Source organism: Prosopis cineraria, unplaced genomic scaffold, assembly GCF_029017545.1.
Source record: "Prosopis cineraria cultivar Desert tree isolate PC_DT_omini unplaced genomic scaffold, ASM2901754v1 PC14, whole genome shotgun sequence".
NCBI lineage: Eukaryota > Viridiplantae > Streptophyta > Magnoliopsida > Fabales > Fabaceae > Prosopis > Prosopis cineraria.
In genome coordinates this window covers 894,783-966,871 of record NW_026555345.1, presented here as the reverse complement: position 1 = coordinate 966,871, position 72,089 = coordinate 894,783, and the positions used below count along the sequence as shown (strand labels likewise).

The window sequence follows — 72,089 nt, the reverse complement described above, 5'->3', positions numbered from 1 at the left end:
CTCCCTCTAATCACTTACAACAACCTGATTCTTGCTTGAGTTTGATCCTCACAACCATAATTCAAATAGGTCAGCCTAAGGATCAAGCTAAGGCAGCCAATGAACTTGCTTTAATCATTAAAGAAAATGAGCATAACAAGATTATTATCATGGAAGAATGTAGGATTCTACCCGTATAAGTTACTGAAGGAGTTTGTTTCCCCTATACTTAACTTGCTACTGTTAATGCTTTAGTCAACATTGCTACTGACCAAGGAAAGGTTGATTTCACAACATCAAAGCTTGGAAAGAAGGTTGAGGCAATGTCTAATGTGGAGAAGGATTCACCAAAGTGAAAGGAAAATGAGAAGCCATTAATAATTCTAGTCGAATGTGGAGTCCTCTAGTTTGCCTTTGTTTCAATTTCTCTATTTTCAGCTTCTCATCTCAGTCGCTCTCATTCTGTCTTTGTCAGCATGGAGTGAAGCAAGATCACTAACGTGGAGAGTTTTTCAAAATTATGTTAGTCAAAGGTTGGAAAAGAATGACATTACTCCACTTTTAATGCTTCCAAGACAACATTACTCATTCTAAAATGTAAGAGTACTAATTGCTTGTTTGAAGAAACTTTTAGGGCATTTTTTTTGGCTCAACCCAATTTTATTTAAACAATTCAAAACAAAGATAAGCATTATGCACTTATCTCTTAAAATAATTACACATCTTCCAGTTTCAATTCACACGAGTGGTGATAAGTGATAACCAAAATGTGCTAGTATCATGAACAAGTAATTATATTTAAATTTTATATTTAATGTGCTTATTTTTAATTAAATTAAGACATGTGTATTTTTTTATAAATTATTTATTTTATAATAAATTCTTGTTATTAATTTAATTAACATATTAAAAGTCACTTGTCATGATTTGATTAGGTATATATTAAGTATATAAGATTAAGTATATAAGTCATACCCCAATTCTATTTAGCTAATCAGATTTGGCATGTAATTAATTCCATTATGTAAGTTCATTTATTATATATTAGTGTAAATTGACACCAAGAAATTAAATCAAAATCATTTATTGAATTTAAATATAATTCCCTTGACAGTAAATACAAAAAATTATTGGAAATATAAATTATAAAACACAGTTGAAGAAAAAGTAAACTTGAGTTTATTAAAAAAAAAAGTAAAATTGAAGAAACTGATTCGAATTATAACCAGCAACTGTATATCTATCTCTATGATAGTACGATAAAACATTTAACATTTACACTTCATCAGACACGCGCGCGCGCAACATTTATAAAACGTTGCACCATACATGTATCATGAACCATGCACTGATTACCGCAAATCCTATATGCAGGGCACGAGCCCATAATCTAAGATGGTAATTGGTTGTTGAGGAAAGATGAGAGCAGATCAGATCGTGTTCATTATTTTATTTTATCAATGAAATTTTTTGGATGAGTATATGAATTGAACGAAGTGTAAACAACAAATTACAAAAGGGAAAGCAAAAAAGGTGGCAGTCAAGAGGGAATAAAAATCCTTAATAAATCAAGCCATGTATGACCGACAAAGTTTGTCTATTGTATATGCACCAAAAATACGAGATTTCTTTTCGTGGTATTGTGAAATTCTTTACAATAATACTACCTCTAAAATAAAGTTTTTTTTCTCAATCATATTTCTTTACAGATTATTTGGTTAGTTGAAACGCTCTACTACAATTTCATATATTGTTGTGGAAAATGCCAATAAACTCCCCTAATGTTATATTAATGGGCTCTGTTCAAAAAAATCAATTGGAATCAAATTCCCATATTAAAGTATTAAAAGTGCATTCTTTGCATTTAAATATCAATAAGTAGTAGAGACTTTTGTCAGTTAAGTAAATGGTTGGGAATTTAAATTTTAACCCTTATATGTGTAAAAATTTAGTTGTTAAAAGTCTACACTTTACTCTCAAAATTTCAAGAGGAGATATTCTTTGTTGTTGATGAAGCCTACTTATTATGCTTTAAAACAAAAAAATACACACACTATTCATGAGTTGCTATAAATTTTATTTTGTATATTGGTATTAGTTATTTGACAAATTGAACCAAAAAAATTAAATTGAATTCATGATACCATACTTGAATGGAAGAGTGATGTGTACCCATTTCCATTTATAGTGTTTAATTATGGAAGTTCTTAAGCATTACTAAATTGGATGGAAGGAATTATAGTAAGCTTTAATTGAAATTGAAATGATTTATTGAACTAATATGGTAAGTGATAATTAAACTGACTGCCGGCATCTTTGAAATATTTTTCACCTAGTTTAAACTCCTTTGCCATTGCCCCCCCCCCAAAAAATATCTTTTGCCTTGTCCAGATTTACTGGAAATTCAGTTTTCAAAAATATCACTTTTAACCTGTTTACGTTTTTCATTTAAGATGAAACTAATTTATTGTTATTACTTTTTTATCATTTAACTTTTTTTATTATCTATATATGTAAATGCGATCAATAAATTTAAAATGTTTATGAACTATGTGGCCAAAAAAGAAATGCATAATCTAAATCTAAATTATGGGGTAAGGGGTCAAAGTGTAAATACGAAGAAGTAGCGGACGCTTTTTTGTGGCTCCCGGCCCCCTGATTCACCAAAATAATGACCCGAGTACCTGACCCAATTTTTTAATATAAAGACCCAACATCCTCCTTTCCCGTTCAAACCATCTTCCTATTTCACCCAAAGCTCAAGTAAAGCAATTCTCTCCATACCTTCCTCATCCTCTTCAATTTCACCTCCCAGTTGCGGCAACAATGGCTATGGCTTTCAAGATGGTACCTTACATCTCTGTTCTTTACTATGTCTCCTGCAATTTCATCGTCTTTTGACCTTTCTGTGTTGATAATTGTGCCGCACAGGCGACCACGGGAATGTGGGTGACCGACGAGTGCAAGAACTCTTTCATGGAGATGAAGTGGAAGAAGGTTCACAGATACATCGTGTTCAAGATCGACGAAAGATCAAGGCTCGTCACTGTCGATAAGGTCGGGGCCGCCGCGGAGGGCTACGACGATCTGGCCGCATCCTTGCCCAACGACGATTGCCGATACGCCGTCTTCGACTTCGATTTCGTGACCGTCGATAACTGCCGTAAGAGCAAAATCTTCTTCATCGCCTGGTCCGTCTCTCTCTCCATCAATCTCTGTCTGAGATAATTGGAAAATTGCAAGTTAGCCCTGATGATTTAGAATTGCAGGTCCCCGACGGCATCGAGGATAAGGGCGAAGATGCTGTACGCAACATCGAAGGATGGGCTGAGAAGGGCTCTGGAAGGAATCCACTATGAAGTGCAGGCGACGGATCCGACGGAGATGGGATTCGATATTATCAAAGAGAAGGCTTACTAGAAAAGACTGGGCTGCTAAATTAACCAAATAAAATAAAAATGACTTTCTTCAATGACAAATCGATGTGCAGATGTGATGTGGGTGCTTTCGCTTGCTTTCTAGGTTAATATGGACTAATCTGATGTAAGTGGGATAACTAATTGGTAATCATAATAATTGTTATATGTTATAAAGTTATGAGGAAGAGGAAGAGAGCTTGTTATCTCTTTGAATTATGAGTCGTGTTGAATGGATGGAGGAGTCTCACTTTCATGCTTCTTCTTCTTCTTCCTCCTTTTTTAATTAACCTTCGTGCTTCTTTTTCAATTCGTGCTTATCCCTTGACAAAGGTGGCTTGCTAGTTACTACCATGGCTAAGTTGGGCGGAGTTCAATTTCATTCTAGACATCCTTAGCAACAATTTTGGTTTGCCGGGATATTTACATGTTAGCAAATGAATGCTTCTATATATAAATTGCTTCCATAGTATAAAAATGAGCATAATTTAATTTGTTCGAAATATTTCTTTTATTAATATAATCATAAGTTTAGTTTATATTATGGGTATCGATTTCATTGACAACTCACAACATAAAATTCAAAATAAAAAAAAATATTAAAGATTAAGTTAAACTCTTATAATGTATTGATATAAATTAAAGCTGAAGATGTTCTACTACAAAAAGAAAAAAGTTAAGGATTTCTGGAGGGCTAATGTAATATGCCAATATGAAATAACTCATCAAGTGACGGAAGGCAACATATTCTGATGGTTTAGTTATCATTTACGTTGAGAAATTTCAATCTCCGGCATTTAATTATGGAAAGATGAAAAGAGATGGATAAATTAGTGTGTAAGTGGAATGGCCTGAGTATTGAAGGAGTAGTTTTTGCGGATGGTCTATTATTTATTATCTCGTGTAAGTGAGGATAAAAAAAAAAAAGAGCTCGAGCTGGGTTTCACATGCGTCAGAGCAGCCTGTAGTTAAGGTGAAGGAGAAGAATGAAGATGTATTTGAAAATGCAAGGGCCAGGTCCTGCCTGGTTACAGGCTAACAGGACCTTAACTAGGGACGCAAGGGAAGGTAGGGCCGGCCCATCCCCTATCTCTATTACATCTCTCCCACAAAACCCTCCCACCCATGGGACAGGATTTTCCGGCTCTCACTGTTTATTTTTATTAGCCTTTTTCCCTTCATCTTCACACTCATTGTGGGGTTGGTGGATGCCCGGGTTGGTGGATGCCCATATATAGGTTATCCAGGACCATACTTTCAATCAACCAACCATATTTCTAGTGACCCTTTTACTACTATCAAACATTTTTCTCATACATCAATTTTTTACTGGATAATATGATTTTGTTATTGATTTTATTTAATATTACTCCTAGCATTGATAATGCACTGATACTAATGATACAGTACCCCGACAAGTGGAAACTTCCGGTGTTGGTATGTTCAGGGTCAGAGGGCAAGCAGGAGACGCTGGCTGAACAGTAAAAAGTAATGGGTTGAGAATGAAATAAAACAAGAGAAGGCAGAGTAGGATTGACGTGGATCTTATCCGTTTATGTGCTCTAATGGAGCGTAGTATTTTGGTTGTTGGCCCTTTTTAAGCGTCCAGCTTCAATAGTAAGTAAAAGGCTTGATGTTGATAATCTCCAAATGATGCACGTAAGAGAGAAGGTGAGGGCAATATCGTGATTTTCCATTCGGGAGGCGTAATGAGTGAATATTGAACTTGGGGGCTGGCTTATTTAAGGTAAGAAATTCATGTATTTCCATTGGATGAGGTGGTCTGCATGGAAGAAGGATGCAAGTAATTGAAAACAAGCATACCGCATGCGTGCGCGTGCGTGCGCGTGCGTGCGCGTGCGAAGATAGGAACCAGAGTTGGGTTGGAGCTGAGAAAGCAGGTGCCAGCTGTGAGGTGGCACTATGAATGGGCCACGATGACTATGAAGGAGGAGGTGGGGTGGGCAAGAGTTGGATAGTTGGGCCACATAGAAGGGTGCAGGCCCATTTGGTGCTCGCTTTGTATCTTCCTCATCCCCAACCTGTGGCAGCTTTCCACATGAATGGCTCGAAAATCGAAATGATGACGTGTCCTCCGAACAAACCGAGACTTAAACCGATCTGGCGACCCAAGCAACATCCATTTATTATTATTTTTTGAAATAAGTGAATGATGGAACTGGAGAGAAATTATGGGCAAATGACAATTAAGTTTCAAGAAAACTAATTTATTAAACGTAAGTCCCAAATAATTTCATAACGCCAATTAAGTTTCTATGTCCTTAAATGATATTTTGACGCACTGAGAAAAGTCTAAAACACCATTGATAATTTAAGTAAAAATTTTTAAATTTTATAATTTTATTATAATGAATTTATATTTTTTTTTAAATTTAACAAGGAACACAATTTATAAATTTAACTTCTAATTTTGCAACTTCGAATTAATGAATTTATAATTTATTTTTTAAAATTTTAAGAGGAAATACATATATTAATATTTTAAGTTAAAAAATAATAAAATTATTACTCTAACTGCTCTAGGGATTTGCAAATTTGCTTTTTAATTTTGCAACTTTGAATTGAAAAATTTATAACTTATTTTTTAAATTTTAATAAAAAATATAAATGTTAATATTTAAAGTTGAAAAGTAATAAAATTATTGTTTACATAACTCTAGGGATTTGCAAACGTGCCTCCCAATTTTGTAATTTAAAAATGATGAATTTGTAACTCATTTTTCACATTTAAGAAAGAACATAAATGTTAATACTTAGAATCTAAAAAGCAACAAAGTTATTATTCTAATAGCTTTAAAAATTTGTAAGTTTAGCTTCCAATTTTGATGAATGTGCAATTTATTTTTTAATTTTTAATTTTAACTCAAGGATATTTAAGCTCATTCTTTTATAATCAAATTTGTCAAAAAAATGTATGGGACTTTGTTAGTATTTTAAAATTAATTGAGACTTAAATTAAATTACTTTATTTATTTTAGATTTAATTTTCATTTTCCCAGAAATCATTTATAAGAGAGATACCTGAGGGAGATGTTTTGGTGCGAAGGCAAGGCAGGTAATGAGGGGTAGACGATAAAAGGATGGATAATTTGGTCGGGCGGCGCAAGACAAGCATTAATATAGGAAGCAGCATGCGCCTTGCACCCTTCCTTTTAAGAAAGAATATTTATCCTATGTGTTCTTCACAAAACAAAAAATAAAAATAAAAATAAAAATCAAGTGTGCTAAAGATACTAAATTCAAAGATAATAATAAAGTCTTTCGGCTCTTTTGTCTCGATTCATAAGGATGTGAAGATGCAAAAAAAATTAAAACAAAAAGCATTTTTGATTAATGAAAATATGCAATACAGAGTTGTGCTGATTACAACTTAAAATTGAAAATAAATTAAAGCCTAAATTGAGAATATAAGTAAATAACTTAGAAGGTAAAATGAGTTTTGGCAAATTGTGTTTCTATTGATGATGATAGTGGTGGCCCCTACTAGTGATTTGTTTGAACTCCTTTTATAAGTGCTCATTTAAAATTGTTATGCCCAAAAGATTTGAAGCTTATGTGTGAAATATCCGAGATCACTCAACACAATCTTAAAAGATTTGTGGTATGTCAGATGATGCACTCACGTCCACTCAACAATCTTTTTTATTTAGTCATTTTGAATCTTAAAAATCACACTAAGTATGTATGGGGCATTTTTTCTTGAGATAATGGACTGGGCTTTTTGGTTATTTGGGCCTGTCATTTTAATTTTTTTTCCTTTATGATTTTAGGATGACACTTTGTTTTAAGTCCAAACACCATAAATTGAATTTAGAGAACAAAGATGAACAAATGAATCTAGGAATGAGGCTGCAAAACACATCCATCACTGGAAACAAGCGTCACTTAAAACTAATTCAAGTGGTGACAACCATAACTACCATTATACAAAAAAATACTCCTCCTTATCTTCTTACAATATACTTTTACTACTATCACCAAAATCATCAATCACTAAAATGCTTCAAATCCATTATTTTATCTTTAATCTAAATAAGATTTAAATTGGATAAATGAGCAATGTACCCTTAAAGTTATAGGTTGAGTAGCACTAAAAACTTTAAATTGCAATTTGTTTTCTCAACTTTTAAATCCGTTGCAATGTTTACCTATGTTAAGTAGAGCATAACATCCGTTATTTTATAGAATATCATTGAGACTTAATTGCATTAATTAAGAAATTATGTTAAAAATATTTAAAATTTTATTAATAAAAAAGGTTGTATAATTAGTTTATAATTAGCTAGGAGGTTGTTTAATTAGTTAGGGAATAAATATTTAATAAAAAATTATTAACAAATCAACAATAAGTTAGAATTTGAAAGTAGCTTCAAAGCTTAAGTTATTACATGGGGTACAATTTTTTTTTTGTTCAATTAAGAACTTAGCAGCTACAATAAATTTGGGTGGCCAAGGAGTCATTGGTTCTAACCCCCTTGGCCGCCTCTTAATTGGTCACTGGTGTTGAGAGTTTTAGTGATTAGTCATTGATGGTTTGATAACTGGAGCTCCGGTGGCCAGCAATTGTGGCTTGTGGTGTTGAATTTTTTAATACAATTATTTAACACTTAAAGTTATTTATATTTTAATTCTTTGTTCCTACAATTATTTACATTTTAATTCTCTCATCCTACATTATAAAACCAGAATCTTTTGGTCCTTTGTGCAAAAATATCGCTTCCTAGGTCCTCTAGTGTTATTTTCCATTAATTTTTATTTTATCTGTAAAAAAATTTTTGATTAATCTCTGCATATAAATAACATCAGAAAAAAAAATCAGAGAACAACGTATAAATTCTTATTAAATGGAAGAGATTCGAGATTTTAAATAATGTGTAATATTTTAATTTTGTGAATCTAGAAGTTTATGGTGAGAGAGTCATTTCCTATCTAGGCATGACAATATTTATATTTGAATTAATCCATCGTATCAAATAGTACTGAATAATCTCATAAAACAAATCAACTATTATGAGAAATTATTACGAAACACACAAAAATTTAAATTTCTATTAAAATTAATAATACAGATGTTTGATTTAATATCGGAGAAAGATTTCAATTTGTTGCACCAAGACTTAAAGAAAAACGAATTTCACCATTAACATTTAACCATAACTTTCTGTTTTTTTCAAACAATAAAAAAAAAGCTTGTTTCGTCAAAATCTTCCGTGGGACGAAGCTTAGGGAGATTCTGCTTCTCCCATTTCTTGTCTATATACTACTCCTATCTTTATTATAAAACAATTTTTAGAAGAGACAGGCAGTCTTTTTTTTGTTTTAGGTGTTTAGATATACATAGTCTTTATTATAAATCACTTAAATGAGGGATTAATTAAATTTTTATATTATTTTTTTTTAAAATCATCAATTATGGAAGAGATTGTAATGTAATTTTGAAATTTTTTATTTGAATATGAGTAAAATTGATAATTTATTATATTTTTAAATAAAACTAATAATGTAATTATCTTTTCTTAATTCTGGTGAAGTGATTACATGTGCTTTATAATAAAAACTGGAGTGAGTATATTAATTGTCTCTAACAAACCTCGCCTACCCGAGGTCTTTTGCGGCGCTGGACACTCTCCCCCCAGGCCCCACAACAGGGCGACCCCACCTCTTTCGGTGAGCATCAAGAGACAAAGGCTTCCCCGCAGTAGTTTGCGGATTATTCCCCTTGCGGAGAGCCTCCCCAGGTTCGATCCTCCAACCTTCTACATAACAAAGTTGAGGCTAAACCTGGTACCATTGAACCTGGTACCAGCCGCTGGACACTCTCCTACTTTGTTATGTAGGAGAGGTTGGAGAATCGAACCTGGGGAGGCTTTCCACAAGGGGAATAATCCGCAAACTACTGCGGGGAAGCCTTTGTCTCCTGATGCTCACCGTGCGGGGAATAATCCGCAAACTACTGCGGGGAAGCCTTTGTCTCTTGATGCTCACCGAAAGGGGTGGGGTCGCCCTGTTGTAGGGCCTGGGGGGAGAGTGTCCAGCGCCGCAAAAGATCTCGGGCAGGCGGGGTGAGCGGAGGGCTGTTACACTTTTTAGAAAAGTTTTTTGGTGTTTAATGTAAGGTATTTGATAGGTATTGATTATGTTTTATGACATTAACCCTATTTAAATTTATTAATTATAAAAAATATATTATAAATTTAAAAATATTTCATTTAAGTATGAATAGAATTAAAAATTTAATACTTCTTCCGTTTAAAAATATAAAGTATTTTTTGGAAAGTTGTATGTTAAAAACTATAAGTCATTTTTTATCTTTTGAGGTGTAATTATTATTTTTTTTAAAGTGTCCCTATTAAAAATGACTTCATATTTATTATAGGATATTTAATAAAAATAAATATAAAAATATAAAATTAATTAAAAGGTAAGTAATTATTTTATTGAAAGGTGATATTTAATTAAAAATATAAATAAATAAAATATATTTTAAAAAAAATTAATGACTTGATTACCTCTAATTGAAGGCTGGGTAGGCAATACAAAAAAAAGGGATGGCGGAAGCGGAGTCAAAGGAGGGTCTAAGTTTGAAGTTGATGAATTGGAAAGAGAGTATGAATGAATTGTAGTGAACGTGATGTGGGGGATAAATGCCTTGGAATTGCTGGGCGGTTGGATTAGAAAGGTCTGATTCAAAATTAAAAAGCATGAAACCAAAACTTGGTAGGGTTGGACTTACTAACACTTTAGCTCGATGTGAGAGATGCCTTGGATTTGTGAAAGTGACCCTCTTATCTTTTTTGCTTATTCATCACTCCTCAATGCCGACAACTTAAATGCCGCTGCCTCTCTTTTCTCCTATTCAATTTTGCTTTTATGCATTCTTCATTTTTTTCCTCTTTCATTATTATTGCATTTGTATGCCTTTCATAACGAGTCATTCTATTTATCCTTTTAAAGCAGTTAGTAAATTATATGTTATTTTTGTTAATTTCAGTTAAATCATTCTCAATGAGGCCCAAAAAAGTTAATTACAGTCAGTAAATCCAAAGTCATGTGGCAACAAGGGCAAGACAAAACACGATTCCTTTAAGGTCCACCCCCGTCCACACACCACCCAACAATATCTTCCAATATACTGAAGTGTCACTGCACTTCTGCTCCTCCGCTCTCCCACTTCCAAGTACTGCCTTCAAAAATGGCTCCTTTTCTTCTATGCCTTCTCTTCTTTTTCACCCCCGGTTTCGTTCTTTCCGCTCCTCAGTCTTCCAAAACCTTCATCTTTCGAGTCAATTCTGAAACCAAGCCCTCCGTTTTTCCTACTCACTACCACTGGTATTCCTCTGAGTTTGCCGAACCCACCAGCATTCTTCATGTTTACGAGAATGTGTTCCATGGGTTTTCCGCGCATCTTACGCAGGACCGAGTTTCTTCCATTTCCAACCACCCCTCCGTGCTCTCCGTCTTCGAGGATCGTCGCCGTTCCCTTCACACCACTCGCTCCCCGCAGTTTCTCGGCCTTCGAACCCAGCGAGGTCTATGGTCAGAATCCGACTACGGTTCTGACGTCATCATCGGTATCTTCGACACAGGAATCTGGCCGGAGCACCGGAGCTTCTCTGATTTGAATTTGGGCCCGGTTCCGCGACGCTGGAAAGGGGTTTGCGAGGCTGGAGTCAAGTTCACTGCAAGAAACTGCAACAAGAAATTAATCGGTGCGAGATATTTCTCCAAAGGTCGCGAAGCTGGTGCGACCTCTCCGGGTCCGATGAACCCAATCAACGACACCGTTGAATTCCGATCGCCGAGGGACGCCGACGGTCATGGAACGCACACGGCCTCTACGGCGGCTGGCCGGTACGCTTTTAGGGCAAGCATGTCTGGTTATGCTTCGGGAATTGCAAAGGGCGTGGCCCCTAAAGCGCGACTGGCGGTGTACAAGGTATGCTGGAAGAACTCGGGTTGCTTCGATTCTGATATTCTAGCCGCATTCGACACCGCTGTAGCAGACGGCGTCGATGTGATTTCCCTCTCTATTGGCGGTGGTGACGGCGTCGTTTCACCTTTCTATCTCGATCCCATCGCAATTGGGTCATACGGTGCCGTTTCCAGAGGTGTTTTCGTGTCCACTTCAGCTGGGAACGACGGGCCTAGTGGAATGTCAGTGACGAACTCAGCTCCGTGGTTGACCACCGTTGGAGCGGGAACTATTGATCGGGATTTTCCAGCACAGGTGATTCTCGGCGATGGTCGTAAACTCTCCGGTGTGTCGTTATACTCTGGAAAGCCATTGAATGGTAAGATGTATGAACTTGTTTATCCAGGCAAGTCTGGGCTTCTTGTTGATTCACTCTGTATGGAAAACTCACTCGACCCCAAAATCGTAAAGGGAAAGATCGTGGTTTGTGATAGAGGAAGTAGCCCTAGAGTTGTTAAAGGACTTGAGGTGAAGAAAGCCGGTGGGATTGGAATGATTCTGACGAATGGTATTTCTAACGGGGAAGGTGTCGTCGGAGATGCTCACGTTCTTCCTGCATGTGCAGTTGGTGCTGCTGAAGGAGAGTCTATAAAATCATATATCAAATCCTCTGTTAATCCCACAGCCACCATTGATTTCAAAGGAACTATGCTTGGAATCAAGCCTGCACCAGTCGTGGCTTCGTTTTCAGCCAGAGGACCGTGTGGATTGAACCCGCAGATACTCAAACCGGATTTGATCGCACCAGGAGTGAACATCCTCGCGGCTTGGACCAACGCGGTTGGTCCTTCTGGTTTAGACGCTGATTCAAGAAGAACAGAGTTTAACATCTTGTCGGGCACTTCAATGGCTTGCCCGCATGTAAGTGGAGCGGCGGCTTTGCTTAAATCTGCACATCCAGATTGGAGTCCAGCTGCGATAAGATCAGCGCTGATGACGACCGCAACTATATTTGATAATCGCAATCAGCCCATGATTGATGAGGCCACAGGGAACGCTTCTACGCCGTATGATTTTGGTTCTGGGAATCTTAATTTGGGTCTCGCCATGGATCCCGGGCTCGTATATGATATTTCTGGAAATGATTACGTTAACTACATGTGCGCAATCGGGTATGTGGAGAACGAAATTCAGGTGATCACAAAGATACCGGTGAAGTGTCCGGCTAGGAAGGCGGTGCCGGAGAATTTGAATTACCCGTCATTTGTTGCTCTGTTTCCGAGCCCGTCCAAAGGGGTGTCAAGAAAGACGTTTATTCGAACTGTGACGAACGTGGGAGCGGTGAATTCGGCGTACAGAGTTAAAGTGGAGACGCAGCCAAAAGGGGTGAGTGTGAGCGTAAAGCCTGCAGAGCTTATGTTTACGGAGGGTGTAAAAAAGCTTAGGTTCGCCGTGACGGTGACGGCAGATACGCGGAATGTGGTGGTGGGTCCGTCCGGAGCAGCTTTCGGGTCGGTTTCATGGACGGATGGGAAGCATGTGGTCCGTAGTCCCGTAGTCATTACTCAAGTAGTACCGTTATAAACTCCGATCATGCCTTCTTGATCGAGCCAAGCGAAGTGGAGAACGGTAACGTCTTATTTGCCTTTTCTTCCATTGTTCTCAGGAAGTAGTAAGGAGCTAGTTCAGAGATAGTTCTCTCTTTGTTGGTTTGTTGACTTTTAATTTTGGCCATAGCATGTGTTTCCTTTAAGTTAATTTCACCGTTGTATCATTTACCGAGCTAAAGATGTCTACTTGTATACTCTTACTCACGAAGTTGATTTATTCATAGTCATTTCATTGAGATTGACAATTATTTGGGACATGTCTGGGCAAATGGGCAGGTAGGGGTGGAAAATTGGCAATGACGTGACGTGCATTTGGACGCTAGTGAGGGTTGGTACAATCAGGTTGACATTTGACGATGGCGGCAACGTTATGATAGGCGAAAGTTGGGGGAATTTTGTGGTCTATCAGATAATTGATACTAAATTGACCTGTCAAAACTGACTCGTGGATCTTTCATTTTTTTTTTCCCTCCTTAGAGTCCATTAGCTGGTTCGTGTTCATTACTGTCTCTAAATTCTGCCTTGCGCGACCATCCTGAATCGATACCTCATGTCTCTGGTGAATGGAAGCACGATATGTTTTTTTTTTGGGTTGGATTTTTCTGATGTTTACAGCCTCTTAGAAGTCCGGCATCCTGGGGAACTCTTTAGAGTCATGTTACGGCGCGCCATCCTCGTTCGTGACGAGCAGGGATAATAAATGTATGCAAAACCTGTCTGGAAGTTCCACGAGCAATTACGTTCTCAAGGGGATTTACAGCTACTCGTTCTGTGGAAACACCACTTTCTATTAGCTGCATATAACACCTGAGTTGTTTTCGTATGTCGTTGCTTGTGATTCATTAATTGTCAAGATAGAAAATTACCTCAGCAACTGGAAAAACAAATTAGTTTTCTTTTACTTTCTACTTTGTATTACCTCAGCAGCCTGTCCTAGCAGGTTGGAACCGGTATTAAGTGATAGAATACCAAAATGAAATTTTACAAGGCATACATATTATTCGCAGCATCCGCTTAAAGTCTCTTAACGCGCAATGCTCTCACCCCGACAGGTATGAGTGCATGCTTTTGTATAATACTTTGGTAGCTTATGTGTAAAAAAAAAAAAAAGGTGGTGGTTCTCACATCCTGCTGGTCTTAGTAGCTAGTTTTTAAGGGTTTGTAAGTCTTGAGGTCCAAAACTACTCCGGCGATGGATCCGACAGCTGCTGCTATAGAAATGAAGAGGCAGGTCAAGCTGAGGATCTGAAGTCCGAGCCATCGACTCTTCCATCTCTGTATTTTCTTCTGGGAGATGTACATCTCAATTGGAAAATACACCGTCAATGGCCGGAACCCAAATGCTCCTAGGATTCCAACCACATCGTTGAAGAACGGCATCAGCATCGCTGTTAACGTTGTCAGCAGCACGAATATGGTTCTCCACACTAAGCGGAATAAGTTCAGTTGGTACACCCCATACAAGGGAATCGGAATTTCATGCTGTGCCGTCGCAAAATTACTCTTTGCCCACTTTTGTGCACTCCATTTCTCCACAAATGCAAACAAAGGCTGGCAAAACACCTGCTCTCGCATTTAAAAAATCAAAGTCTTGGCATCATTTTTCTTCACCAATAGAGGTGATAAAAGTTATAAATAATAACCTGATATGCTCCAACCAAGTGGACAACAATAGCGAGGTTGGCGATGTCTAGTAACCAGTAAGGATTGTAGAATGCAAACCCAGTCAAGAGGTTGCCGGGGGCGTTATCTCCAAATGCTGCATATCCCATGCACCCACACAGCAAATAGAACAGTGTGGTAATTGTGATGCCGAAGAAGGTGGCCTTTCTCATGGTTTTGTATTCTGCCGGAGGAGACTTCTGTGTGTCCTGCATCACAAGCAAATATTTCTCGTCTAAGTGTAAATGAATTTCCTTTGTCCCAAATACGTGTGAAGGAAGTACCTGAATTTCAATGAGGATGATGGAGAAAGAGTAAGCAAAAGCCGTTGCCCCGAGGGCTTGCAAACTCCTCCACATTTTCTGCGTGTCTGCCACAGTCCCAGCTTGTGTCACTGTCCCAACGCTAATTCCCATCATGCTTCCTTTAAAGCTTTTATTTTCTGCAAGAGTAAACCATGGCACAAGCTATCTCAGATATGAAAGTTTCTTTCCTATAAGTCGTGTGTAACAACTTTTTTCACCGAAGGATGAGTTTGGTTGTACCTGCAACTTTGCCAATACCGAGACCCAGACCAGCAGCAGAATAAGTGAAGGACATGATAGCCGCTACTATGGATAGCCACCACACTTGATCAAAGTCTGGGATTTGGGAAAGTATTATCTCGGCTACACCGAATGCTATCGTATACCCATTGCTTGACATGTGACACGGATCCTTTCCATGACTCTTATGATAACAGTTTGATCTTTTAATGGCCCTGACACAGTTAATCAAGTCAAGTAAATCTTAATAGAATTCATTCTGTGACATATTCAGATTGTGCCTCAACTTACATCATACTGACTGAGGCTGCAATTGTGTACCCTATCGCGATCCCAAACAGGTTCACGTATTGGATCAAGCCACATAATTTGACTTTTTTCCCTCCTGCAACCAAATCATTTTTTTTCATGCGCAGTCCAGAAGTGAGATTTTGTTGGTAAAAATCCTCGTACCTAGAGTGGACTTCACAGCGTCCATGTAAGTGTAATTTCGCACTCCGGTGACAGGATCACCAGTTCTGTAACACTGCTAGGAGGTTGGAGGTATAGAGGTTGACCAAGGCAAAGAGAAGCATCACGGCTGGGCCAGCAACCCAGCCAAGTTGGGCTACGGCCCATGCCAGTGATAGCACTCCCGACCCAATCACTGCGGTAATGATGTGGGCCGTCGCTGTCCAAAAGGTCCCTGCACTTCCATGCATATACTGGTTTTAACTATCATCTCTACTAATTTCAGGAACAGAAATTAAGCTTGCTTAATAACCTAGCCAAGGAGAGATTGCTGCAGAAGGAAGATGAGTAAAACTATGTTATCATATCAAGCAAATTGATTAATGTTATAGCCTGTTCTCTTCAAGCGGCCATCATCATCGAAGCACTTGGTACAGTTTGGCTGGATATCCACTGCGTGTGCCTCAGTTTGGATTTTGGGTTTCACTTCCACTTGCAAGCAGTGTCTAAAATCATCCCTCCCTTGTATCTGTTAAAAACAATGAAATGTCAATAATCGAAAAGAAAAGGAACGAGAAAAATGCCTCATTAATTGTGCGTGTGTAAATATATATATATATATGGTCTTACAACTCCATGATGGATTCTGCAAGGAAGGGTTCTACTTGTTGACAACATGGCTGGAAAATGCAGCGTGAGGGAGTAAGTGTTGAAGTGAGGGATGCTCTGATATTTGAGGATGAAGAGCGGGGTTATAAAGGACGAGATTTAGAACTATTGAATCAAAGTTGTGAAAGCTAGCAGGAGCTTAGTTATCTACATAGGACGGGGCAATGGCAATCCATGCAAAACACATGTAGCCTAGTGCTTGCTCCATGAACTGTACGTGACTTGATATTCCATTATGAATCTTGACTTTTTTCGGGGGGAAAAGATTTATGGGATCGAATGCAAGAAGCGAGACCAAGAAAGAAGAGATATCTTAGAAATATCTGAAACAATTAAGGCGTGTTCTCTCATTCTTTTTCAGTAGTAAAGCCTTGGGGGAAAAGACTTAAAAATGGTCAGACTTGGGAAGCTAGCATATTTTATTCATAAGAGAGCCGATCCACTCTTTTTTTTTTTTTTTTTTTATGAACGAACTGTTTCTGTATGCTCCGACACGAGTTCATATTGATCAGTAAAGTAATTAATTTATGACATCAAGGAGATGAAGCGTCCAATGCAATACATATATGTGTGCTAGTGTGCGAGTGTGTCTGTGTGAGTGTAGAGAGAGGGAGGGAGAGAGAAGCAAGCTCTTCTTTAGCATAAGAATTCACCGAATTTAGCATCCAACTCCTCTTAGTTTAGTTTAACTTATTAAAATGTTCACTTTCACTGCTTCATCCAACCAGAGATTAAGTTTCAATGCATGAATCAAGAGAATTTTGAATCCCATGGTGATGGTGATTGAGGTCGTGTGTCTCCACCATGATCAAGAAGCGTAATGGAAGCGTGGTAGTGTGTTAAACTATTTATTATTTATATTGGCTTAGTTTTTCGTCTCTGTCCTGTCTTTTATCCTTTCTTTCTGATATATATTCTTCTGGTCAAACCTTTTGGCTTTATATATATATATATATATATATATATATATCCAATTGCTAAATTTTGATTAATTATTTATTATAACCTTCAATAGTCAATAATACCTTTTGTGTTATGAAAACACTTTCCCACTTCAAATTTATATGAAAATTGCACCAAGCACTATATCAATTTTGTTGCTTAAATGTCCATGGAAATAGGTATCAAGATGTCCAAGTATGGGCAAATTTAAGATAATGTGATCTCATCTTGAATAAAATTGTACTTAATAACTGACATAAAATTAAAAAAAAATCATAAACTTGAGTTTTACTGGCCATATTAGGGATTGAACTGTCCACCTTCCCCATATAAAGAGTTTTTGACATTTATTAATACCATAATAATAATGTACTTCCGCCGTTTTTATATACAAGAGAAAAAAATTGTATCACACAATTTATAAAGTTAGTTAAGCTTAACAATTATGTCTGGAAATAAAAAATTAGACTAAAATATTTTATGTTAATCAATATAAGTATGCATTAATTATTTCTTGTTAATGTAAATTATGATGGTTGATTTAAAAAATACACAATAAATATTTATTGAAATAGGTGATTTTGCTTATATAAAAAAGTAAAAAAATAATAGTTTTTTTTACAAATAGAAACGAAAGGAGTAATTAATAATAACAATTACATTAAACATAGGAGTCAAAGAAGATTAATGTCTTTCATTTAAGACAAAAATCAAATCCTTCAATTCAGACTTGCATTTAATTAGGACTAAAGGGAGTATTATTTTATTTAAGAATAAATGTATAACAAATAATTATAACTTTATGTTATTTTAGATCACATCTTATTAAAATAAAAAGGGTGTCCTTAAGCTAGATAGTATTTAAGTAATCAGGCACTTTGCAGGTATAGTGAATCGTAGCATATTATTAAAAAAGTGTGTGTTGCTTACATGAATATATGTTCATGAAATGCCCCGGGGGGGGCGCTCTCAATTTTTTTTATATAAAAAAATAATGTTCAGGACTAGTTGAAATAATCTAAATTTTATTTTTTAAAAATACAATTCTTTTAATTTTCAAAGAAGCAAGGCATAAAATAAAAAAAATATTGATTTTAAACTTAAAAATAATAATTTAAATTAAATATAACCCGCGCACGCTTCAAAATGAATAGTCACGGATTGCCAAATATAAGCGGGGAGTGCATTTTCTTTTTTAATATTAACAAATATAAGCGGAGAGTTTGAATCTCACGAGCTTTTTTTGTGAAAAAGAAACTTTGATTATTCATTGTGGTTTGGGGCACTCAATTGCTTGATGACTCTTGCCACAAAGGATACATCTTTAAACCATTCTCCAATTCATCATGATTAGTGAGTCTACCACATATCTGTCATTATATATATAAATATCAGTAGACCTTCAATTTATACAACATGCTGTTAATTAAAATGAGAGTAACATAGTTAAAGACATAGGTGAGAGAAAAGGTAAGTTGATTGGTGACTTTTTTGTTTTGGTATAATTAAGTATGGATACGGAATGAAGGAATACTAATAATAATAATAATAATAATAATAATAATAATAAGAGAGTGAGGATGATAATGAAAGAAGACGAGAGAGTTGATGTTAGTGGATGGGAAACAGATAAGAAGAAATGCACAACTTGAGCTAATTCACAGATTTCAAATTCCCATTGAGTGAACTTTTGAATAATATTTGGCCCGTCTTATCCTTCCCTTCCCTCTCATCTAAGCTCCCACTTCTTTTGTTATTCAACACACTAATTAACTAATTTACACACATGTGCCTGCTATTCTTTAGCGCTCTAAACAGACACCTATGAATAGCTTATACTCTAATATATTAATTCTTCTCTCATAAAATGCAGTGTTAAATTACATGTGTTTTCATCATACTATGAAAAATATGTTCTATCTCACGTTGTAGTATTATTGTGTAAGTTATTTTTAATATTACGTTTAGCATTAATTAGGTGGGTTAAGACCCTTTACCACTCACCATTGCTTTGTAGTACATAAGAATTTATATCTTTTCTTCTCGGCAAAAATTAATTGATTTTTGAGTCTCAATAAAAATAGTTATTTCTTTAACAATTAAAGTTGATATAAGTGATGAGGGCTTTCGTCAATTAAGCAAATAGTTTGGGGTTTAAGTATCAATTCTTATACATGTACCTTTTGCCTTTTCTGCTATTGACGGGATCTACCCCTTATGCAATAAATAATAATAATTATTTCTTTACTTCTATGGATTAAAAAATGACATATCTTTTTCTTCGTGCCCTCAACTATTATGTAAGAGTAAGAAAATATATTTAGTCATACTTAAATAAACAGGAATTGTTTCACCAGGAGAAAACCTAAGAAAGTAGCTCACCCGCTTAAATCCAAACCTTTGCTTCACACGCTCGCACAAGTGTACGCACAAACCCAAATCCCTACTCCACGTGATAGCTTTATATGAACTATTCTCTCTCGCTCATCGTTGAATCAGCTTTAATTTATTTATAAAGTTCATTCTTTTTGTAAATGAACTAGAAAGTTCTGATAATCGCTCAATGCCAATTTCTTAACATCCCAACCATGAACTCTCAATCACACAGCAGACACTATCATTATTATTATTATTTGCCTTCTGATCTGTTTGGAAAACTGGGGTGGAGTGTGGTTGTGGATTCTAATACCAAGTGAAACCCATCAAGTAGGGGCTGTGTTTATGCCAGTAGGCCCAAAGGTTGACCTTGTTCTGTTATACAAGCCTCGCTAAACAAAACTCTATTGCCTCCAACAAAGTTCAGCAAACTCCAATTATTCACTTTATAATATATCTATGATTTTAATCATATATATTCCAACATTATGGTTCAATTCAGAAAATAATCTTTTCTCGTTGGCTTAACGGGTCATGTCATTTAACATTATTGTGGATTGTTCCTTTATTATTGTAACATCTCACATTTTTAATTCAAAAGTTTAATTCATTAATTAATTAAGGAATTTAATCAATTAATTGGGGTGATTAAGAATTAATTATAAAGTTAGGATGACTATTTAGGCCTATTAAACCCTATATAAGGTTTAAAAAAAAAGCTAGAGAGGCTATTAGATTGTTTTGAGCCCAAATTTTTGAACTTAAATAATGTTGTATGTTTTAGGTAATTCATCATGTCAGATGGTACAATGCACCGTGCTGGATGCGATAAAGTTGTAAACTCCAATTTTGTAGCATGGGTTAACATAAGAGGAGCATTTTCTCTACTAGTGTTCATAGAAGGCATTTTAGAGTGGTTTAAGGCTTCTAAATTGTTAGATAAGCTTCATTTCTTCTTCTATCTACCCCTATAATCATTTCTTTTATGTTTAAAATGTTGTTAGGGGGTGTTTTCCAAATTTATGCTTATTTACAACCACCTAAATGACTTTAACGGAGTCTATGGGTGTTGTTTAATACTTTGAGTCTTGGTTCTAAGTGATTGGCAGCATTAAATGTCCTTAATTGAAATCCACAACTCATTTGGCAATAGTTTGAAATGAACCGCTACTATAAAAGTTATGGAAACTGCTACAATAATCATAACTGTTACTTGAACTACTATAACATTTGCAACTTATAAAAACTCATATTTCCCCTTCTCATCTGCTTGTTTCCTTTGTTTTTTTTCCCTTTCCTTTCCATTCAACTCCATTGATAAGCTCGGTTTCAAAGTGTTGATAATTTTCTTTTATCTTATTTAATTCATTTTGTTTTTTATTTCATTATTAATCTTTAATTCATATAAATTTTTTATTTCACCTAATTTATTTTTTTACTATTTAATACCTTCACTAATAATTTTTTTTCTTCTTCCTTTTTTCAGGTTTCTCCAACTATTCAATACCCCAGATATAATTTTCTCACATTTTAATTTATAAAAAAATTATTAAAATATATTTATCTACAAATAATTTAAATAGTATACTAAAAATAAAATATTTAATAAAAGTATATATTCAATTAAATATTTAATAATATACTAAAGATACATATTATTAAATAATAAATATTCAAAATTAATTATAAATGTAATATTGAAAATAAATAAGAATTTTTAAAGAAAATATATTTTAAAGCCTTATTTGAATTATTTTAGAAGGTTTAAACTTGGGGTCCCAATTCTAAAAAAGAAAATACAACTAGGTGTTTGACATGCCTTGAAGTGATTGACAAATAATCTTCTTGGGTTAAACCCATGGTTACTAGTAGTGTGATGGTTAAGCATGTGATTAGTAAAGGCAACCTTACACTACAACCTCTTCTACTTTGATTTCTTAAAGTTTCAAGTATTATCACTTTACATGTTTATTTTTAAATGTTTTGGGATTCCATTGTTATTTTGAAATATATTCAAGGGCTTGTCTAACTATTGATCATTACAATTGATCCATAATGTAAGTATTGGATAGTAGCAAGATAAGTTGGGTTAATAACGAAAGCCATTATAATTATCATTATCTTATGATATTTTGTGTCCAATTAATTTAAAAAAAAAGATGTACTATGATAAATAATTTCACTTATGTTTTTTTTTAATAAAAGGAATATATTGAAATAGAAGTTCAATAATTATAAATGAAGAACAAACTAACTTAAAATAAAAACAAACTAAGAAACCCACTCATCATCCACCACTTTACAATACCAAGGTGATAGATGATCAAAAGTTCAATAAGAATAGTCTAAATTATGAGAAGTTGCAGCTAAAATATTTGCACATTTATTAGCTTTTCTAAAATTAAAAATAAAATTAATGCTATCAAATATGAACCGGACCAACTGGTTGAATTGAGAATCGATCTTAAGTTTGGTCTAGTTATTGCAAAATACCATCCATTATGAGAACTACCCGAGAATTGATTGAACTAGCCATAAAACGATATAATCAGTAGGCCGACTGGTTGAACTAGTTCCATTTTTTAAAAATTTTTAAAATTTTAATTCATATTTATAAATTATAATTTACACCTATTTATTCCTAATAAGCATTGATAAATGAAAAAAGAACAAATATGTAAGAAATATGCATAGAATGTGTACATATTTTAAAGTTATAAATTATGAAACAAGTATATATATTTTGGATTAAATGATAAAATAGTAATGGCTATTTCCTTTTTTTTATTTTATATTAGTTTTTCAGAATTAAAAACTCACTTTTATTATTACATGGAATTATTGTTTTTTATTTTAAGTATATATTATTTAAAATATATTAATTTATTTATGGCTCGTGGAATCAGACCATTGAATTGTAAATCAATATTTTACCTAATTCAGTGACAAATTTTCTTAACATTGTTAAAACTAACTAGCCAATCTTTCAAAAGTTTCTGATATCTAGAATCTCATCATGAAAGGATGGTCAGCAACATTAACAAGCAAAATCAGATTCAAAGCCTCTACAGAATCAGTGTCCACTTTAATCTCTCTCAGACCTTGAGTCCATCATAGCTCCAACCCAAGCTTGATTCCTAACAACTCTGCTATGGCAGGAGGGCAGGGATTAATTCTGCTGCAAAAGCCTTTCAACCAATCACCTTTATGATTTCTAATTATAACTCCACCACCAGCGTTGCTTTTGTCCCTTCTAACAGAAGCATCAGTGTTAAGCTTAACAAGGGAGTGAGAATTAATTATCATACAATCCATAGCAGCCTTGAAAACAACATTGGAAGCTGACTTACTCTCTAGAGTTTCCTCCGTACCGAAATATCCAAATATCCCAACACATATAACCAAAATTAATTTTCCCAAGGAATGTTATTAGTGTTTGGATTGCCCTGATGTTTTAACATATGTTTTGGACATTTTCAGTTATCATATTCATTTATTGTTAAGATATTTTAACATGAAAATATCAATAATAGTACTTCTTAGAAGACTCTGAAATTAAATAATATCCATGATATAAATGTAACATGAACATTTGGTCCAAATTACAAAAGTTGCAAAATAATTGAGACAATAGAATGAATAAAGACAAACTTCACAACCAAGGTGTTAGGCCGTGGAGCATCTTGGAAGAGGGAAACACAGTTAAAAATAAATAATTAACTAAGATACTACATCTTAACCTAAAACTTTAAATATTTAGTTACAAATTTTTTACATTTATATACCTCTTTTTTAATTCAACTCTACCCCATATAAGACTTTTTTCCGATACCATATCAAGCCAACTCATTAGTGCTCAATTTCTCAAACAAGTTGCTCTCATTGAGAGGATACTTGTAGGCAATTAAAGGGAGAGAAAAAAAACAATGCTTCACACTACAAAAGGGACTATAGTGTAGATGTTTGTCAAATTTGGAATGCGATATGCACATGGTGATTGGTTAACCCCATTAGAGCACATATGGTAAGTAGAGTTCAAGTCGCCTTTATGGAGGAAATAAAGGAACAGTTATAAAGTGCATAGAATCAGATGGGAAAGTTGTTGGCTGGTCTCTACATCGATCATTGTTATGCCAATATGATACACAGCCAACCTCAAAACCTAAAGCAGTGACTACTGCAACCTAGCATAATGACAGCAAGTTGATTGAGAGAGTGCTATATATAGATATATATATAGCTACTTGGTGCTACCAACTAAAACTATTATAATATTTTTGTCAACTAAACTGTGCAAGTTGTTAGGACCTTTCTTGCTTCTCAAGACCTGCAGACCAATCAAGTCTCATCTGAGTCTCTGTCCATTTCGATCGACTTCCTTTGGGAGGAATATGAAGGCCTGCGTGAAACTGAAGAAACTCAGAAAGCAAATCTCAATTATTCTCAGCTTACCGTTTAATATGTCAATGTCAGATTTTAGATCAGAGAGTTGGTATGTCTCACAAACTTTTAACTACAAAATTGTGGGAGATAACGGAGGGCCCAACGCCATGTGAAGCCAGCGTCATGTCTTTCAATCATTCACCACACTGCTTAATTAATTATTGCCAGCCTTATATCCAACGCCGCTCTAGTTTGGAATTCTTGGACTTTTCCATTTGAACTTTCCTTTAGATTCACAGCAAAATTCAACCCCCAGTACTGTACTTTTAGACTATTTGTTAATCCAAGTATCATTTCCTCTAATTAAGTCATATCATGTTTGATATATATATATATATATATCCAACATCTATACAAGACACGAGAACTGATCTGTGTTAGGAGATCACTTGAGGTTAGCTACCATAGCAGCTTCTGTTCTTGAACACTAACCCTACTGGCTAAGCAACTAATATAAGTAACATACACATGGTCTTCCACTAAATTTGGAAGAGCTGGCCAACAGAAAAATTCAAAACCAAATGAGGAAAAAGTTGTGTCATGTGGAATTTCTTGTGGGTATCAAATTCATAACTTTAGCGGAAGTTTTAGTCGAATAGTTTGGAGGGCGCGAAACACACAGCGTAGCCAATAACATTCTAGAAGGCCAAGTTGGTCAGGGACCAATGAGAAATATACATAGAAAATGAAGAAGCTGATTTGAAAAGTTGAAGTAGAGGTGGGTCAAGTGGCGACCACAATTTGCTGACGGCCAAGATCTTTGGGTTAGGGGAAAAGAGAGACGCATCTTGAGTACTCGTGAACAAATCCAAGCAGAGGGCTTTTTCCACTGTTGCTCCTGATCCAATTGAATGAGTGGACCACTCAATCAAAGCCGATCTCACAAATTAAAATGTTTTATATATATATATAAAATATATCAAAAGGAAAAATGACAATAAAACTCTCTAAATTATATGAATAAGAATCTGATCTCTTAAAATACTATGATTTTACTAAAGCTCCTAAAGACTTTTATGTCAATAAATTTTAAAATAAAAAAATTATTTTATCTTTATTAAAAATAATAAACCTTAATCATAATTTTTATTTAAATAATAATAATTCTTGTTTTGTGAATAGCAGGAATTAAATAAAAAAATTACAACTTATTAAGTGTAATTTTTGTTTTAAATTATAAGCCCCAATCTCAATTTTTTCTTAAGGAATAACAATTTTTATTTTGTGAATTGTAAGAGTTGAATAAGAATATTATAATTTATTAAGTGTAATTTTTGTTATTAAAAAATAAGTTTTTAAAATAACAAATCTCTATCACAATTTTTATTTAAAAAATAATAATTTTTATTTAAAGAATCACATGAATTGAATAAAAAATTATAACTTATCTATAAAGATAAAATAATTTTTTAAATTTAAAATTTATTGACACAAAAATTCTTAAGGACTTTAATAAAATTATGAGAAAAAATTAGATTATTATTTATATAATTTTGGAATTTTTTTTGGGAGTCATTTTCCCATATCGAAATTGCTTTTATGGTTTTTGTAGGGGTAAAAGATAACGTTGGCAGGACATGCTGGGCAGGCAGGGTGACTCGTGAACAAAGAGAGAGATAACGTGGACATTCAAATATACAAATTAATTGAGAGATCCCATTGCGTGCAATACTTGAAATAAATTAATAATGCAGATTGTCCACATCAAACCTTTGTTTTCATAAATTTTTTGCTCAACTTAAGCTAAATTATATTTATTGACCAATTAAGAAAGTATTAAGGGTTTTGGCATTTGGTTTTAGCAATGAGGGATAGATAGTTGACGGAGAATTTAATGGCGCTATAAATGGAGACTCGGGGGTCTCCAGCCATCATGTTACAGCGATGGATGAAGCCTAACTGTATGGGCCACCATGCACATGAGGCACGCAGGATCACTCTCTTAGTCTCCGCCAATCCCAATGCATGTTGTTCTCAAGTTTTAATTCTGACATCTCACCAAACCAGGCACTGTCAACATTTTTCCTACCAGCCACATGATTGCTATCTTGCGCCAAGTGCGCTTTATGAATTCGGAGCGGTACATGAGTCCTTGATGCCTAACCGAATGAGTCATTATTGATTGAGTTGGTAGACGTGGTGGTGGTGCTCGTGGGCGACTGATACAAGTCACCGTCATTATTCGGTACGGGGAGGCCCACTGGGCCAACTCTGTTAAAATGGGACAGTACTGCGTCGGCCCTGCAAGGGAATTAAGGAGCCGATGAGATTTGAATTTCCATGCTCTTGGCAAGTGGTAAAGGCAAGTGACTAAACAAAAAAAAGAAAAAGAAAAGAAAAGACCACTCATCGATTCATTCAACTGCTAAGAAAGTTGTACGAGCTTAACCAAATATCTCGAATTCAAGTCCTAAAAATATTGATACGCATGTTAAATACTTGGTGGAAGATCGCTTGTTGTCCAAAAAGGTTATTCCCAATAAGTCCAGGTCCCAGTAATTCTCTTCAACTTGAGTCGGACAGGTCAAGATACGTGGTACAATTATATGACCCGATAAAAAATAAAGAAAAAAAGAAAAGAGAAAGAGTAGCATTTAATAGGGAGGAGAGGAAAGAGTTAGGAGGTAGCTATCAGTTGCACGCAAGTGGGTTAGGCTATTAGCAACTTGTTCAATGCATCGTCTGCAAATACAAGGGTCTCCCAAATACATCCCTCTTCCCATTGCAAGCCGGGCCACCGTTATCTCCTTAACCATTTTACTTTTTTGATTATTTGATTTCAGACAAAAATATCTTCAAAAATTAATCTTAGACAGTCTTACCTGTTAAGAATATCTTGTGGGGTTTAATTGCCTTAGGTCAGAGAGTGATAATTAAGTAATAAAGAGAAGGGTTGTTTTGGGAAGAGAGGTCTCTCTATTTTTTTTCTCTCTAATTTTTTACATTTCTCTCATCTCTATCATTTAAATTATTTTATTAAATAATAAAATTAATAAATGATAAAAATAAAAAAATAAAAAAATGATAAAAAAAAGTGGAGAGTCCTTGCCCTCTCATTGTTTTGGGTGGTGAGGGTAAAAGCCGCACATGATGGGGGCCATTAGAGCCGTGGCATGATAATTAAGGAAGATGATTAGGACGAAGGGGGTGAAAACCAAGGGAAAGGGGTGGGGCCCAGAGCCGCAACAAAGGCACGTGGAAAGGCCGCCCATTATCACTGTGGTTGGTGGCGCCCTATTACAGGTTTCAAATTCCAATCCTCGTTACATACTTTGATCAAACACTATTGTTGTCCTTCGGACTCGGTTTCGGTGCTCATTTAAGATGAGCACGGCTCATCACCAAACAACAGTGTTTGTTTTTTTAACTTTTTTAAAACCATAAATTAATTATAATAATAAATAATTATTATAAAATTATTATGTTAATATTTAATAAATTAATAAATATTAAGATGTTAAAATTAACCTCAATAGTTTAAATAAAAATTTTGGTCTTAACATTGAAAACTGTAATAAAAAAATAAAAAATGATCTAAATAATTTAAAATAAAAGTTGAGTCTAGCAAAATAAGTCAGTTTCTTACACTATAATAAATTAATATTTGAATTCCTATTAAGAGAAGTACCTATATTTAATACTTGACTATACCTCAAATGATATTATCTCTCATAGATAAACAATTGTACAAAATTAATAAAATTAAAAAATATTTTTATTTATAATTTTAATTTTTTCAATACAATTCTAAATTGTTCAGACCAAAATTTATATATGAACTGTTCAAATTAAATTTTAATGAGTTAATCTATTCATATTTAATTTTAACATCTTAATATTTATTTACTTATTAAATATTAAAATAATAATTTTATAATATTTATTTATTAGTAGTATAATAAATTTGTGCTTTAAAAAAACACACACACACACAGCCAAATGGCAGTGTTTTGGCGCTGAGCATCGAAACCGAGTCTATTGTCCTTCATGCTTTGCTCCACTTCAATCCAATTAGGATAACTCTAGGATACTGAATATGGTTTAACAAAAGAATTATGAGAAATTAAATTAAAATTCCATATCAGCCATCACGGGGCTCTCAATATAATATAATCTAATTTGCAAACAAAACTTGAAGCCATAATAATAATGATCACGATATTAAACATTTGAAGATGCATGCATCAATACGGCACAGCACAGTGGTGGGAGGATATTGTTTTGAAGTTGATGAACAAAGAGGATCCACAAATTATTGGTTGCCTTATTTGCATGCCTCTCCATTCCCTCTCCTTCAACCTCCCACCATCGGAATTTAAGGGAAATCGACCCGTCTTTTTTAAATAAGTTAATTAACTATTTTTTAAAAAATACCTGTCAATTAGCTATTTAGCTCTTCTGTTCAAGATGACAAAGAGTATTACGTGTTAATTAATGACATAACCAAAAAAAAAAAAAAAACAGAGACTTGGTTTAACTAGTAGATAAAAACAGCAATGGAAACAGGGTCAAGGGATGTTGAAACATGATAGTAGAACAAACTGTGTGGACCCCTTTGAGTAAAATATGCAATAGCTGCATGCCCTTTGCCAAGCTACTTAGTCTACTTGTGCTGCTGCATAGATACTAAATACACACGTACATGTGAATGTTATTTCTCAAGGTTGATATACTAAAATGTTTATATTAAAACATTTTGAAAAACAAATTTTTTTTATGATCCATTAATTTTATAACACTATCTATTAAGTGTAAAGAATCATATACAATTGGTTCTTAAAAATTTTCTTTGGTCCCTAATATAAGGCGCTTTCTAAAAAAATTCGTTAATCCTTAATATAAGACATCATATGGAATATCAATGAAATAGTTAGAGAGGTGCTTGAAAATAAGGCCGCACAAAGGATTAAATGACACTGGACTTCAGCCCAACTCAAAGCCTGGTCTCTTTCATGAAAGGACTGCGTTAGGCCACCTATAATCTGGTCTTGTTTAATGATAACTCAAAAATTAACAAAATCGAACTTGGTCCATAGAATTGGAAGACTGATTCTGTTAGTCTAGTACTCACTTAGCTTTTTTTTTTCTTTTTTTCTTTATGAGAGGCAATAATCCATTTTAACTTAATAAACTTAATTAAGATAATAAAATCACTTATAATCATACTAAATCCAAAATCATTTCCAACAACAACAAAAAATATTATAATTATAGTCCAAACGATTTAAATTTATAATTTCAACAAAAATAACATTCAACAAATTTCAACAACACTACATTACAATAATAATTTAGAAACAAATTCAACAAATCTTCATATAACCATTTCCTTAACGTCAATTATACTTAAAACATTTGTTAAAAATAAATAAATTATAATTATATTAAATAAATTAATAGGATTGAATTGGATCAAGTGATCCAAATGTCCAGTTTCCTGTTCAGTCCAACACGAAAAAATAGTCTAATTTTTTTCAATTTTTTTTTTGTTCTGAAGGACCAGTATTTATAAGAATCAGATAATACATGACCATTTTAGATTAGATTGGGTTAGATTGGAAAGGGAAACTTTTGCACTGTATATATATATACATGCATACATATATATATACATACATATATATATATATATATATGTTTTGGCCAAAATAAACAGAGGAGGATAAAAGTAGTGGTACCAAACAATTGATTAAGGGAAGTCGCGAAGGTCATCTGATGGGGCGAGGATACAGAAGTGAACCGCAACGACCCCACCACAGGCCATGCATGTGATGTTGGTGGAAGTTGAACCTCTATAGTTAACAATTCGCGATAATTACCCCTCTGACCAGGACCTCCAGCAACATCCATTCATTTCACAATCTCTAATTTTATCTTATACTGCAATAAGACTATTTTTAAAAAAAAATTAAGGAAACTTCCTTTTCGAGATAAATGGTTGCTTGGAACTTTGATGGGATCAAATTTTGAAAAAGGGAAAAACACAGATTTTTTCCTTTAAAAAAAGGTGAGAGTGGTGGAGAGGAAGTAAGAGAAAGGGGAGATGAAGAATAAAATATCCCATGGAAGCTTCTAATGTTGCTACCTAACACATTTGAAAAAGGGAGGGGAGGGATTTATGGGTTGAAAAGTGAGGCTCCTCTTTATAAGTGAGAAGGGCCATTATTTATGTTTGGATCTGCTCTCAAGTAAGCTACCTCCCCCTTCTGTTCCTTCTACTTGTCTCTATTCTTTCTTTGTCTTGCTAGTATTGAAATTTTAGTTAAATCATTTAAATAAGTGCTTGAATTAATTTCATGATATATTTTATTTATGACTAATTTGATAACAGTTTAAATATAATTTTAATCATTAATCCTTGAATTCAATACTTTAATCGATTCAGTGATAGATTTATTTGATTTTTAATACTTCTTTTTCTTCTTCTTTTTTTTTAAGATTTGTAACAATTCAGTTCATGTATATATGTATCTCTCTACAGTCACACTTGCATGTGAGGGTGTGTGTTTAATGGTATTAGTTAGGTTGAGGTAACATCCACACATTATTAATCCAAGGAAGGAGAAGAAGTGAATGGTGAGGGCATGACATGACCCTGAATTAATGGTGGCAGATAAAAATTTGGATGGTTGGTAGGATCCATTCACTATCTGTTTTGCTTTAATTTTTAAGTTGCTACCTGCTTTTTAATATTTTGCCCCCCATTTACTCCTTTATTTCCTTCCCATGCGCAACTTGTATCCGATCAACATTTCTTGACACCGTTTAAGCTGCATTTAATCATATAGCCCAAAATTGCAAACACACTTCAATACTTCTTCCCAATTACCTACCACGAAACATCCTTTCAATCAAATCCCAAACCCGCACATTTATTGAATGATCATTTCCACCTCAACGTTTCATTGGGTTTCATTAACTTGGCCCAACTATTTGAGCGTGCCTAGTTTATCTGGTATTCAATCATCAACTTGGAGAGTAAATGACATGTATGACGAGCTATAGTGACATAAAAGAATTAATGACCAGTAGTGACCAAGTATCAAGAAGAAAAATATTGGATGCCAAAAATGTTTTTGAAATAATTAAAAAAAACCATGTATTTGTATTTTAAGTATGTACATGAGAGCAACCCTGAATTAGATTTTATAAATGGGGTTCATGATATGTACAAGTAATGAAGTTGGTTAGATCATGACCTAAATAATAATAATAAAGGTTAGGAAGTTGGTAGAAATGAGATGGTGAGAGGTACACTAGGGACAAAGAGGTTAGTTCATTCACGCATTTGATTTGAGATCATAGAGAGAGAGAGAGAGAGAGAGAGAGAGAGAGAGAGAGAGAGTGTGTGTGTGTGTTTTGTTTGAGAGTATTGGGATTACTACGACTGGAAACGTGCATCTTATATCTTACCCACCGCCATTCTCGCCTTCCTTCCTTCCTCTCTCATCCTCTCACCGCTTATCCATTCCTCTTTCTCCATCACTCATTTCTTCTTTTCTCCATCACCAGACAAACCCCTCCCTCCATCTCTCCCATGCTTCAATATTGGAATCTTTACATTGTCCCATTCGATTTCCAACCCATCAGTTTAGCCGTGTCCTTATATTGCTCAGTTCCACGGATGCAACATGTGATGCTCCGGCCAATGCGTTATCATCAACTTAATTAGACCCCTACCATATGATGTGATTAATAAATTAATGAATCAATCCACCGGGAGAGATGAGGAGATTAGTATATGTGACTTGGAAATTTTCTTTGACACCCTGCAATGATGCACATGAATTTGATTATTACTTTTTTTTTTACCCTCTATTGTCGTTTAGAAAGATCTACTCAAGTAGATGTAGGATAGTATTGTTATATCGTTTGGTAGAAATGCTGATTGTAAGGATTACCAATTAGGACAGCAAGTAATTAATTGAATAAATTTTGTTGTTCGAGAAAGACAATGGAAGGAAGAAGCAGAATGAATAAGGGGGGAGCTGCACGGAGGAAGATGATCACGGCGTCAACTGTACGGCTTATACTATATCCTATGCATCAGTAATTGCTTATACAATCTAGAGAGGAGAAGAGAATTAAGAGAAGACTTCAAAATTAACAATTCAACATCACTCTCCCTCCCCGTTTCCTGTTCTACAACAATGATATGCTATAGTATAAAGTACAGTCCGCCGCTTCATTTCATCTCCAAGCTTCTGTAATCCAAAACAGCACTTTTCAACCCCAAGAAATCATAGCCGCCGGCGCTACTACTCCCGCTAGTGCCGCCACTAATGTTGCCAACGATTCCACAGCTGCACTCCTTGCTGTTCTGCAAACCCAGACTGCAAGCGAAACAGAGGCTTCTCCCTCCTCCGCCGCTCTTGAGGATGGGCTGAACTCGATCCTCCGCCTCCTGGTTCTGATGAGGAGGACTGATGGTGAGCTCCAAGTTCAGGTCAGGGCATCGCTCTACGGCCACACCCATTTTCGCATCCCTGTGAAGGTCGGCGAACACGCTCGCCTTGCCGTCATCACTATCCTGTTGTTTGGAGAAAGAGATGGTGGCGGCGTCTTGATTGGGGTGGGCAGAATCGGCGGACACGTTGAGGGGGCGGTGAGTGGAAGGATCGATTCCCCTGTTCAAAAGCTTCCTCCTGATGTGGGTGTTCCAGTAGTTCTTGATCTCATTGTCGGTCCTGCCAGGCAATCTTCCGGCTATGAGAGACCACCTGGAGTTTAAAAAAAGAAGGGAAAGGCGGTGAGCAAAATGGTAGGGGGAGAGGGAAGAAGGAGTTGGGGGGGGGGGAGGGAGAGGGAAGTTACTTGTTGCCGAGAAGACTGTGGAGTTTGATGATGAGCTCGTCTTCGTCGTGGGTGAAATTACCGCGTTTAAGGTCAGGGCGGAGATAGTTGATCCAGCGGAGGCGGCAGCTCTTGCCGCAGCGGAGGAGGCCGGCGGCCTTGGGGAGGGAGCGCCAGCAGCCCTCGCCGTGAGCGCGGATATAAGAGATGAGGCGATCGTCTTCCTCCTTGGTCCAGGCACCTTTGTTGGTGTGAGCCTTCTCACAGCAAGGGGACCTTCCCATGGGGGGAGAGTCAGTGGTTGGTTGATTGGGAGAGCGGCAATAAGGTCGGCGTGGAACGAGCAGAGGGAGTGAGTTTTATAGGCTTTTGATTTGACCCACCTTGAGACCTTCTAGATGGAGTGAGTTGGTGGGGGAAGGCTCTCTCTCGGGATGAAGCAAATGTAAATATGTAATAAATGAGATGAGAGGGAGGGGTAAGCATAGGCTTGAGGTTGGCCAGTGCCGTGGAGTAGAGTAGTATGGTATGGATATGCCGAAACCCCCCAGCACAGCATGTGCCAAGCCCGTTTCTGGTAAATAAATAATATTTAATCATTCTAGCAACTTTCCTCCACATTGCCTCCTCCCCCTCTTCTCTAACCATAAACTTCACCAACCTCCATTTCTTTTTTTTCATTTCTTCTTGTCTTTCTTTGCAAGAATTACACGGCCGCAATTTAAACCATCCATTAACACTTCTCACTTTCCAACCCGCATTGTTAATATTCCATTCATTTTCATATATTTGTTTTATTTAAAAATATAAAACATTTTTAATCAAATCTCATCCCCAATAAAATAGTTATTTATTTTTAAATTAACATTATTTTTTTATATTTACCTTTATTTAATATCTTATAATAAATATAAAATCACTAACAATAGCAATACTTTTAAGAAAAAAAGACAATAATTATATTTTAAAATATTAAAAATATTTTGTATTTTTTAACATAGGAAGTATAAAAAATAATCAATTTTCACAGTTTTAAAAAATCAATTAAATATAATAATTATATCTGAAATCAAAAAATATAGACTCAATTACTCTTATAGTTAATTAAGCAAATTTATTTAGTGAAAATAAGCATCAACTTTATGAGTGATATTTTTTTAAAAAAATATTATAAATACTTCTTGAAATCTATAGTTTTACTTATAAATAAAATCAAAGAGACACAAAGAAGTTTTTCTTGTATTAAAATTTTTTTATCTCCACACAATATAATATCTAGGTAATCAAAATTATTAATAGTTTTCCACTCTTGTGCCAATCGATCCTACATTTTTTTTAAAAAAAATTCAATTAAAGTTAAATAGGCAAATTATGAGGTGATATTTTTATAAATATTGAAACTTTGAACCCCCAATTTATTTTCATTATCAATTTAATTTTTATCAATCTAGTCTTTTAGTTTTTTTGAGTTATCTTGTTAATTTTATAAGTTATAAAACACAAATTGGTCTTCAAATTAATTTGAGATATAAAGCATCTTGATAATTTGACATGTATATGTGGTTAAATGAAAGCAAATTAGTTGTCAACTTAATTTAATTTTTATCAATATAGTTTTTTTGTTTTTATATAACAATAACAACAAGCCTTATCTCATTAGGTAAAATTAACTACATAAATTATATTATATTATTATACTCTATCATCAATCAAGTTTTTAAAAATATTATTAATTAAGAGATCTTATTTTTTAATTTTCATAAGTGTTCTCTTTAATCTTTTTCTCCACCTCTTTATAAAATTCAAGACTATCCATTATACTCCCCTAATAAATGCCTCCCACAATTTTTCATGGACATTTTCAAATTATCTTAAATAATTTTATACCATCTTTCGCTTAATAGGTGTCACGCCTATTTTTTTTTGATATATACTCATTTTAAATTTTATTTTTTTGTATATACATGCATATTCATATCAACATTTTAATTTCTCTCATTTCAACTATATACTCTTGTTATTCTTCTTAAAATTCAATATTCACTACATAACGTGGTTAGTTTGATAGCAATTGGATAAAATTTTTCTTTAAACTCATCATTTATTACCATATGTTTTCTACAAAAAAAAAATGCTTGTTATCTTATTTAAGTCCAAATAATATTACATTTTTTTTTATCAACCTACATGATTGCTAACTCAATATTGCATTATCCATTTCAAGTAATTTTAATAGTGTTACTTCCTCCTCAAAGATAAGTTAAAACGATCAAATCAAAAAATAAAATAAATTTAACAGACTACAAGTTTTGTTATTCCTCATATTTATTATTAATAAGATCATGAAGTTGAAAGTTATGATGATAAAATTGAAGTTAATATGATATTTTAACTTAACAATCAATGGGTGTTGGTTTATAGTAGAATGTGCAGTGACCACTGAAACACAAAATTTTATGATTGAGCTCATGTAAATATTAAAAAAACATTTTTGGAAGAGCTATTAACATTGAGTTGTATATGCTCAAATCTGATTTCATCATATAATCATAAAAAAAAAAAAAAAAACCAACACATATCACATGACACCTCTCGGCACTGCATACCAGGTCCCCGCAGCTGCATATATATGCAACCTAGTCTTATTCTTATTTGTTAATCTTATAGAAGCAGCGGAAGAAGACACAGAATGAGTTTAATAATTAATCCCAGAATGTGAAGTTCGCTTCATTCGTGATTTCATGTGTTCAACTAACCCGTATAATCAAAGTACAGATGCTCTGATCTCTCTTGTTAGTTGTTGCTTCCCACGTCGTAGTAGTATTTAATTTGTGTGGTAATTAAGGTTTCCCCCTTACTCAACTTCAATTAAATCTCACTGCCTTTATTTATCATTTGCCATTACTATAAATAATATTCTCTCTAGATTACAATACATATCATCTTTTAAAAACTATATTCAATTCAAAATATAAGAAACTGGATAGTTTTTATAATTTTTTTTCATAATACTCATACTCCATTTATTACTAATTTTTTTATAAAAAATGATGCATTGAAATTTTAATTGCCATTATCAAATCACTTCTACAAATTATTTAATGACAATAAGGTTGGAGGGATGTAAAAACTTTTTTAGAATTTAAAATTTTAAGTAACTTATTTTAAAAAATCGTGAAGTGGTTATAAATATCCTGTATTTTTGGTCTGGAAGAAGTGTACTAGTAGTAGTTCTTCATTGAATTTCTCTACCTTTATTCATTCTCCTCGACAGGATTCCTAACCATTTTCATTATCCATATCTTTTCTTATCTATGTTTTTGGAGTGAGTTTCGATCATGCCGTTAATTATTGCAAAACTTGACTCAATTTACAGGAAGTAACACAAGTAATTAACATGACCTTGCATTCAGAAAGTCTTATTTTCTTGATAACTGCACTGACGAATAACCTTTTCTCATTCTAAGACAGTATGAATGATGAACTGACATCACTCGTCCAATGTTGTTTTCACTGTTTAGAATGATTGAGGCTTTCTCTACTTTGTGGACGCTCTTCCATAATCCTAATGGAAAATTAAATTGAAAAAAAAAAAATTGGGAATTCGGAAGTGTCGATTGTTTAATTAGAACTTATAAATAATCATTAGGGTAAAAAGTACAAACACGTTATATTTGTCTAACGTCACTGTGAAATTCAAAAGTCATGATGCAACTCTCACTGGACTCCATGCATTTTTGTTATTTAAATCCTTCTTTTATTCATTTAATTGAGTTTCATCAAATTTTATTTTATTCCTTGATTTTATATATTTCAATGAAATTTAAGTTATGTATTAGAAAGATGAGTTGATTACTTTTGGAAATTTAAATTATCATTTTAAGTGTATGACATGGGGAAAAAAAGCTCTTTTATGTATTATATTTGATAAGTACCATTACTAATTTTTGGTATATAAAGACAATAAAATTTCTATTTTAAATATATAAATTAGGAGTATTCAATTTGTATCCGTCTCAATTACCTCGGTTCTATTTTGATCATATTAGAATGGGTCTTGTCTCAGTAGAAAAATAATCGAAATAGGATGAAAAAGAAGTTTGGGAGAAGATGGGATATAAGTGTGCCCTAAAGACGTCCGATCTCGTCCTGTCCCAAATATTTTATTTATATATATATATATATATATTATTTTTTATTTTAAAAATATATATTAAATATATCAATTATATTAATATAATTTATATTTATATTAATTATATATGTGTTATTCTTATTTAGAACTAATTTTTTTATATTAATAATTTTAATGACATAGAACAATCAATACAAGATAATATTTTTCTTTACAATATATTACTTATATTAATATAATTATTCTTACATTTGCTTATTCAATAAATTTTGTTTATATGATATATCTTGCATTATTTTTGAAAGAGTCACTAGCTTAATATATTTTAACTAAAAAAAATAATGACTTGTTATTATGTCCAGCTTGTATGTTGTTGTTGTTCTTATAACCTAAAAATTACTTATAATTACTATTATAATGTATTATGTTTTATATATGCTTGACTTTTAAGTTGTATACTTATAGTTATCATTAATATAATTTAATAATTATTGTGATTTATATAATTGTATTGTTTTAATTTTAAACTTAATAATTTATATAATTTAAAAATTTAATTAATAAATATTATTATTCAAAATTTTTTTTTACATTGTTCATTTTATTGAAACGGTGAAGCATCCCAATCTTGGTCCTATTTGTAACAGGACCGCCCTATCCCAATCTCATTTCATCCGGTAAACACCCAAAAATCCGAAATTGATGCTGTTGGTTTGAGCAGCCCTAAAACTGGTAGGTATTCAGCGTACACGTACCCACACGACCACACCATCACTTGCGACTTGGAACTCCAAATCGACATTTCAAAAACGAAAAAGAAGATACTGTATGACAAATTATATGAGAATTGAATTGCACGTAACATCCGAGACCTGTGTTTAGTGGTGGTACCAGGAAAAAAAAAAAAAACAGGTGATAAAGATGACAGTGATTTTTGTATTTTTCATATTTTAAAATAATCATTTAATAGCAAATGTTACGAAATGAGTTAATATCTCCTTTTTTATGATTATCTTTTCATACAGCAACGATGAGTAGCTTGTCATTATAAAGTCTTTTTTTAATTTTATTTATTTTAATGTTGGCCAAAAGAAAATCAATAGAAAATGAGGGTACATTAAAATGTAGAGGGTTTTTTTTTTGTTGATATATAAATCAGGAAAGGTTGTGTAAATAGAAAATAATGGCGGAGTAGTGAGAGAAGAAATGTATACAGGAGTTGTTTGGTGAATAATAATATGAGAAGATGGAGAGATGGTAATCCAATGGCGTGGGAAGAGAGGTTTCTGGAAGAGTTGGAGGGGTTGGGCTTGTATTGAAATTTGCATCAATGCTTCACCTTTTACCACACCATTGATTCAACCTTGTGATTCAAGTTTCATTATGCTACTAATCTCTTTGTTTGGTTGCAGTGGAATTATGGATAAAATATTTTAATAAAGTTGATAAGTGAACTTAAAATATTTTAATAAAAAAATTTAAAATGAAAGAGTAAAAAAAATTAATTTAAAATTTTTAATTAATTTTTCAATTTTAAAATAAAAGTTATTAAAATTTCTCATCCTTTTTATTTCCTTCCAACCGAACGCCCCATGAATCACAAGGGCTAGCAATAAAACCTTCCCCCCTGCCTTTTTGTTTGCTTTCTCCTTCTATATTAACACCCCACCCCCAAAAATTAGTTATCTTTCACTATCACTCCCCGAAACCCCCTTCCCTCTTTTCCCTCCTCTATATATATATATATATATATTTTTCTTGTTGTTTACAGAATAAAAATAAAAAATTAATTTTTATCTTATTTAACAGAGTGTTCATTATTTTTTATATTTATCTTTATCTTTTCACCCTTATTAAATGATAGAAAAAAATTCTGCAAATAACTTTTTTTTACTTAATAGGGATAGAAGTAAAACCTTACTAAACCTATGAGATAGAGTTAATAAAATTTAAGATTTTTTTTTATTTCAATGAAATATGTGAAAAGTGATTTATAAATAGAATTGGAAGGAATATATTTTTTTAAAAATAAATTAGAGTTACTTGGACAATAAATTAATGATTCACAAGTAACAAAAACACGAGTTAGAGTGTTAGTCAGTGCAATGTATATAGAAACAGATAATGGAGATCGTAAATCAAAAGCTCAGGAACAGGCATATGTGTGGATGATGGTAAAGAGTTTAATAGGGATGGCGGGATGGGTGGGAGTCGCTTTCAAAAGTGAAGTTGGAAAACGACTCACTCCTCCTCTTAACTCTCCTTTTATTTCTGTTCGCCCTCATCAAATCATGTTCTTAAATCCATTTGGCGCGGTTGGGATGCTCAATTCATATTCCTAGCCAACCTAATGCCCTCTCTCCAATTCCACAGGATTTGAAGAAAATATCCATTTCATATTGCATGGTTGTGTACAGCACATGGAGACGAGTTTGTCATGCGCTTAGGTACACTAGTGGTATAGGCCGAGACCTAAAGACTAACTCTGTACTCCTTACCTACCTACCTCTTTGGCTGTCCTCCACATGTGCCCCTGCCTCGTCCTCTCTCACACATTTATGGCTCACTTAAAGCCTTCCTCGACATCAACAAATCCTACCATGTTCTTGCATTTCTTTTCGGGGGGTTTGGTAACATTATTGTCAGACACAACCACCTCATCTTTCTCAACCCATGCCTCCCTCTCTGTTTTCCTATATTTCTTAATTACTAATTATTATTGTGTATTAGGTGTTCTTTTTCCCTTTTAATTACTCCCCACAGATTCTCCCTTTGACTGCTGATTATAGGCATCTTTACAGAAAATATCAGTCCCCGTTGGGGTATTGTAGTCAGGGAAATCATTGAACGACCTATCTCTTGGCTCCAGGGACAATAGGATTTGTTTCATTTATTGGTAGTTTCCGAACCAACCACGTAATGTGGCGTCTGTCCTGTGTCCACACCCTGATCGATATCTGCATCGCAGGGGGGAAAATTAAAAAAAAAAAAAAGAAAGAAAGGAAAAAGATTGATATCAACAATTTGATATTGAGATAATCAATCGAGTTGATTAAATTTTAATTTTTATATTAGTGAATCTGAAAACAACGGATTCTTTGCATCCATTTGTTATTATCTAGTGATTCTAAAATACCCACAGCAAATTAAGGTGCACAAAATGATTATTTTAGAGGTATTACGTTATTGCTTGGCAAGTCAAAATCTTGGTCGCTACTCAATACTAGGTTACTGACATTACTATAAACAATATATGCATGATAATAACGATTGCAGAGTACAGTTCCTGTCATGCAAGTTAAATTGATTTAATGTATGCCGTGCACGTACTCTGTGCAGCTTCATTTTTTTTTTTAAAGTAAATACATATCCATTGCCTTCAATCATACTATTAGATAGGACACGCGCAAGTTAAAAGTGGCGCGCAGTTATCAGGCTCTTATGTGTGTTGGTTTTTAGTGGTTAAATCTTGTCTCATAAGTGTCCACTCGTTCTAATGGATGATTGTATTCCTACTGCAGAGGCTTCAGACTTCACTCAGCTTAGAAAAATCATTTTCATTCCAGGCTTCTCGCATCGTTCGTCCTGGCAAGGACATATGCCGTTAAAAAAGCATGATGGGGTCTTTAACCTCAGGCACACACCGTTCTGATTTATTCACACATACCAGTACGATTGATAGTCTAGACTCTTGCCCGTGCATTTGCTGGTTTTTATAGTGTGGACTACAACAAATTTGTATTTTAATATTCGAATGTTCTTTCGACGAGTATTCCCTAGTTTTTATTGTCTCTTCATATACTCAGACAAGTTGTTGCATTATTCAAAGTTTCTTATGTGATGCAGCATAATCTCTTAAAAATATGCATCTTCATCCTGACAAGTGCCAACCAGCAAAATTCCATCGCAACTTGCAGAGGATAATACTTTGAAAAAAAAAATACCACTAATAAGTTTTCACATAAAGCAATGATCTAAGGCCCAAGGATCTAATCTAACGATTAGTGGCAGAACGCTAACAAGCATGCTACTGCAAATCACAAGTTACCTGAACATAGCATGAAAAAAGTGCAGGAGAAAGAAGCTTCCTCTTTTTTTTATTTTTTATTTTTTTGATACATCAGGCAAGCCAGAGCTTGAAAGGAGAATACAGAAAATTAGAAGAGAATAAGCTCTCCTCTTTCTGGAATATTTCTCGGCAGCATGACGGAGCTTCAGGTAACTCTTTCATTCCCATGCCCACAATATGTGCGTTCCAAGCAAGTGAATCAGCACAGCTGATTGAGTTGCGTCCTGTATGCAGAATTTATGCCTCTTCCAACTGACAAATTAAGTGCCTTATCTGATTAATGATTGACCTTAAAGGGTGATGTGGTGAACAGTCTCTCGTGATCAATTTTATACCTTCCAAGGAGCCTGTGTGAAATCTAATCTTGTTCAAACTGTGTTCCTTGCACAATTCAAGACCAGTCCTAATTCCTTCTAGTTCTGCTTCAGAGGAGCCTCCCATGTCCAAACTTTGTTGGAAGCCCATAATCCAATCTCCTCTGTAGTTCCTCAACACTCCAACACAGGCTTTGTGTCCCGAGAAATTCACCAATCCATGAATATCAAAGTGAAGATAATCTGGAGGTGGGGGTTCCAACGCATCCATTCCATAGTACTCCAAGCAAAAGATTTTTTGTCAGTGGTTGCGAGCTTCTTCATCCTCTAGGAGGCCATGCTTGTTGATATACATCACATCAGCAGTGGTCGATTTCTTCCCTTGGATAACTTGGTTACACCGTGCCTTCCATTAGTTCCAGCAACTGAAACTGAGAGCTTTATACCATGGCCATCTTTTAAAGGGTCCTGTACCTGCTTCTCGAGTAGCATTCCACTTGAGCCATTCATACAAAGACAAACCAAATTTTTTTGCATGTAGTTAGGATTAATGCATAATAACCAGACCTCATAGGCAAATTTGCAGTCTCTCAAAAGATGTAAAACACTCCCCTCTGTATTACACTCACATGGACATTTATCATTTGGTGATAGTGCCTGCTTGGCTCTGAGAGAGTGAGTTTCAATTCCTTCTTGGCTAGTTTACCACCAAAAAAATTTGTTTTTTAGGAATTTTCCATTTCCAAGGTTTGTTCCAGAATCCATTAGAGGGGCCACTATCCTGCTGTCCAAGAAGATCATAGGCAGCTTTGATTGAGAAATTCCCAGAAGAGGCATTGGACCAGCAAAAATAATTATCTGCAATATCCCTAGGCACCTTTAATTTAAGAAGTTCAATAATAATTTCCACATGAAGGATATTTCTCCATTTATCAACATCCTAACTTCCTTCCTGAGAAACGATCAAGCTATACTCGCCCAATGGTTAATGAATTTGTCATTAGCAGTCCTAAAGTAGATTAAAGGTTGATTCAAACCTGACCACTTGTCCCACCGAAAGTTAATGAGTCTGTCGTTTCTTATTTTCCTTTCTAGAAATCCTTCCACACACTAACAACTTCTCCAGGCTTGAGAAGCATTGGTATAGTCTGATCATAGGGATAGTACCATCGCCGCACCTATATTTAGCCCTCAAGCATTCGACCCATTCTGGCTTAGTAAGTAAAACCCAGCACGGTTTCATGATGAATGCTCTATTTTTCCTTCTCAAATGTTTTATCCTAAGACCCCCTTCCTTTGTGCTTATCTTCACAGTATCCCACGCTATCATGTGCATCTTCCTTTTGTCCTTGTTACTATTCCAAAGGAAATTTCAACTCACTTTGTCAATCTCATCAAGAATTCCTTTCGGTATAAGCATAGTTTGCATCAAATATGAAGGTAATGTAGAAAGAACAGATTTTATCAGGACAGCACGCCCACCAATAGACAAATACTTACAATTCCAGCCCAACAGTCTTTTCTACACTTTATGGGGGACAAGAGTGAAAATAGCTTTAGTGACAGGCTTATGAATTAAAGGTGCTCCAAGGTACTTGCCAAGATCCGCAGGGAGTCCAACCCCCAGAATATTACTTATTTCTCTTGCCCAATTGAAGTGGACATTAGCGAAACTAAAAAGCTTTGTTTTATTCAAATTCATCCTGTGGCTTGAAGCTTTATAAAAGTCCCTCATGATTTTCTTGATAAATTCGACTTCTTGTGTAGAGGCTTTTGCAAATAGAATTATATCATCGGCAAAAAAGAGATGTGATAAAAATGGGCCTTTTTGGGTAAATTCTTGTGGGCTTCCACTTCTTCCTCTTAACCTTTTCCTTTCAATTGATCAAGCCTTTCAACACAAAGGATGAAAATGTATGGACTCAAAAGATTGCCCTAGCAAATACCCCTCGAAGGCTCAAAGCTGGGCGTTTCCTCACCATCCCAAAGGACAGACATAGTTAAAGTGTTGATGCAGACCATAATGAGCTCTATCAACTACACCTAGAAGTCAATAGCAAGAAGGTTTTCTCTAATGAAATCCCAGTCTAGCTAGTCATAGGCTTTTTTCCAGGTCAACTTTGATGGCCATATATTTCCTACCTTGCTTCTTGGTCCTCATGGACGAAACTGCATTATTCAGGTTGGATAAACTTATCCAAAACGGATCTAATTCAGTTTGCAATGAGTTTGGTGATGATCTTGAAAGTTACATTACACAGAGAAATAGGCCTCATCTCTTTCAGGTCAGTGAGGCTGTCCACTTTTGGAATAAGAACTATGTTGGTCTAATTTATCTTTCTAACACTGCTTGGATTGCTAAAAGCTGAGCGCACAGCGGACATATCTAGCCTCTGATGATATTCAATTGTTTGGGGAAGAAATGTACCTGGATACCATCCCGGCCCAGAGGTTTAAGGGCTCTAAGAGAGAAGGCTGCATGTTTAATTTCCACATCAGTAACAGGTTTATGTAACACTATTTCATCATTTCTTAAAGGAGGGAAATTGGCCATGAAAGGCTCCATTCACTTCAGTATTGGAATCTTTGGTGTAAAGAGCTTTGAAAAACCTTGAGGCCATGTCCTTCAATTTTTTCTGATCTATGATCCAATCACCATGTTCATTTTGGAGAGCAAGGATAGATTGTTTCAAAAAGAAGCTTCCTTAAACCGAGTTATCTGTGAATGACTCTTGGATTTTCAAAACTCTTAATAATATAGATGAAAGGAAAATAGACAGAATGTCCTCTTTTCCTCTTATTAAGATCTAAGTAGATATTTTTCCTCCTCAACCAAGGGGGAAAAGGTGGATACACAAGCAAAATGATGGAAAATCCACCTTGTTTAGCATCAGGAATACATTCTTCTTTGGTATTATTTTGATGAATTAACAAGAAGCAATGACTCCATGATAGGTATTGTTTTGACGATGAGCCGTAGCTTACTCTTCTTCCTGGAACAAAGTCAATTTTAGGTCCTCTAGTAACCTTAACTACAACGACACCAACAAGCTGAAAAAACATAAGTAAATACAATAAAATTGTCATTTGACTGTATGTTGACATCCCTATTCAGGTTTACATATTTTAAATGGAAATTAGCTACGTCCATAATGAATTCATATCTTGTTACATATGAAGAATGCATACACCATAATTCCCCCCTTCATTGTGAAGAGAATCAGGACTCATTTTGCAGTGGATTTCATTAGATTATATGGTAGTACTAGTTTACTTATACGAATAGAATGTAGACATTTCATCACAAACATTTATATAAGAAGATTTAATGATTGATGACCAAGGTTACTATATATATATATATATATATATCAAACACCAGTAACAAGAAAAGTGATTCTCAGCTAGGGAAATGAATATCGAATCTCACTCCTATAAGTAATGCTGGACGTGGAGTTTCAAATTAAGAACTGCAAAGAAATTAGCTTTCTTCCACGAAATGGTTTAGCACAGAATGGATTGTTTACTCACCATTAGGCCAAGACAAACAATCTCATCTAATCCCATATCGACTACAGGTATCACCATTTTCAAATGCAAGGACAAGAGAACAAGCAAGAGAAAAACCCTCTATATATTATGGTCTATCAATCTTATAACCCTCACGAGCCAAGTTATGAGGCCATTACATCACCTATCACATCACAGATCAAACTAAGTTTATATCTATATATAAATATTCAAGAAGCAACTACTTTCATGAAAACATAGTGAACAAAATAATCACCAGGTAGAGGTCTGATGCGTGATCTTAGGACGCTTTACTTTCACTTCCTCTGCAACATCAGGAAATATTAAGATGAGGAAATAGGTGTAACCAAACCCAAAAAAAAAAAAAAAAAAAGATGAGGACATGGCTATTTCAAGGTTGCTGCACTAGTCTTGGCAAAATGATAAGATGAAAGAATCTAAATATTTCTGTCCAAACATAAAGAAAGATAACATATAGATTCAGATTTTCATTGTAAATGGACTATTATTGAAGTTCTATGTAAATCCATATCCCACACTGCTTGAACAAGATTGCTTCATCCTTACTATCACAAATGGGCATATTAAATATAATAAATATGAAGCCTAAGTCACCTTAACAATACTGGCACATACAAACTGATATAAGCATACATTGTAATAGCAAGAAGCAAGACAAATTGCATCGTTTGTTATAGTGCTTCAAACATATTCCATTAAGGAAAACATCAGCTACTTATAAAGCGGAAACTCATGAAATCACATTTTTTGCATGAAATAAAGAATTGATCTACTCGAATCAGAGCTTACGCAGAAGTCAATAGCCTTCTTTAAGCCATTGATAGAAGCATGGGAATACTCTTCCTCGTTCCTCATAAAGCCATTTGGTCCACCAGTCCTTGTATTGGCATCATCAGTTCCTGCATCGTCCCAGCCACAGAAGCACAGAGAGTGAGCAAATTGAAACATTGGAAAATCATACGATGGTGAGGAGAATATAACCTGAGTCAATAGCTAGTGAAAATAAGACATAAAAGAGTAATCTTGTCTTGGAGTTTCTCTACAGCATCTGCGTTGACCGTTTACGACTACAAAGTCACAGAACACAGCTGATTCTGATTTCTAAAATCCTACTAGTCCGATCGAATTTTTCTCTGAATAATATTTATGGAAGCATCAACCAAGTGAGGTAATAGCGAGGAAACGTACGCAATGAGAAGCATAAGAGGAGCGCAATTCCCGCTGGCCTGCTGGCGATAAGGGCACGGTGATCACGACGAGCCCTGTTGATTTCCTTTAGATACTCAGTGTCAGCCTCCAGCAAAGCCATTGAAAGTTCCTTCAAGTTAGCTCCTGTCTGCTTTCAAAGCTTTACAGCTTTGGAAACCAAAGATTTGCTCCCAAAAAAAAAACACCTTCGGAAACCAAAGAGAGAGTGGATACTGCTGAGTTGAAGAAAAGCCTCTGGATTTTTGTTTTTTGTTTTGGGGGGGGGGGGGGGGGGAAGGCTGCGACCAAGAAAGACAATGATGGGAACTCGACTGCGTTCATACTCATCTCCCGCTCAAGGAGATCAGCGCGCAAAATTTTAATGAGGAGAATTCATTTCTTAAAAAAAAATGAGGAGAATTCATTTCTTAAAAAAAAAAAAAAGAAGAAGAAGACGGAGAGGGAGGAAGAAAATAAATCATAAAGGTCTAAAACAAATTCTCAAAATTTGACGATTTTTTTTTTCAAAGAAAATTTGTGTGTTCTTTCTATTCGTCCTAGCCATCCTTGCTTACTTGTTTTACTTCTTTTTTCTAAAATTTAAACATCTTTTACAATAAAAAAATTATCCCCTCCAATTTTGATAATTATTTGTGGAGAAAGAATTTAGAGTGTTTTCAAAATAATTCTTCAATTTGTTATTTATTAATAATATTAAAGTGATGTTTTAAGCATACAAACAATATATTTTAATTTTAATTTACTACCATATGCAACTTAAATCAAATGTGTACAAAGAATCAAATAATAGAGTTAGAATAGATAATAAAACATCACAATCTCACTTTCTTTTAAACTTATTAAAATTGATATTCAAAATTTCTCTTTCTATATGTGTGTGCATGCACACATTTGATTGTAAATTATGTGCTTATTTTTTTACATTTAAATGAACAAAACAATCTATCTCGCGAGAAGAATTCAAGAAATGTCCTCATCAACCTCGCTCAATCGCCCTAAAATTGAACAAATAAGGCTTCCTTTTATGGCCATAGAACAAAGACTTCATTTAAGAAAGAAAGAAGAATCAATGAAGGAAACAAAAAGGAAAAGGAAGAATAATATTCTCGAGCTCATAAAGGTATCCACTTCAACTCTATTTGGATGCGACCATTCTTTGAATCTATAAGATGATACTTTTCATTAATTCTCTTGTTAGTCACAGCATCTGCTAGATTGATCTCAACGTAACCCAAATATTCCTAACGTCCAGAGCCAAGATCAAAGTAAATAAATGAATAGATAAATAAACTCAAGCATACAAAGTCCAAAACATAGCACATGAATTCAAATAAGTCAAAACACATGCAAAGCCTTTAAGTGCGATTTAGTGGTGAGCAGTTGAAGTACTTGTCAACAATTTGCATGTATATAGATCAATAATGGAAGACAAATCCAAAAAAACATTTCCAAAAATAGTGTTCTCAAAGAATGTTCAGAGCAAAACATGTTATGCTCAAATGATAGTTCTTTATTGTAGCACACATTACAATAGAATGCCACTCATATCTATGCCATAAAATCAAAATGTACCTCTAAATGAAGGGAGTCAATTAATTTTATAAGTTAGAAGCAATTCAAAAACAGCCAACCTAAAATGCAAGAGGAGTTTAAATGTTGTGGACAATCAAAGGCATCTTCTTCTAACTTTCACTTATGTGTATGAGGCAACAGAAATGTGTATAAACTTCTTGTTTATCAAAGAATTGTCATGTTAACAACATTCTTTAACATCAATATCATTTAAACCCATAAAAAAGAAGTTATGAATTTTGTACCTTATGATGTAGCAAGCTGAATGATGAGGTGCTGACAACCTCTACATGTATTTTCTCACTAATGGGAGGTTCCTCTACTACAAATTGGAACTCCTCAGCCCATCTCGGATCTCTATTCTTTTTTATATGCTACAGCATTACAAATAATAGATGTCAATTCAACAAAATTCCTTACGAGTATTGTTGTATTTCATTTGCTTTTCCTTAATGAAAATAAGATAGTCTACAAACTACAATGTATATAATGAAAAATCTTATAGGAGAAAAAGGAATCAAGAAAAGGTAAAATCAAAGTATCTCTTAAGATTGTGCACCTTCGTCCTTTTTTGCTCCCCTTTGAAAAGAACTCAAGCTTGTGGATTAGTGTGGTACTTTCCTTCAACATCTTGAGCTTCGTGGACTATAACCACAAGTAGGCCTCCCCCAGGAGGAGTACCTTCAGGAACATTTTTTATTATGTGTGTCTCTTTGTCCTTGAGCAAGTCCTCCTCTTTAAATGGTTTGTATGTTAATTCTACAACAATCTGACCACGGGACTTCTCATTTTCTCCATCATAGGGATCTATGTTTTTCAAGAGATTAAGAGCAAAAACTTTAGCCTTATCAAGGGGAACTTCTTTGATAGGGACTATATTACACCCATTCTTTCATGCTTCCCAACCTTTGAAAATAAAGCATTTAGTTCAAATAAGAACTGGGGTTTTAGACTTGAAGATAGATACTTTCAACTAAGGACACAAACACACATGCATGTACGCACACATACATACCCGACCCAGTCAAAAACTTTAAGACTTAAAACCTGGTTCTCAAGATCTTTAATAAGAAGATTAAATTCTTCATTCCATTCTGGACTCAAGCATTTGTGCTTCATTGAAGTCTTTTTTAATTTCATCCTTTCATCAGAAACCTTTAGTTTTACATAAGGGTCAGACGCACCAAGTAAATCTTTCTTTTTAAGCTTTATGGCTCTCACAACCTTTACATTGAGAATTCCCACAGGCCTCTTTAATACTCTACAATTCATAATAAAATTTATGTGTTAAGATATTGAGTAACTAATAAAAGAACATACCATGACAAAACAACATAAGAAACAATCAGACTCATACTTTATTGGATCTAAAACTTGCACTTCCAAGGTTTTTGGCCACAAGTACATATTCACAACTTGATCTTTGATAATATTTTGTAAAAAAACTCTCTAGATTATTTGAGTAATGATAAACCCTCAATAAACTAAGGAATAACGTAAGATTTTTAATATGCTGCAAGGTGGCTCCTCCATTTTCAAGCCATAAACTCGCTACTATGCATTCTTGGCCAAAGAATGTGTATTGTTTATTCTTTAGGTGCATATGTACTACATAACATTACAATGAACACTTCAAATGTACCTTTCAATTAATTGTAAAGTATTACTAGAACTTTTAACCTTAAAAGCTCACATACACTCTTTTTCTTCATCTAACCTCTATGATTACCCCTGTCAGTTACTAACTGAGTAGTTCTTCTCTCTTTAGCCATCAAACTTCTACAGATTTGCAAGTCACCTATAGTTTGATGCAAGATTGTTGGGTTAACGTTCTCAATATCTTGTAAAGGTTTTATGCATTAAACAATATATACATAAAACAAATGTTTTGCATTGAGGGAGTTGCACATCATAGGATATAATTCACTAATGCGAACATTAATTAATAGCCATCATAAGAGAGAGAAAAAGAGCTTATCCCCCAAGGGGTGCTAAATTGACAAAGGATATAACATCTCATATTTGTACCTGAACAAACCTGTAGAGGCCAGGAGTGGACATAAGATCAACCCCTACAAGTTTTAGCCTAAAGTCAACATGTTGCTACGACATAAAAGACATAATAAAATGGAGATAGTGAGTATCATCCATTCCTAATACTATTATAATTACCAAAACAAAATGAGTCTTTCAAAAACAAATACAAGTTAATGTTAGTTCCGGAAGTATATATATGTCTCAATATTGATTTTAATGCTATCTTTAAAAAGTTGCTAGGAGTTGAGAAAAATTGAAATTCATCTTAAAATGTAGATAATAGGCCCAAATAACAAGGATTGTCATAATTTGCTAAAGACAGGCAAAGATAAGCTAAAGAAATGGACATAGACATGCCTTAAAATATATCTAATGTATATTGGAAGGATTACTCCAAAAAAGGGGGGGAAATCATAATTGTCACTTCACCGAGAACTATTGTTTAACAAGAGTTTAAACTTTTTTAATCACTTCACCAGTTTTAGACCAATGGCCAAATCTTGTGTTTTAAGAAATTGGAAGACAGTTTTCTAAATTATAGAATCTAAACAGACCATCAAGAATCAAAATCTACCAGAATAACTGACTATGGCCATTAAGGACAATCTATCTAAGCTCTACAGCTCGCTTGATTTATACCTCATAAATAGTCAAATGTTCATGCATAGTAAGTGAAAAGAGTAAGTCACACAATAATAATCACAAACCTTCTCCATAAGAGGCACAAAAATGTTGCAAAAGCAGGGAAATGTTGGAACCAAAGGTTTCAATGTAACCTGTGGTGAAAGAAAAACTTGCAAGTCTATCGCCTGAAAGGATGCTAAATGCTTAGCAAGTTAGCATCACCTTTTGCCTTATTCTCTTTCTTATACATGAGAAAATAAAAGTGGAAACTGAACAGTTGCTTTAAATCTAAATGCCTTAACAACAACAAAGACATTAGGATTTATGGCCTATTTTAAACAAGTCTCCATAACTAGTTCCTTCTCATCAGTCACAAAGACTTTCATCCCTATTGATAAGAAGAAATGCAGACAACTAAGGGGTTGACAACATTCATATATCAAATTATTATGACAAAACTAATCAAACATCGAAAATGACACATGTGTAGCTATCCTTTGTATACACAAAAGAAAGAATCTCATTTTAAAAGAACATAGTTACTTTATTAGGTGCCCTGGTCTTTAATAATTTGCAAGAATCTCTGAGGATGGTGAAAAGCTTTTAGCCAAAAAGAAAACTATGATGAAAATTGAAAAGCAACTATAGTTCCTATATCCCTTTCCTTTTCTTTAGCCTTTTGTCTTCGTATAATTTCCTTAGAGAACTTTTTTTTCTCTTCTTTTTCATGATTGTGGTAAATTTTAGTTACCTCAACTCATATCATACATAGTAACCACAATTAATTTATTATTCCTTCTTGAAGTTAAATTTAAGGATGAGATACAGACTTAGAAAGAGGATTAAATATGTTTACAAGGAAAAATGGTGTGGATGGCCTCGGGAATATTATCAACTAACAATACCATCCAAGTGTACTAACCTTGAAAAGTTGGAGGTAAGTTCCCCAGTGTTAACTTTTCAAACTCAACTGACTCTATTTTATAATTTTTTATTTGCTCATCGATTATGGGTGTCACAATATCCCTTGCAATCTTGCAAATAGCCTAATCAAGCAAAACAACATAGATACACAAAAAAGGGGGATAAGGAGAAACAAGTTAGATGTGGACTGAAAAAGGATTAGAGATGTTAAAAAGAAAAAAGAAAAACCTTGTCAAGGTAGAGCCACATGTATTCAAGAAACTTGTTTAACCAATCAACCTATAGAAAAGCACAAAAAAAAGCGATTTTATGGTAAATTCCAACTCAAAAAAGAGCTCACGTTAAATCATAACATGGAGAAATATGCCAAATACATTAGTCAATTACCCAATCAAAGTCTGGATTTTTCAGCCAAATTAGAACCTCAGGAAGAATCCGTTGCAAAGTGTCTTCATCTTGCTTGGCTAATGGACAAATCTCAGGATCCTGTTTAATTCGACAAGGTACTCATTATACCCACACATATAATAAATAAGATTGTTGAAAATCATAAATATTCTCTCAAGATAAGGTTATGCCATGTTTGATGTTCTTCCTTGGTTATCTTTTATTTGTAACTTTATAATGATAGCTAGCCTTTGCTAACATTTTTTGTTTTAGATTTTTCTTGCAAATGGGTTAGGTTGACACTTTAATTTTAAACTTAGATAAGAAATAGAACATTGTCTTGGATGATCTTATTCTATAAGAAATATTAGAATGTTAGTACTCCCTATTTTTTTAACCTGTTAGTGTCTTCTGCTTTATTTAACCTACAATCAATCGAAAAGAACAGATAGAATCCCAATGCAAGATTAGACATGAGACAATAGCTACTTGAATGTTGACAATCAAATACAAAAACAAGTAGAGGAAGGGAAGAATAATTGAATATCATATTTGAGCAGCAAGACTTGACTTTATCATTCACTCTTGCATTGTAATAACGAAACAACAAGAAACTAGGAAAAAAAACAGCATGACTTGAATTAGAAAATCGCATTTTCTCAATTATCGTATATCACAAAAAGAGTAGGAAAGGGAAAAAGGGTCAACAAAGAGATCATCAACAAACCTTTACATCGATGGCTTGAATGTAAATAAAGAGAAAATATCCAATAATAAGGCCAATTGAAATCCCAATTCCAAATCCAAAAACTCCAAATAAAGTGATGAAGAAAGCCATCTCAAATGCTTGGCCACGAACAAACCATTTATATCAGGATTTGGCTCCTTCGATGTCCACTAACAAAAGTATATAAGAGAAATGTCAATTTGCAAAGAGATCGTGTTCTCCCCATATATCACGTAAATACAAATTGATAAAAATTGTAGGTTCAAACACCCCAGATGAAAAAGAAAATGAGAAGGGACAATAGAGAGAAAAGAACAATGAGTGATTAAAAATGAAATCACGTTCATAGGGTTTCACCAAATAACATGTTTCATGCACACGTCATGTGATCCCAGTATGGTTCTTGATTATGCCTCGTGACCATTAGAGCTTTAGGCTTCAGCTCATAATAACCTATGGTGGCAAACTAATTGAATTTGGATCTGAAGTAGGGGGTACTTGTACACGTGGCATGAAAGTATAAAGCCATGCCACATTACTTAATGTGGGCTTTCATGGACAAAGTTTATACAGAGATGCATGCTCTTAAAATGATGATTTCATAATCTAACGTGATAGTCATCATGCAAATATAATAGAATAGAAGTTTTACTATTGATATTTTTTAATAGATGTGTTGACTTATAGGAGTTTAAACATGTTTTGCCTTCTAGCTAAAGTATAAAAATATTTTAATCTAAAATATAGATACAAAATTTATCGGTGTTTACAACACTAGAAATGATGTATATGCTTATTAATGAATAAATATAAATTTAAAATTGGATTACTAAATTAAATTAATATGATAATTAATGTTTTGTTACTTTATGCCATTACAAAACTACAGTGTCATCGTGATAGGCCTGAACCTTTGTAAAATGTAATTTTCATAGGTACAAACATTCTCAATCATAAATGATATGATAGATAACTAAGTCAATGAGGATCTTTGGCCTCATTTAGTAAAAATATCTGGGAGGGTACAGATGATTGATGTGAGAGGGTAAAAAATGATGGAAATATTCTTGCCAATCGTGACTTACGTTCAATCCCTTATATTTTTTCAAAAAATTACTAACAAGTATTATCTTATTAAAGTCAACTCTATTTAAAACATATAGTGAGGCATTACACATGTGCATTTCTTTTGACGGATATATAAACCTTGGTTTATTAATTATGTTACGAAAAACTAACCCTTTTACCTTAAATTTGTCCTTTCATTAAACCAAACATTGTCTCAAAGTATAATAATGCATGAAGGGTTATAAATTCGAACCCAAGTAGCTAACTTTCTTGCTGCTAACTACATTTGATTCTAAAAAGTAATTATATCTAAGTAAGCGAGTTAAGTACATGTGAACTAAGAAATGCTACCTCTGTTTTAACTGTATATGTAATGGTTATTTATTTAAGCAGTATCATAAAAAGGCCGTGCTTGAAATATAATGAAGATCTTCCATATTAATATTTGGTGATGTGGTGATACTTATTCTAATAGATTTTATATTTTTGTATGTTTTACGATATACTACTAAAATTTATTTGTAATAGTAACTTAGTAAGTACATGATATTTGAGTTTTTAAATTGCACAATTACGAGTCAAAGATTTAGATCATATTTAAGGAGTGTTTCTTATTCTTCTTTTTAAGTTTTAATTTAGGGGCATCATGCTTTTTGTACAAACACATCCTCCTTGCGTTGCATTAAAAAAAAGCTTTATTATCTTTTTTTATATCATCATCAAATTCTAAACTCAAGATGTTTGAATAGCCTATTTTAACCATTTCAAACAATGGGCATGGATGTTAAATCACCTGATCAATTGCAATATAAAATATAAAAAAATTACATTGATACAGGTTATATATAAATTGTGAATTGTGAATGACATAACTTATTTGAATTATATGCATATGCATCCTATCCATTTTAATTACTATTTTTTGGGCCAAACATTCTAATTGATATATTATTACTATTACTATTATTATTGACAAAAGTTGGACGTGAACGTGGTCCCCTATATTGACAAGAAATTTGAATTGTAAAATATTACTATTGCTGTTACTAGTAATATTAATATTATAATTATAATTTATATTAGTGTTAGTATCAAAAGTAATATTGATATTGATTATCAAAGAATATTTTTGGAAAAATTTCACCGAGGACCTCATGACCAGATACAATAAAAAAGAAAACCCGTGAATTTTTGAAACCTCTCTACAAGTTTAGGATACTGAATTGAAATTAAAATTTAGTGAAAAATGATAAGATTATCCTCACTTCTTTGCCCTTAATTTAGCTGAAACAGAGCATTCTCTTACCTTGGAAAGTTATTGATTCGAGTGACAACACTACTCTTGCTTCAAATAAGTTGTGCAAATTGCCAATCCAGCAAATGAAATCCCAGTTCAAGAACAAGATCCAAGAGAACAAGAGCAACCACCTCATCTCTATGATTTTCCAATCATTCCTCTTATGTTTCTATCTACAATAGAGGATTTTAAGGAAGATGATAAAGAGCAAGGGAAGAAGAAATGAACTTAAATTTCACTAACCATAGACCAATTTTGTTTATTTTCCTACTAAATTTTATTCATTTCTTTGGAATGGAATTGCTACATTATATTAGCCATTTTATAAATCAGAAGCTGAGGAAAGATTCACGATCAGAGGCTACATTTTGTTTCTTTTTTAAAGTAGTGTTACGAACAAGTCCAGTATGTAAATGAACAATATTTAGTAGGAAAAATGCTAGTTACAGCACTAACTTGAAATAATTCTAACTGTTGGTTTCATATTGATAGAACATGCTCATATTAATAAGATTTCATGTTTGAATGACTTATTTGTCACCCTAGTGTGTGTGGTTCATTATTCTATGACAACTGTTAATTTCCCTACCACACTTGTTCGTTACAACATTGACCTGAAAGAATTCCAAGTGTTGGTTTCATATTGTTAGAACATGCTAATACCATAGGATTTTATGTTTGAATGACGTGCTCATCACCCTAGTATGTGTGATTCATTACTCTACAACAATTGTCAATTTTCCTACCATATTTATTCAAAAGAATTTCAAGTGTTGGTTTCATATCAATAAAGCATGCTCATACTAATGGGATTTTATGTTTGAATGACTTGTTTATCACTTTAATGTGTATGGTTTATTACCCTATGACATTTGTTAATTTCCTTACTGCACTTATTGGTTACAACTAGAGCTGGAAATTTAGGCGGGCTAAGCCCTCTAAACCCGAACAGGCCCGATTTCTTAAACAGCCCGAATAGTTAAGCTTGGCCTAAATTTCTTCGAGCTTTAGGTAGCCCGAATATTCAAATTTTATCTTTAAAATCATTTTTAATTAATTTTTTACTTTAAAATTAATTATTTTATTTTATAAAAAATATAAAATATATATTTTTGATATTAAATGATATATAGGATTCAAATATATAATATTTTAGCATAAAATGACCTAAAACTTCAATAATTTATTAATATTTATTATATTATATATATTTTAAAAATAAATTTTTTTATTCGGGTATTCGAGCCAACCTGAGTTCGGGCTTGGCCCGAACATAAAAAACTATATTTTTTTAAAGCCTTACCCTAAATTTTTTTGGATAGGTTTGGGCTAGTTCGTTAAGCTTGATTTGAATTGTTGGCTCTAGTTACAACACTAACTTTAAGGAATTCTAAATGTTGGTTTTATATTGGTAGAACAAGCTCATACCGATAAAGTTTCATGTTTGATAACCAAAATCAAATTCCTTCAAAGACTCAATCAGGAGAGATTCTTGGATAGGAACTCTGACGATAAAGGTGTCGTTGATATTCAAATGCCCTAATTCAAGTATTAGAGAGAAGTTTAAGAAGCTTCACTACATGCATCACTCGACTTCAGAAGTCAATGATCCATGGTAACCTCAAATAAAAAAAATATCCTTTTAGATCATAATTACCAGCCAAATATTTGAAATTTTAATCTTCACCTTCTCTTAAAGTGTACTGCTAGCCAAAAAATGTTTGAAGCCTTGATTGTTTAAGATTACGGACCATATGTTCAATTTTAGAGTGTTTTTCAAAGTGCAGAAAGGTGAGAATAATCTTGTCACTTTTCATTAACTTTTAATTTTAATTTAATTTAATACCTCATACTTGCAGCAAGGTTTTAAAAATTTGGAGGCTTTTTTTTTTATTTTATTTATCTGGCTAAGGAGTCCTTGTAAAAGTTTTCCAATATTTTTTTAGAAAAATGTGTTTTAATAATAAACATATTGTTTTGTACTTACTTTTCTCCGTGAAAGGGGCCAAATTAAGTTGCGTATGAAGGAACTGTCTCTCCTCCTCTTGTTCTCTGGCTAGCTAGGGTTTTCGCATGTAATTTCCAAGCACAATTAGAGTTTCTAATTGATTGCATCTGCCCAAATTTCCAGAGGATATAGTTTAGATTTTGTTAAATAGACGGGTAATTGCTCCAAATAAAAACTTGTAGGGTTCCTTCTAGGTGGGGATTTTTTGCGATTCTTTGGAAGCTGGTGGAAGCGTGAAGAATCTGGGGTTCTGAATTGGGGTTTTCGCAGTTCGTCAGCTGATTGAATAAAATCTGCGATCTTGCCTTCACGGTGTTCAATCAACGTTAAGATAGATGCCTCAGATTATTCGATCCATGACATTGTGATTGCCGCTCGGCAGCGAGCGAGTTGACAAATCGAGGGGTGGGTGGGTCTTTGTATGGAAACTCGTAGCCGGAAGCGGGCGGAGGCTTCCTCAGCTGCCCCTTCATCGTCATCATCTGGTCCTACCACTCGTTCCAGCAAGCGCGCTCGTCTTTCTGCCGCTACTTCTTCTCCTACCGCTACAGTTCATTCTGTTTTGACCCGTTCTCGTGCATCTAGGAAACGCGAAGTGTTACTGTCTAACAACTCTGCTCCGATGGACTCAAGCAATGAACCATCCGGGTCACGCCGTGATCGCCGTGGGAAGAACATAGATAGGGACAATTTGGATAGAGGGGAGGAAAAGGAACATGATGTTAGAATTAGGGATAGAGAAAGGGATGCAGAGAGGAGCTTAGGATTGAACATTGAAAGTGGAGGGGCGGAGGATGACGATGATAACGACGGTGAAGGCGGTGTGGGAATTTTGCATCAGAATTTGACATCCGCTAGTAGTGCACTTCAAGGGCTTCTTCGTAAACTTGGTGCCGGTTTAGATGATCTGCTTCCAACATCAGCGATTGGTTCGGCATCAACGTCCCACCAGAGTGGCAGGTTGAAGAAAATTCTATCTGGCTTGCGGGCCGATGGGGAAGAAGGTCGGCAGGTTGAGGCACTGACTCAGTTGTGCGAAATGCTTTCCATTGGGACCGAAGAATCACTTAGTACATTTTCTGTCGATTCTTTCGTTCCTGTGCTCGTGGGATTGCTCAACCATGAGAGCAATCCCGATATCATGCTTCTAGCAGCCAGGGCACTAACCCATCTATGTGATGTGCTCCCTTCATCTTGTGCTGCCGTTGTGCATTATGGTGCAGTGTCATGCTTCTGCGCAAGATTGCTTACCATAGAATATATGGACTTAGCTGAGCAGGTTGTTTTCTAGTCCGTCAATATTTGATTGGTGGGAATCATGTTTGGGAATTCAGAGCAAATATTACGATTTTAGATTGCAGTAACTTGTTAGTTGTTACTTTGTTCTTGAACTATTCTGATGTGTAATTCTTGCTAGAACTAAGTGTAACAATAACAGTTTTCACAGGGTAGTGCATTATTTTTATCATCCTAAGGTAGATATGTATATAAGTTATTATAACCCGTTAGTCTGGATATGGGACTTGAGACTTCATTTTTTAAAAAACCTTGGGCAGTCCTGAATTGACAAGTATTATTGTTGACGTATACAGTCTCTTCAAGCTCTGAAGAAGATATCTCAAGAGCATCCAACTGTCTGCCTCAGAGCCGGTGCTCTTATGGCCGTGCTTTCTTATTTGGACTTCTTCTCAACCGGTGTTCAGGCAAGTCATCGATGAACGCTCTGCACACAGCTCTATTGTACGTCAATTTTAGTGAGAAGCTAATATTGGCTTGAAATGTGTTTCAGCGGGTGGCATTATCTACTGCTGCAAATATGTGCAAGAAGCTTCCTTCGGATGCAGCTGACTTTGTGATGGAAGCTGTACCACTTTTGACAAATCTCCTCCAGTATCATGATTCCAAGGTATATTTTGTTGTCAAACTTATGATGACAATGAAGTGCTTCTGGCTTCACAAACATGCTAGCTGCACTTGAGAAAACGAAGTTCTGGTGATAATGGGAAAGTCAAACGAACTAGATTTTTGCACATTCATAGGCAGTTATCAGATTTCTTTATCACAGGAAAACTTTTATTTTTGTAGGTTCTGGACCATGCCTCTGTTTGTTTGACTAGAATTGCGGAAGCATTTGCATCATCTCCAGACAAATTAGATGAATTATGCAATCATGGATTAGTAACACAAGCTGCCTCCCTCATTTCCACCAGCAGTTCTGGTGGTGGGCAGGCTTCTCTTACCACATCTACTTACACTGTAAGATTTTGGCTTTTAAATCTGATGCTTCTTCTACCTTTGGGGTTTGGTTGTTGACTTGATGGGCATATATGCAGGGTTTAATCCGTCTTCTTTCCACTTGTGCAAGTGGTTCTCCTCTTGGAGCTAAAACGTTGCATCTCCTTGGTATAAGTGGCATACTTAAAGATATACTATCTGGTTCTGGAGCCTCTGCTAATTCCTCTGTTTCACCTGCACTGAGTAGGCCGCCAGAGCAGGTAGAGTGTGCCTGCAAGTTGTTCTTTTTAGCTTCCATCATTTACATGTAGAATTGTCTTCCTATGGTTCATTGTGATAGATTCAGATATTGAATACATGATCTACATGCTTGAATTGTTTTCCAGTCTCTTATCTTTGTGGAATCATAAACATGCTGTAATTCTTCTTTTATATAGATATTTGAGATTGTCAACCTGGCCAATGAGCTTCTGCCCCCATTGCCACAAGGAACAATCTCCCTTCCAGTCAGCTCCAACTTGTTTGTGAAAGGTTCTGTTGTGAAAAAGTCTCCTGTTAGCAGTTCTGGTAAGCATGAGGACACAAATGGAAATATATTGGCCCGAGAGAAATTATTAAATGATCAACCAGCGCTACTTCAACAATTTGGAGTGGATCTTCTCCCAGTTTTGATACAGGTTTGAATTACTTGTTTCCATGAAAACAATTCAATTTTTGTATGTAAATTATGTTTGTTAAAGAAGAAATTGCTGCATTTGCGTGGTCTTCTCCATTCCCCCCTCCCATGCTGGTGATTTATTAGTAGCATTGGTTTGCTTTGAGAGCAGATATATGGTTCCAGCGTTAATGGCCATGTTCGGCATAGATGTCTTTCTGTTATTGGAAAATTGATGTATTTCAGCACAGCAGAAATGATCCAGTCGTTGTTGAGTGTGACAAACATATCAAGGTATCAATAAATAGAATTTTAATGTAGGATTATAATACTGATTCAATTTTTTTCTTTGGGGGGAAAACTTATACATTATTTATTTATATGATCATATAGTTTCTTAGCTGGTGTCTTGGCGTGGAAAGATCCACTTGTTCTGGTTCCTTCATTGCAAATTGCAGAAGTTCTTATGGAAAAGCTTCCTGGGACATTCTCTAAGATGTTTGTTAGAGAAGGTGTTGTTCATGCAGTGGACCAACTTATTTTAGCTGGCAATTCTACTAATGCCTCTACACAATCATCTGCTGATAACAACAATGATGCAGTATCTGGTGCGGCATCTCGCTCTAGGCGTAATCGTCGACGGGGTAGTAGTTCAAATCCAGATGGAAATCCTTCAGATGATGTGAAGAGTTCTGTTTCAGTAAATGTAGGCTTTCCTCCAAGTTCAGTGGAAATTCCTACAGTTAATTCTACTCTTCGAATGTCTGTAAGCTCAGCTGCTAGAGCTTTCAAAGACAAGTACTTTCCTGCAGATCCTGGGGCTGTTGAAGCTGGTGTTACTGATGATCTTTTGCATTTGAAAAATCTTTGCATGAAATTGAATGGTAGTGTTGGTGACCAAAAGCTTAAATCAAAGGGAAAATCTAAAGCTTCTGGATCTGGTTTGGAAGATAGCTCTACAATTAATGAAGAGTACTTGATGGGGGTCATATCTGACATGCTAAAGGAACTTGGCAAAGGAGATGGTGTGTCTACGTTTGAATTCATTGGCAGTGGTGTTGTTGCAGCTCTGCTGAATTACTTTTCTTGTGGGCACTTCTCGAAGGAACAAATCTCAGAAACTAACCTGCCCAGGCTTCGCCTACAAGCACTTAAAAGATTCAAGTCATTTGTAGCTGTTGGTTTACCCTCTGGCACTGATGAGGGGGCTATGATTCCTATGACTGTCTTGGTTCAAAAGCTTCAAAATGCTCTGTCCTCTTTGGAGCGTTTTCCAGTGGTGCTGAGCCATTCATCTAGGTCATCTAGTGGAAGTGCACGTCTCTCCTCTGGACTAAGTGCATTGTCCCACCCCTTTAAGTTGCGTCTTTGTCGTGCACAGGGTGAAAAGACACTAAGGGATTACTCATCCAATGTTGTATTAATTGACCCATTAGCAAGTTTAGCAGCCATTGAAGAATTTCTTTGGTCTCGTATCCAGCGTGGTGAATCTGGTCAGAAGTCTACCATGCCTGCTGGAAATTCTGAATCTGGCACAACTGCGGGAGCTAGTGGTTTATCTCCTCCTGCTTCTACTCCTTCCACTACACGTCGTCATTCAACCAGATCCAGAACATCTGTTAATATAGGTGATACTCCCAGAAAGGAGACATCTCAAGAAAAAAGCACCAGTTCATCTAAGGACAAAGGAAAGGCTGTATTGAAGCCTGCACAGGAGGAGGCAAGAGGAGCCCAAACGAGAAATGCTGCCCGTAGGGCTGCTCTTAATAAAGAAGCTCAGATGAAGTCCGTAAATGGTGACTCTACGTCTGAGGTATGCTGTGAAATTTTGGGCCTGAATTTATGATGGCAGACTGTTCTCTTCCATTATTATTTTTCTGGATGGTGATTATGCTTGCTCTCTTCTCACTGTTTCTGGATCTTAAAGTTTTACTTGATCACGTGCAAACATGGGAGATGGAATTGGAATTTTGGCTATAAAATGAATGTTGAATGTTTTTATCACAAATTCTTCAATAAAATACTGTAAAAATGATGTTTAATGAAATTATTCAGAACATGAAAGGTGCTATATCTTTATTTTGCATGCAACTCTTGGGAGATGTCTATGCAAGATAAGGAATTTCCTGTATAGTGCATTATATTCACTAACATCGATTCTCTTTCCTTACCTGTTGCAGGACGAAGAATTGGATATATCTCCTGTTGAAATTGATGAGGCATTGGTGATTGAGGATGATGATATATCAGATGATGAGCATGAAGATGTATGTTATCTGATATTTTTCCAAGTGGTTATGTACATGTCTGTTTCATTATTAGTATGTCATTATAGCAGTGAAGGGTTTTGTTTGTTTGTTCTATGCTTTTTTAACAATTTTACTCAATGTTTAGGGGCCAAACAATTTTTGACCTCTCACCTTTTAGTTTGAATGCATCTAGTCCACCATGTAATTGGCTCTTGCTTTATAGTTTGGAAAGTAATGATAGAATCGTCCAACTTGATTGATGAGCTGTTGTTTTCTTGTTAATCAAATTAATCCAGTGAATATAAAATAAAAACAAAAATGAAGGTAATATTTGTTGAGTCAACTTGCTGAGTTTGCTGACTTATCCAAGTTGTTTAATTTTAACATGATCTTCTACTCTTTGGTTTATTGCTCATGATTAGTAATTTGGAGGATTTGATTTGTTCAAGTTGAGAGCTGGAATTAAAATTGACTGGCCCCTAAACATAAACGAAAATGGACAAGGACATGTTTAATGCTTATCTGACCCATCTCTGTCTTTCTTTGGGTTGTGTCTTACTCAAGTCAAATTCTTAACAGTATCGTTTGTGTAATCATCATTGTCAACAACATATCAGCTACCACTAGTCTCCTGAAGTGGAACTTTATATATATTTTTTGTATTCTCTTCTGAACCTTTTCTAACTCCTGGGTTAGATGTACCCCCCAGGTTTTTTCTTCATATTATAAAGAAATAAATATATGGTATTTTATATTTCATATTTATCAATTGTTAATCCTGTGATTCAATATGCTTTGGGATTTACAATTGACATTCATGAATATGCTTTCTTGTTAGTGATGTATACGGATTTGATGACTTGAATTGGCAATATTAGCTTTATATAGGTTCTGCTATTCATACGACCATTTTAATTATAAGATTTGACTGTAGAGAAGTGCTATTACTATTTTCTTAAATATGAATTTTTCAAGCAGTTTATTGGTTATGATTTAGATGGTAGTTCTGTGAAATTCACACCATCACTATCGGCTACATGCAGGTGCTAAGAGATGATTCCCTTCCTGTGTGCCTGCCTGATAAGGTACAAGATGTTAGATTGGGTGACTCAAGTGAGGAGTGTACTGTTGCTCCTGCAACTAGTGACAGCCAGACTAATGCAGCATCAGGTTCTAGCAGCAAGGCTGGTACATTCAAGGGTTTAGACTCTGCTGATATTAGGAGTATCTACTCTTCTAGCACAAGGGGTGCCATGTCATTTGCTGCTGCTGCTATGGCTGGACTTGGATCCGCTAATAGTAGAGGTATTCGTGGTGGCAGAGATAGGCATGGACGACCGTTGTTTGGTAGTTATAATGAACCTCAAAAGTTGATATTTACTGCTGGTGGGAAGCAGCTTAATAGGCATTTGACTATATATCAAGCAATTCAGAGACAGCTTGTGCTAGATGAAGATGATGATGAGAGGTTTGCTGGCAGTGAATATGTGTCGACTGATGGGGGCAGGCTGTGGGGTGATGTTTACACCATCACTTATCAGAGGGCAGATAGCCAAACAGATAGATCTTCAACTGGAGGATCAAGTTCAGCTGCTTCAAAATCTACCAAATCTGGATCTGCATCAAATTCTAATTCTGAGGCCAAGCTGCATCAGACATCTAATCTAGATAGTATATTGCAGGCAGAACTGCCATGTGATCTGGAAAAATCAAATCCTACATACAATATATTGGCGCTATTGCGGGTGTTGGAGGGTTTGAACCAGCTTGCACCTCGTTTGCGGGTCCAGATGCTCACTGATAGCTTTGCTGAGGGGAAAATCTTGGATTGGAATGAGCTAGTCGTAACCACCAGTTCCAAGGTGCCCCCAGAGGAATTCATTAGCAGCAAGCTTACTCCAAAATTAGCTAGGCAAATTCAAGATGCTCTTGCTTTATGTAGTGGTAGTCTTCCAGCGTGGTGTTACCAACTGACTAAAGCTTGCCCCTTCTTGTTTCCTTTTGAGACCCGACGGCAATACTTCTATTCAACTGCCTTTGGTTTATCTCGTGCACTGTATCGTCTTCAGCAGCAGCAGGGTGCTGATGGTCATGGATCAACTAATGAAAGAGAGGTAAGGGTTGGAAGATTGCAGCGACAGAAGGTCCGTGTTTCCAGGAATCGCATACTGGATTCTGCTGCTAAGGTAATGGAGATGTATTCGAGCCAGAAGGCTGTACTTGAAGTTGAGTATTTTGGTGAAGTTGGCACTGGATTGGGGCCCACCCTTGAGTTCTATACACTATTAAGTCATGACCTACAAAAGGTTGAGCTACAAATGTGGAGATCTTATTCCTCGGAGAAACAATCAATGGACATTGATGGAGATGAACAGAAAATAAAAAACAATGATGGCTTGGGGGTTAATTCTGCTGGTGCAGAGCTTGTCCATGCTCCTCTTGGGTTGTTTCCTAGGCCTTGGGCTCCAAACACTGATGCATCAGAAGGTAGCCAGTTCTCTAAAGTAATTGAGTATTTCCGGCTGGTTGGGCGTGTAATGGCTAAAGCTCTTCAAGATGGGCGTTTATTGGATCTACCTTTTTCAGCAGCATTTTATAAACTTGTTCTTGGTCAGGTAAGTTGTTGTGTCATACTTCCTCCGTTTCTATTTGTAGGAGAAAAATAATTGTATTACACAGTTTAAGAAAATCGGTTAATTATATTAATTGTGTTTGAAAATAAAAAATTGCACTAAAATACCCTTTATTAATTGTATTTATCAAGTCTTCATTACTCTATTAATTGTATTTATCAAGTCTTCATTACTCGTTTCTAATAACTGCGAATGATAAAATTATAAGGGGTAATTTAGGAAATTTATAATAAATGCTTATTGGAGAATGTGATTTTGCTTATATTAAAAAACAAACAAAAGTAGCAGTTTCTCCCATAAATAAAAACAGAGGGAGTATAGTTATGGTAACTCTCATATGTATAATTAATTTACTTGCATATCTTTTTTTAATGAAGATGATCAACTTCCAATTTGTTGCAGGAGCTTGATTTACATGACATTCTTTCCATTGATGCTGAGCTTGGAAAGACTTTGCTTGAGTTGAATGCCCTTGTTTCCCGAAAACATTATCTAGAATCTATTGGTGGTAACCATGGTGATACAATTGCTAACCTTCTTTTTCGTGGGGCCCCAATTGAAGATCTCTTCTTTGATTTTACACTTCCTGGTTACCCAGAGTACATCTTGAAACCAGGAGATGAAATTGTATGCCAGCTGAACTCTTTCTTCAGTCTATATTCTGTACTAGTAATAGTAAATTTTATTTCTTGTGAAAATGTTTTCATCTCCTGTCAAAATTTTAGGTTAATATTAATAATTTGGAGGAGTATATATCTTTGGTGGCTGATGCAACTCTCAAGACTGGGATCGCGCATCAAATGGAAGCATTTAGAGCTGGTTTTAATCAGGTTTTATGCTACTAGATAATCTTTATTCTTTTCACCAAAAATGTGTATTTGGTTTGGTAACGTTGAGTATGTTGCTTCTTTGACAATGAAAGGATGTGGTATTTGGGATCATAAACTTCTGGAATTAATATTGCCATTGTCTTATTTGTATCTTGAGCATTGCCTGCTCTTAGATTCCAGTGCCCGCTTGAAAAATTTTATTGAAAGGTTAACTTGGTGGGGGTCTGGTTTAATGACTAACAAGTAATAAGTGTTCATCCGACTGCTTCCAGAAGCTGAATTGTTGAATTAGAGCTTTTTACAGTTCACCCAGTTCATTATGTCGCTTGGGTAACATGTCAGTGAGATCTTGTGGGGCTTACTGATCTAATTTTTGTTCTGTATTTATTTCTGTTACTCTGCTTAGTCTGTCAGTAACTCAGTATGCTGTTAACCTTCAATCTTGATCAGTTTATTGAGATTCAAACCTTAATTTTTGTTACATATATTTATGTTCTCAGGTTTTTGACATCTCATCCTTGCAAATTTTTACTCCCCAAGAACTGGACCATTTGCTATGTGGTCGTAGAGAGTTGTGGGAGGTAATTCTAGCCACTTATGCAATCACTAATAACAGCTGTTGCAGTCTTACAATATAGCATCATGATCACTAGTCTCTCAATACTCCTGCAGGTTGACACACTTGCTGATCATATAAAATTTGACCATGGATACACTGCAAAGAGCCCTGCCATAGTTAATGTATGAATTATTCTCTTATATGAGGATTAATCTGTATATGAAATTTCTGGCTAGCTTTACTGGATCCTTAAGATGTTTGAATCCATTTTCAGTTACTTGAAATTATGGGAGAGTTTACACCTGAGCAGCAACGTGCCTTCTGTCAATTTGTTACTGGAGCACCTAGGCTTCCACCCGGCGGGCTTGCAGTGCTGAATCCAAAGCTGACAATTGTGAGAAAGGTATTCTAATGAGGTCTTATTTGGATGAGGACACAAGTCTCCCTTCATACTGGTGACCAAGAATTTTTCTCCTGAAGCATTGGTCACCAAGATGTTTTTGCGCTATATTCATGAGTCCAAGTTATTTTTATTCATGATATATTGCTCTTTAAAGTTGGAGGTGTTAATTTTTGAAAATTCCTGTGAACAGCCTGCTTGAATTCTGTCCATTGGCAGTTGTATTCTAATTCCTTTCTCAGATGTTATGATCTTAAAAACATGGTGCTCATATTATCTGATGGTTCTTACTTTGTTGGTTGTGAGAATGCAAATAATGAGATTACTTTCTGGGTTATTCACCTGATGAATACAAGAGTTTACTAGTAAAACAAAGAACATGAATATTATTTACTTTTTATGCTACTTTGTTAATGTTATCTGTGGAGGTTGAACATATGTATTATTATCTTTATACCGTTGATTATTCAAAATCCTTTGTCTTACAATCTGCAGGTTTCATCAACTGTGGCTAATGCTTCGTCTAATGGGAATGGACCTTCAGAATCAGCAGATGATGACTTGCCCAGTGTGATGACATGTGCTAATTACTTGAAGCTTCCTCCTTATTCTACCAAGGTACACGAGATGAGATTTTTGGTAAAATGACCATTGGTGTCCGAGCATGCATATTCATTCACGCCGATATTGCTGTTTTTTTGACTGAACTTTGATGTCTAATTCAAAACAGGAAATTATGTACAAGAAGCTACTCTATGCAATCAGCGAAGGCCAAGGATCTTTTGATTTGTCCTGATTTTCTGGAACTAATCAAATGATCCTGTATGTTAATATATGGCGAATCAGGGTTGTTCTCAAGGAAAATTCTTTTTTGTTTTTGGTACCGTCATCCTTGCTTCTCAAATAAGGGCCTTATTGCTTCCAAGGTTGTGGCATATTTCAGGTGAGTTAAGATTGTGCCTTTGCTCTTTGCATTCTGGGTGTTCATTGGTAAATTCATGGTGAAATAGAAGGAAAGGGAGGGTAAGGTTTTGATTTTTAAATGATACGTTTTCTCTGTTCGGGACTCCTCAATAATGAGAGAAGGATAATGAAGGATTTTTGACTCACATTCCAAACTAATCAAAAGTCCTTTGATCTATGCATGTTACTTGGGTTTTCCTATTGGTCCCAAACCAGGGAAGGGGTATTGTCATTCGACAATCCCTTCTATCTCCACTCTGCTTACATTCTCTTTGGATTTTCCTTTTACTCTTCCCAACTTTGGATGAAGGATGAGTTCCAACTATCAATGGCTTCCTTTTTCCGCCAGGTTTTATTGTTAATTTTTTTTTGGTAATAATTATGCTGAGATCGGTCCATTAATTGCAGTTGAATTTTGCTGAGGTTTGACCGCATTTTCAAGATGTAAAGGAGCTTGCCAAGCACTCTTCAGCTGTTAGAATCTGTGAATAAAGTAGGAATGTTGAGATTTTGACCCCTCCCTTTCCCCCCCGGTTTTTACCATCATTCTGTTTCTAATCAAATCATTCATAGTTAGAATATACATGTATGGGATGAGATGCAATAGGGAAGAGAAATAATTCTGTGATACTATGCTTTTTAATTTCCTCACTCTTACCTTTTTTCTGGAGCAGTGAATATTATGCCAATGCCCTTTTCTTTCTTTTCTTTCTTTCTTTCTTTCTTGATTATATTTTATGCCAATGCCAACCTTTCTGGATTATGAAATTTTAGTAGCCTATCATTGATTTGGATTTTCCCCGTATAGCTTTAAATTTGGTCATGAAAAGAATAGTTTTTGTAGTTCATTTTGGTTGAGGATCGATTAAGATATTGCTGGAGCCGGAACTGAGGTCCGTTGGTCTGTTGCATTTTACTATGGCAAAAATATAGATGGGTCCCTTGAATTTTATTCATTACTTCGGCCAAAAAATTTGTTCAAGGAATTTGCTAATTTGTAAAAGGCATGAAATTATTTCGGCGCCTTTTGACCTTGTTGACTATATTGGGATGGTTGATACTGTTTAGTGTTTACCATCGGCCAGCATTATTGACCTGTCGTTGCCAACGGTGGAACCAAATTTATTTTTAAAATAGAATATTTACAGGTTGAAGTTAATGATTCAATGTTTACTGGTTAAATGTTACATCATTTACCAGTTTAGTTGCATCATTTACAACTGATAATGTGTTTTTTTTTTAAATAGTTGTACAAGTCTGGAGAACCTGTGGACTCAATCATTTATAAATGACAATTCAATATTTTAATATAAAATTTAACTTGTAAATATTAAGATGTTAAATTTGACATGTAAAGGGTATAGCTTGTAAATCTGAAAATTTTTATGTGTATGTTAAATTGATATATATCATAAAGCATGTTAAAATACTATAGTTAATCACTTCAGTGGACAATGAAATTTTTAACATTGAATTTTTAGAAATTTCTGTAGCTGTGACGGTAATTTATTCATTTCGTTTAGTTTAATTTGCTTTAGTTTTTTAGATAGATTAGTAAAGTTCAAACTCTCATGATTTGGATAATTTGTTCACTTAACAACGTCACTTTTTAATTGAAACACTTATTAGGGAGATAACGTGGATTAGAATTAGTATTATTTTGATAGGTGTATGATCTGCCTTTGTCAAAATTTGGCACCGTTGCTAAGGATTGTGCTAGATTTAATTTTAATATTATTGTAGTGTTTAATTTGTGTTTTTGAAGCATTTTTATTTTTTGGAATTTTTCAGAAATTTTTGGAGTTTTTGCTGTAATTTTTTGTTTTCGTGTTTTCTAGTGTATTTAGTGTGTTATGTGTTTGTTTTAGTGTAGCTTTGTGTGTTTAGTTGTTAGGATTTAATTGTGAGCATTTTTCATAATTTTTGGCATTCATTTCGAATTTTTAGTGAATTACTTGTTTTTGAGCAAAACAATCCAATTTTATTAATATAAAAAAAAGTTATTATACACACTAATTCCCTGTAAAGATAAAACAAAGCCCTTAACAATACAACCGGAGGAAAGGAAATAAAGCAATAAATCTAGATACAAACTATCAAACACAAAATAAGCAAGAAAACGAACAAGCAAAAACAAAAATCAGTCATCTAATATCTTTTTTGACAGCAGCACCAATGTAGAAGCCATGCTGATCCTTGAGTAAGATAGAAGCAAGAGAAGATGGTGGCTTAAAAAGCCATTCTTGCGGAACCATACTCCTCATAACACCAGATGCAAGCCAATTTGTTGCACCATTTCCATCATGATCCACAATAGCCATGGAACAATCACCATCAGCATCATACAACTCTAAACACTTCAAAAGAATATCAGTACAAAATCACTTACAATCAACCAGACTATTATTCCTCAACTTCTCATATAAAACCAAGCAATCTGTTTTAATAATCACCTTCCCATCAATAAACAGATCCCTTATCATCAAAGCCTTCAAGAGAGCTAAACACTTTGCCATAAAGGGTGAATTTGCAGCAACAAGCTTCCCCAGATCCCCCGCAAACTTCCCATCATGGTCTCTACCAATCACCCCAACAGTTGCTATCTTCCTTGATACATCAAAAGCACCATCTATATTCAGTTTCACAACCCCAGTATCAAGTTTCCTCTAAAACATAGCTTGATCATAGTCCTTATCCACACATGCAGGATTACCATTCGACAAATCCTCTTTATTCTTAATATCCTGTACCATCCAACCTTCATTAGCTAATCTAATAGCTTTTGTTAAACAAGTCACAGCATCAACATCTATTTTTCCATAGATAAAATCACACCTACTCTTCCATATTTGCCAACAGATACTAGCAAACAGAGTCACAGTATAATCAGTGACCTGTTTCTGCAGCAAAACCATTTTTCCATCCAAATGTCAAACTTGCCCATCCCAACCTACTCAAATTTCAAACCTAAAGGTGAGCCAAACCAGCAACCTTTAACCCAAGGGCATAGAAACAACATATGCTCAACAGATTTAACCTCAGATGTGCAGATTTCACATTGAGGATTACTTGCACACTTCCTTTTAGATAATGCTTCTGTTGTCGCCAAAGCATTATTCATAGCCCTCTACATAAAATGATTCACTTTAGGAGGCATCCTAATTTTCCACAACCCTTCCCATAATTTCTTAGATGCTGAATTTGAACAATCAGCATCTTGATTTTGCTCCAACAATCTACTTTTCGCCAATCTATATCCCTTCTTTACTGTACAAACCCCATTGTTATTTCCAGTCTGCACACACCTATCATCACCAATTATAATAGGAATTCTGACTCCTTGAATCAACTCCTTATCAGCATCATTCAAAATTCCATCCATAGCATTAAAATTCCACATCCTATCACAGATTATATCACAAACTTTCACCTTCTTCTATTCTTCATTTTTAGTGAATTATTTTTGTTGCTGAACTTGCTGGACAGCTTTGGTGTCTTTGATTGTTTTTAGTGTTTTAGACTTGTTTTGTATGTTCAGGTTGCATTTGCTTTCGTGATTTGCATCCTAGGGTTAATTGATTTTTTTTTTTTTGGTTTAGTGATTTTAGTGTCGTTGAGTCAAAGTTTTGAAAAAAAAATTGCATTTTAGTTTGTCAAGAATAGAGTTAGAAATCACCTTGTTTCCAATATTTCTGACTTGTTTTTTAAAATTTGTTGGGAACCAGTTTGGAGGGGCTTTTGCTTGAAATTTCATTCATTTAGAAGCTGCACCTTTTAGCTTCAATTCAAAAATAGTTTGGTGACTTATGGACATGGGAATTGAATTTTGCACCTTTTAGCCAACAAAATTCAGGAAACCTTTGCAGAGAATTTCGAAACCTCTTTAAACAATGCTTTTCCCTTTTATTAATTTTTTAATTAAATTAATGAATAATTTTGTTTAAAAAAATATAATTGCGGGACCTATAATAAAATCAATCAATATATATTGTAAAGCATGTCAAATCACTATAGATCTACAGTGCGTTAAACAGTGATTTTTCCTTTTTTTTATTTTTTAATGAAGTTAATGAATGATTTTGTTTTAAAAAAAAATTATAGTTGTGTGACCTATAATAAAAAAGTGGGTGTGGCACTTGCTATTAAAAATTGTGAGTGTGGGATCTACATTTATAAATTTTAAAAATTTAGAAAAGATCTAAAAGATGATAAGATTTTTATATTTTAAAAAATTATGCAGGATTAGTAAAAATTAACGATGAATATAAGATTTTTAATAAAAATAATAGGTGTTAGATATAGAAATTACTAATGTAGAAAAGTGGGTGGGGGACCTATAATTTACTTATTAAACTTAACTTAGTAATTAATTTAAATAATTTTAAGGATGATTTTGTTAAATATATATATATATATAGTTGTAGGGCTTATAGTAAAAAAAGTGAATATGGGATCTATCATTAAAATATATGAATGTAGAATCTACATTTGTAAATGTTAACATTTTAAACATAGTGTAAAAAATAAAAAAAAATTTATATTTTAAAAAATCATGTAGGATATAGTAAAAATTAAAGATGAATATAAGATTCTTAGTAAAAATAATAGGTCTTAGATATGCAATGAAATTTATATGGGGATAATAATATATTTTAATTAAAAATAATTTACTATATATTTATTATTAACACATGGTAACAAATTATAAAATAGTTTGTGTGAAAATATATAAAATAAGTTTTTAATCATATTCTTCAAATATAAAAGAAATAAAATCTATTATTCTATTATTTATATGTAAAAGCATAGTTTGAAAACTTATGA

The 72,089-nt window shown here is 34.5% G+C and overlaps 5 protein-coding genes and 2 pseudogenes across 7 annotated transcripts; 3 read left to right on the top strand and 4 right to left on the bottom strand.

Moving 5' to 3' along the window:
• Positions 1–2,703: 2,703 nt before the first annotated feature.
• LOC129293481 (actin-depolymerizing factor 5-like) lies at positions 2,704–3,655 on the top strand. Its single transcript, XM_054931474.1, has 3 exons — positions 2,704–2,826; positions 2,911–3,170; positions 3,249–3,655. The coding sequence occupies exons 1-3, from the start codon at positions 2,806–2,808 to the stop codon at positions 3,397–3,399; spliced, it is 432 nt and encodes a 143-aa protein (XP_054787449.1). The 5' UTR covers positions 2,704–2,805; the 3' UTR covers positions 3,400–3,655.
• Positions 3,656–10,406: 6,751 nt separating this feature from the next.
• LOC129292822 (subtilisin-like protease SBT1.6) lies at positions 10,407–13,944 on the top strand. Its single transcript, XM_054930475.1, has 2 exons — positions 10,407–12,957; positions 13,215–13,944. The coding sequence occupies exon 1, from the start codon at positions 10,609–10,611 to the stop codon at positions 12,910–12,912; it is 2,304 nt and encodes a 767-aa protein (XP_054786450.1). The 5' UTR covers positions 10,407–10,608; the 3' UTR covers positions 12,913–12,957; positions 13,215–13,944.
• Positions 13,945–14,064: 120 nt separating this feature from the next.
• LOC129292823 (amino acid permease 4-like) lies at positions 14,065–16,573 on the bottom strand (annotated as a pseudogene).
• Positions 16,574–32,028: 15,455 nt separating this feature from the next.
• LOC129293219 (myb-related protein 308) lies at positions 32,029–33,246 on the bottom strand. The gene is made up of 2 exons (XM_054931049.1): positions 32,840–33,246; positions 32,029–32,745 (listed from the first exon to the last, which is right to left on the bottom strand). Exons 1-2 carry the CDS (start codon positions 33,100–33,102, stop codon positions 32,211–32,213), a joined length of 798 nt encoding a protein of 265 aa, XP_054787024.1. The 5' UTR covers positions 33,103–33,246; the 3' UTR covers positions 32,029–32,210.
• A 7,606-nt stretch (positions 33,247–40,852) lies between these two features.
• LOC129293964 (L-ascorbate peroxidase 3-like) lies at positions 40,853–46,363 on the bottom strand. Of its 3 annotated transcripts, none has more exons than XM_054932121.1 (4): positions 46,077–46,363; positions 45,678–45,787; positions 45,124–45,172; positions 40,853–41,832 (listed from the first exon to the last, which is right to left on the bottom strand). In XM_054932121.1, the coding sequence occupies exons 1-3, from the start codon at positions 46,195–46,197 to the stop codon at positions 45,164–45,166; spliced, it is 240 nt and encodes a 79-aa protein (XP_054788096.1). In that variant the 5' UTR covers positions 46,198–46,363; the 3' UTR covers positions 40,853–41,832; positions 45,124–45,163. The 3 variants fall into 3 exon arrangements, with proteins under 3 accessions (XP_054788096.1, XP_054788094.1, XP_054788093.1); XM_054932119.1 differs by lacking the exon at positions 40,853–41,832 and adding an exon at positions 44,734–45,030; XM_054932118.1 differs by lacking the exon at positions 40,853–41,832 and having other exon boundaries at positions 44,734–45,172.
• Positions 46,364–47,209: 846 nt separating this feature from the next.
• Positions 47,210–52,479, bottom strand: LOC129293053 (synaptotagmin-2-like; annotated as a pseudogene).
• Positions 52,480–56,737: 4,258 nt separating this feature from the next.
• LOC129292190 (E3 ubiquitin-protein ligase UPL3) lies at positions 56,738–67,968 on the top strand. The gene is made up of 18 exons (XM_054929748.1): positions 56,738–58,020; positions 58,334–58,444; positions 58,531–58,647; positions 58,827–58,997; positions 59,075–59,236; positions 59,414–59,653; positions 59,804–59,925; positions 60,025–61,444; positions 61,812–61,898; positions 62,924–64,495; positions 64,916–65,140; positions 65,239–65,343; positions 65,844–65,924; positions 66,016–66,084; positions 66,177–66,305; positions 66,798–66,920; positions 67,033–67,245; positions 67,674–67,968. The coding sequence occupies exons 1-17, from the start codon at positions 57,163–57,165 to the stop codon at positions 67,096–67,098; spliced, it is 5,658 nt and encodes a 1,885-aa protein (XP_054785723.1). The 5' UTR covers positions 56,738–57,162; the 3' UTR covers positions 67,099–67,245; positions 67,674–67,968.
• The last annotated feature ends 4,121 nt before the right edge of the window (positions 67,969–72,089 follow it).

Coding starts and splice junctions, on each gene's coding strand:
- LOC129293481 (XM_054931474.1), top strand. CDS start 2,806: ATGGCTATGGCTTTCAAGATG. Junction 2,827..2,910: donor TGGCTATGGCTTTCAAGATG/GTACCTTACATC, acceptor TGTGCCGCACAG/GCGACCACGGGAATGTGGGT. Junction 3,171..3,248: donor AAAATCTTCTTCATCGCCTG/GTCCGTCTCTCT, acceptor TTAGAATTGCAG/GTCCCCGACGGCATCGAGGA.
- LOC129292822 (XM_054930475.1), top strand. CDS start 10,609: ATGGCTCCTTTTCTTCTATGCCTTCTCTTCTTTTTCACCCCCGGTTTC.
- LOC129293219 (XM_054931049.1), bottom strand. CDS start 33,102: ATGGGAAGGTCCCCTTGCTGTGAGAAGGCTCACACCAACAAAGGTGCC. Junction 32,746..32,839: donor CACAGTCTTCTCGGCAACAA/GTAACTTCCCTC, acceptor TTTAAACTCCAG/GTGGTCTCTCATAGCCGGAA.
- LOC129293964 (XM_054932121.1), bottom strand. CDS start 46,197: ATGGCTTTGCTGGAGGCTGACACTGAGTATCTAAAGGAAATCAACAGG. Junction 45,788..46,076: donor CCTCTTATGCTTCTCATTGC/GTACGTTTCCTC, acceptor GGGACGATGCAG/GAACTGATGATGCCAATACA.
- LOC129292190 (XM_054929748.1), top strand. CDS start 57,163: ATGGAAACTCGTAGCCGGAAGCGGGCGGAGGCTTCCTCAGCTGCCCCT. Junction 58,021..58,333: donor ATATGGACTTAGCTGAGCAG/GTTGTTTTCTAG, acceptor TGACGTATACAG/TCTCTTCAAGCTCTGAAGAA. Junction 59,237..59,413: donor TGAGTAGGCCGCCAGAGCAG/GTAGAGTGTGCC, acceptor TCTTTTATATAG/ATATTTGAGATTGTCAACCT.